We start from the raw sequence: 72089 nt of genomic DNA, 5'->3' as shown, positions 1-72089 counted from the left end.
GAGGAATTCAGTTTAAATACATATGCATATATATTTAATCAAATGATATGCATTATTATATAATAAGTAAATAAATAATGTTGGCTCAAGTATTGAGGAACTTTCCTATATCTACCATTGGTTAGGCTAAATATTCAGATGTTTGAAAACAAGTTTCAACGTTTATCTGCATAGTTACCATCCCTTTAGGTCTCTGAAAACGGTCAAATCAACTCTGAGTATTGTGAGTGCAATATCATAGAACCATTACATAGAATAGCTAAAAATAGCCCACACCAGGGAAATTATCTCATGATTTGAGTAAAGTAATAGTGTCTCTTTTGTGGAATATGAGACTGGATATTTAATGATATCTATAATGTGATAAATTCAGGAAGCAAACTTACTTTATAGAATAGTCATTAACATATAGGTGATAAGGTTCAGACTTCGTGGGTTAAAATCCATATTCTGCCACTTATTAGCCATGTAACCTTGGTCAAGTTTCTTTTTCTGTCTTAATTTTACTCTTTGTCTCAATTTTTGCATTTGTTAAATGAACATAATAATAGTATCTCTACGGTTGTTAGGATTAAGAGAGCAAATATTCATAAACACTTATAACAGTGTCTACCACAAAGTAAATCATATAAGTGATTGTTAAATAAAAATACTATGCTTATCTTACCTTTGCTAAATTTAGCCTTGAAAGTGTACTGATATACCCAAAGATGTGATCAGGCTAATTAATCATAAAATTCTTATTGCTCTCATATTATTATTTTTAAAATAATTGTATTAGATAATAATATAATAGAATGAATTCAGTTGACTTCCATTCATATTTTATCATGAATAAAATATAATATTTTCATTTGAAAGATAGAATACCTATTATTTTCTTACTGACTATTACTTTTTGGAAGTGATTCAAAGAAGACTTATGCCAATTAATATCATAAATAACTGTGCTTATTAGTCAATTTACCAAAAATTCTTCTTTAAAGATTCAGAAAATCTTATATTGCATGTGAATTTTTTTAATTGAACAAGAGACCATAACTAAAACCCTGAAGGTATAGATCAGATAATTAATTAGTCACAGTGTGTTCTTTGATGATCCCAGTAGAAATTAGCTAAACCAGTGATGATGGACAGTGTAACATGAGAGAACATGAATGGCCTTATTACTCTCTGTTTGCTGATATTTTCCTTTTTAAAACATGGTTTACCCTCACACACACACACACACACACACACACACACACACACCTCCTCTATCTTGGTCTGAATAGCTTTAATTTTAGGATATAAGATTTTATCACATAGCTGTAATTATCAGTAAAATAGTAATGCAACATGGACAAAAAATTGCTTAACTCTCTTTTGTCTCTTTTGTTTTTGATATAAGTTCTAAAATATAAGGCAAACAATGGAGGAAACTAACTGTTGTTTCCTGTTTTAAAAATATCTATACCACTACTATTCCTTAATATTCAAATAATCTAAGACTTTTAAAATAGAAAATAACACTCCAGTCAATCAATGTTGCATCTGAATACTTCATAATAAATATAACAAACCACAAATAAAAAACTATAGTTGTGGTCCAAATCTGGATGTTTTGTTATATCGTATCTGGCATTTTGTACCTAATCTAGTAATTGGCTCTTATGGCTGGCATTAAATACCTACAGTAAGACCTCAGTAAATGTCTCAGAAAGTAGGAGATTTGGGCAAATTACACTTGTCAATAATTTATTAAGAATAGATTCTTTATCAGGTAGCTTTTGCTATGTTACAAAGCAACTCAAAATTGAGCGGCTAAAAATAACCATTAATCATTGTAAATGGGTCTATAAGGAGGCTGGGTGGTTCTGCTGAACTGGATCAGACCTGGCTGAGCTTAGCTGGGTTCATATGTGTAGCTGCTGTCATCTGGTGGGATGGCTGGGGACTGGCCCCTTGGATTAGCCTAGCACTCACTCTGGAGGCTCATCACCTGGCATCTGGGGACAACAAGAATAACTGGACCATTCTTTCATCATGCAGCAATTCAGCCTAGGCTTGTTCACACTTCAGTCAAGAGCGAAAAAGCAAAGAAACACACAGGCCTCTTGATGCTTGGGCTGAGAACCAATACTTCACTTCTGTTCAATGCTATTAGCCAAAGCAAGTTACCAGGCCAGCCCAGACTCAAAGAATGGAAGAATGGACTCCATTCTTGAAGGGAGTAACAGAGAAGAATTATGATGGTCATTCCTGCAATGTACCGCAGCCACCCTAGGTAATTTAAGAATAAGTCATACTTTTTTTAACTGAGCCGAGACATGAGCCCCATAATTGACAAACTGATGTTTTTTTTTCTTTTTTTGTTTTTTTTTTTTTGCCACTGAGACCTTCTTTCCATAATATTAACAAGGAAAGGAAAACATGAAAAAAAGTAGCCAGTCCATTTGACTTCAGAAATCCCAGAAATATTTTAGTCATGGTTCAGCTAAACTATTTGATTATTGATTTACAAGAAAAGATTTCCAAGCTAAAGCCTCTTGATTCCAAGTCAGCACGTGAAATCCCCACCCTTTCTGTACTTTAAGTTAGCTGAATGAGAGTAGCCATTGAAGTGGTGAACAAAGTTTTATTCATTTAAAAATACTTGCTCTCTGGAACCTCAGTTGAATTGCCCTCCCAAGCTTCAGCATAATTAGGCAGTGTAATAATAGCATAATGGTAGTGTAAAGTTAGTATTCCAGCTACATACCTGTGATCGCTAGCTGAAAGGGCATATGTGACACTCTAGTCACTTCTGTGTAAATGTACAAGCAATGCTTCTATTTTGTTTTTCTGTTCCAAGCACCAAAATTTTGCATGCAGTTTTCAACGGAGGACAGTCCTTCTTTGTAAAGAAGTCTTCCAACTTGGATCGTTGTAAAGGCAGCAGAAAGGATTAGGTGAGAAGAACGAACATGACAGACATTAATGTTAGCATAGATTGCATGTCTATACGTGTATAAAGCCATATTTTTCTTTGCTACATAACTAACAGACCCTTTGACCACCACCTTTCACCCAAGCCCGTTCCGTCTCCTGTCCTCTCCATCCCAGTGAATCGCACAGCTCTCTGTTTCGTTCCTTAAGCCAGAAACCCAGAAATTTTCCTTGATGTCTCCTCTCAATTATTCCCTATCTCTAATGAATAACCAAGTCATACAGATTCTAATTCCCGTATATCTCTGCTATCTGACTCCACAGTTACTGCCCCACTTCAAGCTCGATTAAGTCATATTTAGGTTACTTGCAATCAGTCTCATTTCCTTCCATCCATTGCCTAAGCTGCTGCTGGAATGAATTTCCTAAAACACCATTCTATTTATTTCATTCACCTACTTAAAATTATACAGGGACTCTCCAGTCAGGACACAGTGAATCCAAATGCACATCTACATTAAAAAGGATGTTAAAGCACAACTCCTTCTGTATTTAATTAAGGTCTAAAACAAAACAATAGATGCTATCTATGCTGCCACATTCCACAAATGAGGTGGTGCACTTTCCATGGAGCTAGACTACAAAGGTGGCAAAACCTGTTTTGTAACCCTCAACCTATCACCTACTTCCAGCCTGAGGTTGAAGAGATTGCGGAGTGCTTCAGCACCACCAGCCTCCGTCTACACCCAGGCACACACAGGAGCATGAATTCACATTCACACAAGCTCCCAAGCACCAGGTAGGGAACAGGTGGTTCTTCCCTCTAGTAGGGTCTTTAAATAGATACTTGACCCTTGACATTTGTTAGGTACAGAAACTGGTACTAGAACTATATCTTAACCCACAGAGGACAGACTGGATGGCAGAGTAAAGAGGCTACAAAGGGAACACATTTCACCAAAGGAAGAAGAAAAGTGTGTGGGCAAGATGTACGTCGTGTGCAGAATGAAGCCCTTTTCAATGTCACTTAGATGACTGCCTGGTACACTGATATGACCCCAACCAAGGAATGGGCCTCAGAATACCCAGGGACCTGAAAGACGGATCATAAATAGAATGGACTGTTTGAGACCTGTATTGCCTACCCCAAAGGCACGGCAATCGGAAGCCCCCAGCAAGGCATGCACCTGAGGAAGCCAGGAAGGCACCCACCAGGAATAGCGGTGTTAGCAAAGGACCACGTTCACAGTGCCCTGTCACTAGGTTACCCTGTGCAGAGCAGTAAGCGTTTTTCTATTTCTCTCATCTTCCCAGTTCTAGCCATTAACCCTGCAGAGGGCCAGAGCAGCCCAGAGATGAATTGGGGGTTAGAACAGTAAGATGACCGTTGTCCTGGGTAAACTTTCCTTACCCTTGGCAAGTAACTTGAATAAGTACTGTGAGAAGTGAGAATGGGCAGTAAAGGCAGATTTGGGGATCAGAAAAAAACAACAAAACAACTTTTTTATGCCAACATTTTTTTCTCCAGACACTGACTAGAAAATTTTCTAGAGGATGTATTTATATACATTATTCAAAGATATATAAAAATATAATGATACACCTTGGCAGTATTTCGTTCTTTCTTTTGGCAACTTAAGAAACGTCCAAACCTGTAGAGAATTTTTATGAGTTTATTTGAGCCAAACTGACAGCATATGCCAGGAAGCAAAATCTCAACAGATTGAGATAATGCTCCCGAGAATGGCAGTTTTGCAGCTTATTTTCCACGCTAGAATAAAAGGAGATGTAAAGAAGGTTACATGAAACCCGTTGGTAGAAGATTAAGGAGGCAGGAGAAAGCATGGGGTGGGGAAATCTCTAGGATTGGATAAAAGGCAAAATAGAGAAACACACACTTGTTTTACATTGGTGAGTACAGGATTGTTAATAATTAACATTTACAGCACCTAGAGATGGTATGCGAAGAACAAAACAACAATGAAGGGCTCTGTGGTCTTGTGTTCAGGTGCTTGTGGTTGTGCCCTCTAGGGGTAGGAAAAGAAAATTACTCTGACATTTCAAAGGTGTGTGATCCTAGATGCATCGGAACAATGGACAAAGCTCACTTAAGATAAAGACTGACCTTTGCTAAGGAAGCTACAGGCCTAAGACACGACTACTTGCTATGACCTGCCCAGTTAGGAATCTGTGATCAGACCATTATCCTGTGTAGTTACCTTCCATCTAAGAGCCTGTGAGGCCTGCCGTGTGGCGCCCCCTCAGCTTGTCAGCTTTATTGCATAGCCTCCTTTCTGTTCACACTTTATAGAACAAACTTCCTCTTAGCCATGGAGACACTATATATTCAAACAGATAATATAAAATGCCTTGGTGCTTATCTCAGAAAGGAAAATAAAACATCAAAACCTTGGGAGTTTCTTTGATGGTAGCAAATAAGTGTCTATAAAGGGAATGTTCTGAACGGTTAAGGGATTTAAGAACTGGAGGAGATAGTCTCTGGTAACCCCTCTGGCAACATTTTAATTATAATGCAGTCCCTCTACCCAGGCAATGAGTCCAATCTATTGTAATATGAGCAACAATCTATTTACTACAACACATTAAGAAATCTAAATATCTGGAACAGGTCATATCTCATTTGCTATTGCTGATTAAACAAATAATGGAGTAAGATGGCTTTTTGTCTATCTCTCTCTTTTTTTAATCACCACTGCACTTGTGTCCAAGATTGTTTTGCAAATAAAGCTAATACTTTAATTCTTAGATAGCTATAATTTTCTAAATTATATTAATTATATGAAACTTAATTTGAGAACTATTTGAATATTTTATGGGTTTTAGTGGTAATTTAGAAACTCTCATTCATCACTACTTTATGTATTTTGTCGAGTATTTCAAAGAGGTTATTTCAACATAGGTCACGACACTGTTCCAAAATATGACTTCCTGAGTTATAGAAAAATGAAATCCTCTCTATTCACCATCCAGATAATGTTGTAATCATTTGCATGAATTACCTCTAGTTCCTATTCTTTCTCTGTGAATTACAAAATGGCATTTAAAAGATGACCCAGCGCATGGCACTGGATGCTCAGCTAAGTGATAAACAATGGGAGTAGCTGAGCCCATCCTAGATGTGTCACTCCATGCCCAGCGTTAGAGGACAGGCCGCCTTTCCTCCACTCGCACTCACATCTCAGTTATCAGTTCTTTTCTGTGTTAAAGAAGAGTTCTCAGATTCCTATGGGTATGTCATTAGTTCTACTTTTCATACAAAACAAAATATTGAAAAGACAGATTACCGATGCATATAGGAAAAGATTTTTCCCTGAAGGGCATTTTCTTTTTCTTTAAACAGCATATTTTTAAATGTCTCAGGTGATGAGGCTGGCTGTTCAACCAAGTTCAAAAATATACTTTTTTTCAGCCCATTATCTATCATTGTGAATTCAAACCTGCTGTTGCTCTCTGCTGATAATCTATCATCTAACGAGAGCAGGGATGACTTTAAACCACAGGAGCAAAGAACAGCCATGGACTCGGCTTACAAAGAGATTTATACATTGAACTCCACACACTAAAATATATTCAATTCATTATTTCCTTGCTCAAGTTATATGCATGGTCACCCTCCTACCCTTTCTGGAAATTTAGATAACCACTATAGAGAATTAACCAAATAATAAAAAGGAGGAGAAAATGAATGGATTAATCTAAAATGTAGTCCCTCACAGTTAATTTCCAGAATATTATTTTCAATGGAATATAAGTCATTATTTTAGCACACAAATAGAAACCAGAGACATGTCCTACTGAAGGACTACCTCTCCTAAATGTCCTTATTCTTCCTTCATTATGCTATCTATGTTCCCAGGATAGCAACATTAATTTGACATGGCTGAATTATGCTACCTACTGTTTTCCTGTATAACACTTTCAGTGCCTGAGGCTGGGTTTCCCGCTTTGGGGATAAGGGGCAGAAAGATATTTCTAACTCTACTCTTGTATGAGAAGCAATTAGGCTACAAGTTGTTTAGCTGTAAGCAGTTAACCTCACAAACCTAATAAATTATTTGATTATATGGAATGCTTAGAACTTTGACCCCTTTTGGTAAATATGCATGAAATTGCAAGACTTGTGTTATTTTCTTTGTTTTTGTTACTTATTTTAGTATTGCCCCTCTTATTCCATGCTTTGGGATAACAAATAACATAGATGCATATTTTCTCTCAGTGAGAAATCGTTTGATTATACTGTCTTTGCCACTACTGTTATCAGCGTTTCAGTTGCAGATAGCAAGCACCACTTGATTTCTGCATATGAGAGAAAGCAGCTTTGTTGTTTCCATCCCCTCCACTCAATTAAAAACAAACAAGCAACCATAAAACTTTCATGGGCACTAATGAACCCAAAATAGTCTGTAATTAATTTCAAATTCACTACCAGTTTAAAAAATTAGCTAACATTGCAAATTGTACTGACCATTATCAGGCCCTAATAACAAGGCCTATTGTGTGAAATGTTCGAGTCAGCAGAAACACAAATGAAGACCTTTCAGCTTCAAACACTTCTGCTAGCATGAAAAACATACACAGCAAGAAGAAATCTAAATTAAAAAAAAAAAAGCTTTAAGCAACTATGTCTCATACCAGATCAATTAATAAATCACTTTCTTTCTTATACACTCATTTTTGTGAGGTAAACTCATAAGAAGTATTAGAGCAAATTTCCACCTTTACTTTCTATAACCTCAATAATAATATACCAGGAAGTCTTAGGAGGTCATCCAAAGTGCTCCTGAGAGATAAGTATATAAATGACCTTTATCTTTATTATGAAAATTAATTTGAAAATATGTGAATGTAAAGAAGTTGGTACAATTATTTAACCTAACACAAAGAAAGGTGGAATGTTGGATTATTACTTTACATATGAACAATTTTCTAATCCTGTTTATCTCTAATTTTCCTGAGATTTCTTTGCTTTTAAAGTCCTCTGACAACTAAATCATACATTTATATTTACTCTCATTTTCTTTATATATTTATTCACTAGTTACACATTTAAGGTAATATGCTTGTAGTAACAATTTCATTTTATTTGTATTTGTTGTTATTATTTGGTTGCTTTTAAAGCAATACAACTTTGAGCTATGGTGTTTGAAAGATTGGGTTATCGGAAAAGTCATGACGTATTTTGTCTATGTTTTTCAAAGGTCATTTATTTATATAAAGAACAAAGATCAATCAATGATATATTGCCCATTTTGTTCAATAACCTTTTGCCATCTTTCAATGAGCTTCATAATTCCTCGTTCATAGAAGGACCTGTCTTTATTTGTGAAAAACTGAACAAGGTGTTAATATACAGCCTCATTTGAATTGAACATTATACCATGCAAGAAGTTTTGAAGAGAGCGAAACAAGTGGAAGTCTGACAGTGCAAGGTCAGGTGAGTAGGGTGGGTGTGGCAACACATCCCATCCAAGCTCCAATAATTTTTGACGGGCGATCAAAATTGTGTGTGATCTCATGTTGTCACGATGGAACACAACTCCTTTACAATTAACAAGCTCTGGACGTTTCTGGATGATGGAATTGTTCAAACTGTCCAATTGCCAACAGTACAGATTCGGATTGCTTGGTTCCTTGGTAGGAGCTCAAAAAACACGACACCTTTAAAATCCCACCACACTGAGAGCATAACCTTCCTCTGATGAATGTCTGCTTTCGATGTCATTTGAGGCAAATCATCACATTGGGACCAAGACTGTTTGCACACCACATTGTTGTAAACAGTCCACTTCTCATCACCAGTTATCAGTGGCTTCAAAAAAGAATGTTTATACACTTCATCTAATGAACATTTTTGAGTTGATGTGGAACCCAAATATCAAGCTTGCTTACATATCTCAGCTTCTTCATGTGGTCATGAATGCTTGAATGATGGATGTTCAATGTTTCTGCAATCTTTCATGTCATGTAACGTGGGTTTGACTTGATCAATGCCCTTATTTTGTTGTCATCAACCTTGGTGGGCCTCCCTGACCAAGGAGAGTCGTTGAGATCAAAATCACCAGCATGGAATTTCATGAACCATCATTAGCACTGACATTCTTGTAGAGCATTGTCACTGTAAACTTTATGCAACTTTTTACAAGCTTGACACGCATTCTTACCTTTATGGAAGTAAAACAGTAAAATATGGCAAAAATGTACAGTTTGGTCTTCCATCTTCAATTTGTTGTAAAATCTCCAAAACTCAACCAAATCACTCAATTTTGTTTTAGAATGAAGCTAGAACTGTCAGCTGTCAAATGACATAGCAATAACATAGATACAAATGATTCTAGTACTTCCAAAAATGAACTAGTGCCACCTGTCACAAACATGCATCATGACTTTTCCGACAACCCAATAGTCCAAATGATCCAAAGAGCATGTTGAATCACAGTGCCTCCTCAAGCATCATGCTTTCTCAGTTTAAATTCCAGACTGATCATTTGTCAACTTGGGGAAATTGCTAGATCTATTTAATACTTGGACTTGATAGTCATATAATAGAAATGACTATCTATTTCATAGGGACAAAATTTGCAAGAACGATATAGAGGATTGACTCAAAGAATACGCAAAAGATTTTTTCTTCTCCCTTAATTGTTCTGTTGATGACCAATTTCCACCAAATTCATATCCTACCCTCTCTAGGAATCCTAGGCAGCTCTGTAACTCATGTCCAATTTTTTTGTTCATCAGTTCTCATCATTTGCTGCTCCCAGACCTTTCACTCATGAGAGTGTAACTTTCCCTCATTCAAACTCTTTTTCTTGAATATCTTTTCAATGAAAAATTAATGCACCACCTCCTCCTATCCTTTGAAAAATCTTATTTCAAATTCTTAATGACTTTCCCAACAAAAGAAAGCAGATGGCCCTCCCCAAACTCCAGATGCTGTGCAGCGTCTGATACCACACATAGCTAATCTTATATAAACTAAAGTTTCAGTGTTTTCTCTCCTTTAATTTTTTTTCTAGAGCACATTGTTCTGCTTATGAATGTTATACATACAGTCAATTATCCACACTAATGGAGGCGAGCTGTGGGAGAGATAATTAAGAACAGTAGATAATCTACCCTGCTATTAGTGCAGGTGTCAGCAAGGAGTCTGGTCGGAGACATCATTGTAGGGGATGTGTGATGGGGTTAAGGGAGGCTTGTCGTCCCAAGATAGTTATAGAGTGGCAGGAGAAAGACACTAAGGAGGGTGAAGGGACCAAGCCTGGTGAGGGAGAAACGTTAAGACAGATGATCACTCATTAATATAAATGTTGTAGATTATTCAGAATTTACTGTTATGTTTAAATGCCTGCTCAGAATATGATACTAATTATTCTAAAGTCACATGTTTGGTTTATACCAGGAGCAATTAGTTTTCCTACCCTGGTGATTATATGTTAAGGTGACAGATCCTGCCATCAGCCCCAGAAGTCGATATCACAAATACTCCCTTGTGATCAGTAAAGGAACTGGCATAACCCAATACCAGCCCTGGGAAGTAATTTACATATTCTGTTTGATTACGGGTCAGTCATCACCATTAATTTTGAACATATAAGTCAGAAAGTGCACCCTAAAATTATGACCAATGGGTTTTTAATCTATGTTTTTTGGCATTGTTTCAATCAAGTGGTCTTTTAAATGTTCAATATTATGTGAGTGTCTCTTTGCTAATACTTTACTAGTAAAGAACATCTCTTTCCTAATACTAGATAAAGGCCTATTATATGGTTTCCTGACCTCATTAAGCTTATGTAATGTTGAGATTGTGTATATTTAAGAAGGCAATGGGCTCTTTCCATGTTGTAAAGATATAGTAAGCATTTCAATGCTCCACATATAGAATAGAATCAAAATCATCAACCAAGGAAAACTAAACAAATATCACAATCTACATGGGAAAGTAACAAAAGTAGTCCAGGAGTGTTTCATTTAGTGGATTAAAAAAACTAATAACAGATATTCCTTGGCTATCTAAGAGATTCTGACATGTTTAGCATCAAGTTTCAAAGGAAGAAAAGAGTAGCAGATGCGGACCTTTCGATTTATAACCATTTTCCCCCAAAGCTTTATGCTGTGGGGTCCTTTGGGCAGAAACACTCCAGGGTCTCAACTAGTGTGTTTTTCAGTTACTGATATTATCCAGCCCTGATAGATAGGAAGTGATAAAACAACAAGGTAAGAAATCATTTTTCATAATTCTTCAGAGTCCAATCTAGCCTCAGACCCACTTCCCCTGCTGTCCTTCAGGCTGTGGAAGCTGAGTTTTAGTGGGTTCTGCAGCCTCAGAGTGGAATCACTTCACATATTTTTTAATAGATTAGCCTCTGGAGTATTTCTTTCTTACTCTCAAAGTCTAGTAAAACAGAGCATAGTCTATAAGCATTCCCACCAAGGAGACATAAATATCAAACAAAATATTAAAACAACCTTGCTTTCCAATATTTCAAACAATGTATTTTCTTTTAATAAATATCCCAATTTTTCCCCAACTCATTGAAGAAATCTAGAATAATTAAATGAGGCATTCAGTACATAAATTCCTCATTGATTTATGTACCAGAAATTGTGAAAATTATGAAGTTGCTTTGCGTAAAAGAGAGTTGAATATCCAAGAAAATTAAACTGCAACTTGTCATAAAATAATTTCCAGTTTCAAAGAGGATCGATAGTATATCGAATTATTAAAAATTAATATAAAGAGTAAATTTTAATTGGCTTCGCTTTTGAGGTTAATAGGTATTAACTTTCATTTTTATAAAATATTTCCACGTTAATGACTCCAAGATCTATTGTGTCAAGGATTTTCCCGAGGCACAGGAAGGTAAGGCTGAAAGCAGTGAAGGGTGCTTGAATTCCTCTACAAGCCTATTATAAGCCAATATTCAATCAAAATGATTATTGCTAGCCATATCAAGGGTAATAACTCTTGCATGTTATTACTGAGAATTCTGCAAAGCAAAAGGCTTTTGTGTTGCTGTTTGCAAAGACTGCTTAATTTATTTGATGTCCTTGGGAAAAAAAAAAAAAACTGCTGTTCAACCAGAAGGAAAAAAAAAAAAAAAGAGTAGCTTTGTCCCCATTATCTCTGAACAAGAAGTGTCAGGAAGCTTCAGGCTAGAATTAACAGGAGATAGGCTATTATAGTTGTAAGAGCATTTAGCACCCTTCCCTACTGACTTCAGGGTGATAATATATACAGCCCCGTGTAATCTGTCTCTTTTGCTGCTCTTTCTTTGCCTCTCTCCTCCTCTCCTTCTTTACTAATATACCTGCCTTATTGTGAAGTATGATAAGAAGCAACGCAGCATTTTTCTACTAAAGTGACACCATTAGTTGCAGTGTTACCCTTGGCAAAGTCGTATAAAAAAATCACTGCTTTGCTTATAGGTCACCATTTTTTTAAAAGCCACACTCAATATTCAAGTAAGTATATAGGACTATTCCATGACCTATGCTCGTAAAAGTAAGCTATATCTGGTATTCTTTCCACCGGAAAAGTTGTTTTCACATATTGTTAATTTGCACAGAGGATGCAAATATACTCAAATGGAGGTTTAAGGGAAAAAAATGTCAATAACATGGTATCATACTTCATGAAATAAAATGCAGCAGTGTTAATAAGAGATGAATAATGTATCTTAAAGGCTCACACTGTCCATATTATTGTTGTAAAATAATAATATCTACCTGGAACTGAGTGTAGTCCAAAGCACATTTAAACCAAGGCAGCCCCTTCCTTGAAACTTACGACAGAAGATACCAAAAGTGATGTTTGAGCATTTTTAATTACTGAATTTCTCTAGGTATTCTTAGTTTAATTTCCCTTAAATTGATATGAATTTTCTTGAAATTAAAAATGCAAAGCAAAACAAAAATGACACAAATGTATCATTCAACATGTTAAAGCTTAGGCATCACAAAATCTAACAAACTGGATATAACAAAGTAACATAATTTCAAATTTATTTTTCTACCGAAATTCTTTTTAAAGCAGGTATTTCCAACCTTGGCACTATTGACATTTAGAGCAGCACGGCTCTTTGTTGTGGGAGACTGTTCCTTGTATTGCGAGATGTTTAGCAGCATCCCTGGCTTCTACCCCTGAGATTTCATTAGCACTGTCCACCCCATTCCACCCATACACTATGAGTTGTGACAACCAAAATTATCTCCTTGGGGAGGGGGAGTGGCAAAATCACCTTCATTGAGAATAATTGCTCTAAGTGGAAGACCTAATCTAAATATGACAGTGTTTGGTTGTATCGGTAACATAGGGAAAAGGAACTATCACCAAACTCACAGTTGCATAATTCAATTTAAGGAAATAATACACAGACTATCTGTGGCAAGACAGAACTGGGCTTCTCGTTTCCTGTACACCTTCTGGGAAATTGAAATATTATTGCAAATATACAAGAAGCTTAAAGTCCAAATCCCACAAAAATTTCTAAATACCACTGTCTTACTCTGTCTGGGCTGCCATCACAAAATACCCTAGACTGGGTTGTTTGCACAGCAGACGCTTATTTCTCCTAGTTCTGGAAGCTGGGATTTTGAGAGCAGGATGTCAGCATGATCAGATCTGCTGAAAGATCTTTTCCTGGTTTGTGGATGGCTGCCTTCTTGCCATGTGACTCATGTGACCTCTTTGTGTGTGTAAGGTGAGAGCGGAAGGGAGAGGGAAAGGGAGAGCAAGAGGGCGAGGGAGAGGGAGGGAGGGAGAGAGGGAGGAGAGTGCTCAAGTGTCTCTTCTGATAAGGGCACTAACCCCATCACAAGGACCTATCCCCCTGACAGCATCTAAACCTAATTACCTCACAGAGGCCCCATGTCCTTATACCATCGCACTGGGGGCTTTAACATATGAATTTGGGGGGAACAGAAACATTCAGTTCATTACAGTCATTCATTTTTTGGCTTAGAAATTGTGTTTTGGTTGAGATAAAATGTAAAAAGTATCTTTCTCTTTTCCTGAATGATAAATGATTGTCAGGAACTTTTGAGCACGAGTGTGTTCAAATTAGATAAACATTATCAACACTACTTGACACTTTTATTGGCATAGTTTAATTTGAATTATTCCAAGTCTTGCACTTGTCATCAGTTTGTGTTTTATTCACATATACATAAAATAAAGAGGAGAAATAAAGAAGGTACAAATTCATTTATCCAAAAATTACATAGGATCACAAAAACTATGTAAAATAGTTTCATACTATTTACTACAAAACTGATCTATAATGTTCAAGTCTGTATGTGGTTACTTTTGGAAAAGGGGAAGGGACAGTGACTCTGATGTGTGATGAGCATGGGTCTGAGGGGTCTCTCTGAGTGACAGGTAACTGAGAATGATTCTCAGGGGGTCATTTCATGACCAAAACTGGGTACACTTTATGATTCATCAAGTTGTGCATTTAGGGTTTGTTCAATCTGTATATAGTTTATAGTATAACAAAAATGGTTAAAAACTTGTTTTGAATTCCATAGAATATGAGTCATGTATTTATTGTGTTTGTAGATTCAAAGATAAATAAGATCCCTCAATCGTCAAATGGGCCCAAGTCTAAAGAGTCAGACCTGTATACAAATTGCACAGCACAATAATTGATAAGTGCCATAAATTAGCAGAGTTGTTTGAGAACACAGATAAGGAAGTAATTAACTGTGCCTGGGGGAATTATGAAAGATTTTGTAGTAAGTAGTATTTGAATAAGGTCAGGAAGCATGGTAGGAGCGCATGTTGCTACATATTAATCATCATAAACGAAGCTAGCTTTGAAGAAAATGTGTAAATACAGGCTAGTTGATTGTATAGAGATTTGAGTTTTCAGGTAGTTTCCATATTCTTGATTGAAACAAAAATATGTGAACGAGGTTCAAATCAGAAAGAAACCTCTTGCCTTAACACTATCTAAATAGTAAAATAGTACAATAGAAGGCATGGGTATTTGTTTATACTGTTTTAGGGTGACTTTGTCATTGGAATAAACTTTATTTTTAACCACGTAACAATTAGAGGCAAAGGGTAGAGAAGATAACAGAAGAGATGAAATAATAAAATGTCACATACATGCTGATGGAGTACATTATGCAAATTTATACTATGCAAATACTTAAGCATGGTCTTAGTAATAAAGAGATATGAAAACATGAACAAATTTCCTCAAAAACAATTGCCAATCATCAGTGACTGATCATGAATACAAAAACGAACCTTTGAGGAAGAGTAATGATTCTATTTTTATAGATCCAAGCTTTGACCTTGAGGGAAACAAAGGCCACATTAGCCAGGTCTTGGGGTCAAAGAAGAGCTGCCTTTAGTCCTATATTCTAGTAGGTCTGTTTCAGAATGGTGAGCAAAATTATTAATAAGATTTTCATGAAATCCTATTTAAGCCTAGGAATTTCTGTGGCTTTGTTGAAATTGTGTGTTTGAGAGCCACTATTGAATGATATTGCTGGAAGAATTATTCAACCAGGGGTAAAATTCAAATTATTTAAAACCCCCATTTTCTTTCCTAGACATGATTTTAATTTGGGGATTTCTCATTTCTCCTTCTTTAGCAAAATTATTTCAAGATTATTGGAACACTGGAACTAGTCAACTCTCAGTAGTGTTCCTGAAAGCTTAAATTCTGAATTTCTGATAGTCTTCATACAACAATGTAATAGTTCATATTTCTCAGTCTCTATCTCTGCACTACATTTCTGGTTTGATCCCAAATAGAAGTTCTCTCATTAACCCCACCCTGCTTAGCAGCTCTGTACTCACTCCACCATAACAGCATTTTCACCACTTTTCTGAATTCTCTCCCTTTCTCATCTTTCTATTACACCCTCAGAACCAATTGCTGTTCACAGAGTAATACAAGCACCATTTTAAATTATCAATGCCTCACAAACTGGTAAAGATGAATCACAAAACAAAGTTTGTTACCTTTTGCACAAAGTTACGGTTTCTAATTTAAACTGTACCATTAAGGTGTTCACTATTAAAATTCTCGACTTTGGGCCGGCCAAGTGGCTCAGTTGGTTAAGAGTTAGCTTAAGAGCACAAGCTCTGAGCAACAGGGTCGCCAGTTCAATTCCAAAATGGGCCAGTGACACTGCACCCAAGCTGAGCTGCAGCTGAGCTGCCAACAGGTGGCAGAATGGCTCAGCTAATGAGAGCACATGCTCCTAACAACAAGACTGCCTGTTCAATGGTGGGCTATGCCCGCTGGCAACCAAAAGACTGAACTCGGCACCTTGAGCTGAGCTGCCATCCGGATGGCTCAGTGGATAGAGCATGTGCTCTTAACAAGGCTGCCTGTTCGACTCTGGAATGAGATGGTGGCTACTCCCACCCACAACTAAGATTGTAACACAGCACCTTGAGCTTAGAGGCCATGAGCTGCTGACGGGCAGCCAGATGGCAACTCGCACCCTCCACAACTAAGATTGGAGAGCAACAACTTGTCTGGTCCCCTTCCCCAATTTCCCAACACTGTTCCCCTCCCTCAATTCACCAATTAAAAAAAAATCAACTTTTCCAATTCATTGAGACAAATGTTGTAGATATTTATTATGCCATTTAAATCCCCAACAATACTCTACACTGTCAAAAACTTCATAAATTCCCTACCATACTCAGTTATCAATATACCTATAATGCCACACATTCTTTTCTTTTGTCCCTGAGATTAGATGTCTCCTATTCTCAGAGAGTAAACCTTTGACCCATGAACTAGAAATTTTATTCTCTTTCCTTCTCTGGGCTCTCATTCCACCAATTATCCTCTTTGTCCTTTATATTATTGAAATTGTGTTTCACTTACCTAATTAAAGTAGTCTAAGTCTTCTTCAATCTAAAAATAAATCCATCTCCCACACCGCCTCCCCCCCAAAAAAAAAACCACTTCAATATTACCCCCTCCTTCAGTTACCAGCTTATCTCTTTTCCTCCATTGTGATCAAATTTCTTGAAAGAATACTTTATATTTATTTTTATAAACATCCTAAGTTTCCATTTACTTCTCATCAATGGTATAATGAGCAGTGTAAACCTGGCTTTAGCACTTATAGAAGGCTATAGAAAGCTATATGAGGTAAGACAATTAAGTTCGCGAACTCATCCTAGAAAAAAGTACTACATATCACTACGGTCACCTTTAAAGTACTCCCCTTGGGAAGCTGTGCACCAACGCCAGCACCTAGTTCACCGTTCAAAACAATTTTGAAACTCTTTTTCTGGAATGGCCATCAGAACTGTTATCATATTACCCTTGATGTCCTGAATGTCATCAAAATGTCTTCCTTTCAATATTTCCTTTATCTTCAGGTAAAGAAAGAAGTCATTGGGGGCAGATCAGGTGAGTAGGGAGGGTGTTCCAATACAATTATTTGTTTACTGGCTAAAAACTCCCTCACAGACAGTGCTGTGTGAGCTGGTGCATTGTCCTGATGCAAGAGCCATGAATTGTTGGTGAAAACTTCAGGTCGTCTAACTTTTTCATGGAGCCTTTTCAGCACTTCCAAATAGTAAACTTGGTTAACTGCTTGTCCAGTTGGTACAAATTCATAATGAATAATCCCTCTGATATCAAAAAGGTTAGCAACAGCATTGCAACATCTCGCGAACTTAATTATCGAAACTTCATATGTTCTTGGGCAATTATTAAATATAATTTATGTATACGTATACAAATATAAGCAAACTATATCACTTTGAGCAAGTTACATGACTTTTTAAATTCTCTATTTCAGTTGGTTATGAAATTCCTAAAATATATTCACTTTCAGAGCCCACTCTTTTGAATCTTTTTCTACTCATCAATGGCCTTATTTTCATACCCATTATCATCTTTTGTGCTAAGTATATTGTTGATGTGCAGTAATTTCTTACATCTTCACTATTTTGTTCAAGTTTTCATATGGCTCTTGACTCCCATTTGGAACCTTTTGATATTTTACACTTTATCAATCTTACTAGTAAGTGTCAATAAATAGTTTTTTTTCAACAAGGACCCATGCCCTTCTTTTAATGGTGCTTAAATGGTTAGTTAATTGAAAACCATGAGGTTGCAATTGTCCCCTTACACTGGCAGCATAAACAATTAAGTCATTATCATTTTTTTGTAAGCTTATTTTTAAACTAGTCCAGCATATGTCCACTAAATAAAATTAAGAAGTAAAATATTGACACTTGTAAAGAAAAGTTCCTAGGTGGTCTCCTTCAGAAAACATTGATCCAGTTTATCAGCTCAGCCATTCTTCAACCATCTGTGTGTGTGTGTGCGCGTGCGTGCGTGTGTGTGTGTGTGTGTGTGTGTGTACGCACATGTGCACCCATGCATGTGCATGAAAATGCAGAGTAATATTCTTTTGTTTGTTTATTTTGTTCTTTAGGTTCTACACATAAGTGAGATCATATGGTATTTTTCTTTCTTTGTCTGACTTATTTCACTCAGCATAATACCCTCCAGGTCCATCCATATTGTTGTAAATGGTACAATTTCATTATTTTATTTATTTATTATTATTATTTTTAAAGCTTTTCTCGGGGAATTGGGGGAAGGGAACAGCGTTGGGAAATTGGGGAAAGGGAACAGACAAGTTGCTGTCCTTTTGTTCTTCAGCCTAGTTGTGGAGGACATCACTTCACTGGCCCATTTTGGTGTTATAGTGCTCTTCCTGGGTGAGGCAGTCGCTCGCTGGCCATTGAACGACCACTCACTATGGCTCACTGGCAACTCACACTGGCTGCCAGCCACTCACGGTAGCATACGGCAGCCCACTACAGCAGGTGCTGCAGCCTACTCCGTCACCGGAGACTCACGGCAGCCCAGCTCCAGGTCGAGCTGTTGTTCACCATCTTAGCTGTAGAGGGCACAGCATCATTGGCCTTCATGTGGGATCTGAACCAGTGCCCTGCTGCTCAGAGCTGGTATCCCAAGCCAACTCTTAACCAATGCACCACTCGGCTGGCCCCAAAGTAACATTTTTGAGGAGATATTGTTTAGAAATATTTTGAGGTTAAAATTCAGCATAAAGGAAACATTTGACCATTGGTAGCTCTACACAGCTTCATGGTGATACATTATCTTTCTTCATCCATTCTCATGATCTTCATCTTTTTAATACTTTGGTATTGAAAGTATAATTTTGTGGCATGTCAAAGAACTCCAGGATTTATCAATTTATCCTATTTGACTAAACCTATATGTATTCAGTTTCCTTCAATCGAGTCACATGTTGCTGAAGTGAAAGTGCCACTATTCAATTATCTGAAAGTTTCTGACCAATGGATGTCAAACACTCTAAAGATAATCCTGTGCTACAATTAAATTAGTCATACCAACTTCTTACTGATTTGAAAGTTCATTTATCTACTCTGAGGTATACGGGATTTTTTTCTTTCCTTCAGTTGCATTTCTTGGTGTGTGATAGCCAATCTTTCTACAAACATCTCAGTAATAAATATATGTATATCTTACATTCTTGGATCTCACTAAAGCTTTTGGTTGTCCTTTGCGAGAAATTATAGAATTATTTTCATTCTCCCTTTGATGAATATTTGCTCCTTAACATCAAATTCATGCCCCTCTGCTCTATTTTCATGCCTTTCTGAGTACAAAATAACTTATTATTTTAATGCTGAATCACAGAGAAATATTTCTGATGACATTTTCAACAGTGCACATAACTGAATTTAAGTGACAAGGTGAATAGTCATGATCAAGTTCCCATATGTGCTGGAAATAGGAGTTACACCACACCTGAGCCAGCAATGATCTTAAGTTGCCCTTAGCGTTTCCGGTGTTAGAGGGGGGAAAATAGTGCCTTGTAAACAACAAAACATTGTTGATTCCTAGGGAATTCAGCACAGTGACCCTTCCAAAGTGTCTGTATTTTTTCTCCTCTCACAATTCTACCCATTTACTTCTTTCTCAATAGATGACTTCACTCCCTACCTTACACAGAGAACTGAGGTGTTATAAATAAACTATTCATGTGCTCACTTGTCCACTTTTCCATAAAGCTCATACAGCCCCCTTTTCCTTTGCCTAAATCTCAGAGGCAAAGATATCCCTTTTCCTTTCCAAAAATAAACTCTCTTTTGCTCTTTGCCTGACAAATCTGTGACATAGATAAGCACTCCAGGCGATTGTAATGTAGGTAGTCTTCAAATCAGTTTGATAAATAATGGTGCAACCATCTTTCATCTCTACATCTCCAATAGGAGCTCTTATGTTGTTATAAACATGCTCAGGGAGGAATGTAAGTTCCCTGTTCCTTTGGTACACTTCTTTCCTTTAAGGTAGTCAATATTAATGGATAAATGTTTGCTTTTTAGATGTGACATTCAAAAGAATCCAGATGCTCTAAACTATTCTAAACTGAAGTCCCAAAACAATGGTATGAGTTGCTTTGACTGCAAGGTATGCTATTGATCTTGGTCCTTTGAGGGTGAAGAGAATGAAGATAAAAAAAAAAAAGAAAAGTGATAAATGATCAAGAAAGTAAAGGTAGTTGTGGGCACCCTTCAAGGCTGATAGGGCACAAACTACAAGGGGCCCTGTACAAAACATAAAGACTTTTCTCGCATTTTTTTATGAGCAGGTTTGGATTCACTAATTAAAAGTGTTCATGGACCTACACAAAGACCACCAGATGATGTGAGGTTACATTTCAAGTATACTGAAAACAATCTACTTCCTTTTATTTAACTCAAAATTTTGACATGTATTCTATAACTGCTGACTCCACTTCCTTTCTCACCATCGCTTGCTCTTTACCTCAAAGTATTTTGACCTGCTCCCACACTAATGAAACTGCACTTCTGAAAGTTACCAATGACAATAGCAAAATAGCCTTTTTCTGCTCTATGATTTTCATCCACTGTGCGTGATTTTAACAATTTTGACTATCCATCCTTGAAATTCTCTTTCCTTCTGACTTCCCTTACACTGAACCAAGGTTCTTAACTTATATATTTGTGTTGTTTATTCCCCTTTTTTTTGTAAGAAGTTCAAATTTCACAAAAGGAAGAAGCCAAGAGAGCTTAGTAAAAGAAATCAGTATGTTGAGAGCACAATCCTTCCAGAAAGTCACATAAAGAAAGGAATGTGAAGACACATAACTTCTAACTCTGCATTTTCAAACTCTGATTTTTTTTTGTTTCCAAGACAAAAAGGTGTTTATAAGGCAATAGTTGGTGGGAAATATTCTCTCAAGCATGAAGGGAAGAAAGTTCGAGTGCCCTCTTTCTCCCATATATCAAAGGATGACTAACATTTAGTAGCATGCTTTTAGAAGTCAACACCTGGGGTGATTTCTGGGTTCACACAATTTTGATTTTTCTTATATTAGGGAATAATCTATTATTAAGCAAAAGTGGGAACTTAGTCACCACGTATGCACTCTGACATTTCTATTTTGAATGTACTTGAATATTCAGGGGTAGACATCTGACCGAATTGAGCATATAAATTTGGTATCCTTGCAATTCAGAATTTAGAACAGGGAGACACAAAGGTTTGTTGGACATTTTTCCTGTGACATGTTAATAAATGTAAATATCAGGAGCAAAAAGGCATTCCTTCAAGTCCTAACAGTTGCCTAGTACTTGCTTTTCAGCTAAAGTATACTGTTCAATCCTTCAATTAAAGGTGTAATTTAATATTAAATTCTCCATAGACTTACAGTAAGAAGCTGATCCCTCAGGTAAGAGATACAAAAACACTGTAGGGTGAAGATGTGTTTTCTCTTTTGTTGTCCCTCATAGACTTTGGAATAAAATTCTGAAGTCCAAATTATGCACATTTTGTGGATAAAATTAAGTCAAATGAAAATTTTGGTATGTAACCATTGTTAGAAAACGTTTTTTGGTTTTTTTTTAAAATCAGGTTAAATGTGATTCTCAGAGTTTTTTAGAAAGTTCAACTCATTTGCTTTGTACCATTTAACCATTTGTTTTCCTTGTAGTCAGCTCTGAGAAAGGTTGTACGTTCAGTTACTTTCTTTGTTTTATCTTTACAACACACCTGTGAGTTGGTGAGATATGATTATTCTTACTGTACAGATGGTGGGGCTAAGGTATAATGCCATCTAAAACCTGAATAGCTGAGTTGGAACCAGAATTTATGATTCCCCAAACCTCAGGTAGAGCAGTATTTCCTGTCCTCAGATGTCCCTGCCCTCTCTTTAATGTTCTGAACAAAAGGCTGCATATAATTGCAGTTTCTAATCAAAATGCCAACCACTTTTTCAGAATGTGTTTGGTTCTTTCACTTTAATGCAAATATATAATGTATTAAAATAGAGATAATGGTTATTAATAGTACTCAGAGAGCTTATCTGATATAGATATTTTGGTTTTCCAAGTTTGTTCAACAAACATAATGTCAATTCATTTTTATATCATCTTGGGTTTTTTCTTTTTATTTATTTGTTATTTGCCTTCTCTAAAGAATGTGTCAGAAACGTAATTTTTAGCTGATTTTGGAAAACATTATCTTCTGTGTTACACATAACTTTAATTCCTTCCTTGTTTGGTTTCTTGTTTAGGGCATGTTTATTAAAACAAGCAGTGATCTCTGGTAGGAAAAAATGTGTTGTTGAAAATAGCATGAAGCTAAGCATTTAACCTTATTTGCCAGGTTTGGAAACCTGCCAGCTTAGTCACCCAGGGACAATGACATCTATGCCAAGAAATAGAAAAAGTCAGTTTAAACGTATTTTACTACTGGTAAAAAAGGAAGGATAGCAATAAAAATAATTTGGACTGATACACATTTGTCCTTATTTATAAAGCTGCTACACATCAATATTAATAAAAAGGTTTTTTTCCCCTCTAAATATTAAGTAAGGAAGAAAAGATAGCAATCTAACCTTTACTTCTGGGGCTAATTTCAGAGTAACTAGATTCATTGAACACATGGGATAACATCACAATTAAGTTTCCATAATGCAGAAATCAAAATAAATCTTTGCTATATTTATCATCTATGTAATATCCAAGTTAAAATTTCTGAGGGGTTTTCAAAGTTTAGTTTACCATCCATATCATTCAGACATTTTTTTCTGTCAGTTAATGAAGCGCAAGGGCTAACCTAATTCATATGATTCCCATCTGTCATCACTGCAGCAGTGATGAAGCCAAAAATGAAATTCCATTCTTCATTTAATTCTTGTAGCTTGATATTAGCCAGGTAATCAAGCACAACTCCTGGGGTCTTGTGTTTTCAGATGAGGAAACTAAGGTCAAGTGACTTGCCCTGGGTCACACAGCAAGACACCATGATAACAGAGAAAAGATGCAGTGGCCTTGGACTTTCTCAGACGTTCCCAAGACCATTGAACCATACTACCTTCTCAGGTAATTGCTTTCTCTGATATCAAGTGGGTCATATTTTATTATCTCTCTTTTCTTCTTTTTAAACAGAATCATGGTTTTTTTCCCTCTTCTTTTTCTTCTTTTAAACAGGCATTTAGAACTGCTGTTCTCCACATAGTGTTGCTGGTAATTATCTTCAAGGAAACCAGAATACAAATTTAAAGCACTCATTAACATGTTGATTAGAAATTTCTCTCAAAGACTCAAAAGGCTGGAAGAGACCCCCAGAGATCATCTGATCCAGCCCCTGACTTCAGGCATGTTTCACCTAAACAGTTTCCAGCAGATGGAAAACTATATTTATGACCCCAAAGGAGAGAGTCCCCAGCTCCCTTGGTGGCACATCCCTGTGCTTAGATCTGCTTTTCTGTGTAAAAGGTTAGGGGCAAAATGTAGAGAAAGAAACTGCCCTCCCCTGTAATGTCAGATATTACTAAAATAACTAAAATTAACCATAATTTACATTTGTATTCATATAATTTATCTGACCAACATTTGTAATTCTATTTTGGAAGGCTTCCTTGTCATTAGGCATTCTCTTGACATAAGACCTGTTGTTATTTATTTTTCAATTTGAAAACATACCCAACAAGATACGGAATCTTTGTCATTTTAATTGTGTTAAAATGTTTGCCCTGTTTATTTTTATGCTTATTGCTTCTTCAATGCAGTAGGTGTCCCACAGAAATACCAGTATTTTCTCTCAATCCTTACCCCACCACTCCAAAACAGTCTAACTTTAGTCTGGATTAGAGGGAACTATGAGAATTAATAACTGTTTCTGATGGCTTAGAAATTGAATAATGATCTCGATACTTGTGTACATCCTGACGTGCTCATGGGGGCTGCCTTCATCACTTCCTGTTTTTTTTAGCCGATTGTGGGTAGGGCTTTAAAAAACCCCATCTCCATAATCCCAATGCCGTTTCTGCATCATTCTTTTCAGGGACTGATCTCATCTCTGCCCTTTTAAGCTTCTAACATAAAATCATTTCTTTGTCTTCATTAAAATTAGAATATCTTTATAAAAATATAAGTGAATACTCTACTGAATCTCTGTACTGAATGGCAGAATCACTTGCTGGAAAAAAAAAACAAAAAACAATTCCCAGCTCAAATTTACCAAAGAGAATGAGAAGTTTACCCAAATGGCTGTCCTCTCATGTTTACACAACCAGCTTCAATGAACTACACGAATTACATCATGGGCACTGAAAGTGGTGGGGACATCTTGTCATTTCTTCATAAGCCAAAATGTTTAAATGTATTAACACTGCCTGAAGATTTCTCAGAGACTGCTTTTCAGATCTATTCTCTCCCTTATTCTCTGCTTCTTTATTAAAACAGATCTATAGGGCAGGTCAAGCATTGACTTGACAGTTGGGTCATCTAGGTTCCTAGTTACAGACCTTTTACTGACCAACAGTGAGGCTCAACAATACTTTCTTATGGGTCTTGATAGATCTATTTGTAAAATGAAGAGCTTGTAGTAGATGACCTATAAGATCTCTGTCATCTCTAAAATGTCAAGATAAGTGAATCAACAAATGAAGAAATGAATGACTAAATAAAATCAATGAGCAGTTTGGTCTAGTTCTAACTAGTTTGTCCTTCTTACAATAAAATTGAGTGATATTATTCAAATATGCTTTTTTGAAATGTATTTAAATTATAAGCTAAATGTTGATTGCATATTGTTGATTTAATATTTAACAAATATTTATTGGGCCCCTCTGTGCCAGATATATGTGGGAGATAAAAGAAAAGGCATTCAGTTATTTAAACATTTAGATCTGTTGATGGTCAAGTCTAAGAATGCAGCTTGAGTTTGAAATTAAATATCAATTGAATAAATTTTTTATTTAATAGTAATGCACTCTATCCATAGGGCAGAACTTGAAACAAAGTATTAAACCAAGTCTGTTTTAATGAAAATTTCCATGTCAGGATTTGTCCAAATATCTTCTACTCTCTTTCCTAGAAATCTGTTAGGGCTGAGTGAGAAAGCATCAGGAATGCTCTGGCCAAATGAAGACTAGCTACGTTAACATTTTGAACACATCTAACCACAATGCACCACAGTATAAAAGAATAGCAGTAGTCACCATCTGTCAGCAAGGTCAACAGTGTTGTTTATAACCATATGGAAGGTATTAGGTACCACTGAAAAAACAATCTACTACTAGAATAGGCCAAAGATTTTATACGGAGCCAATGATTCATACTTTAATTAAAAAGTTAGCCTCATCTGAGGTAGGCAGAATGTTATCCCTCAAAAATGGCCACATTCTAATGCCTGGAAGCTGTGAATATGTTACGTGACATGGAAAAGGGGAATTAAGGTTGCAGATGAAATTAAGGCTGTTAGTCTGCTGACTTTAAAATAAGGAGATAATCTTGGAATATCTGGGTGAGCCCAATGTCGTCACAACTGACTTTAAACATGGAAAAAAAGCATAAGGGTGAGAATCTGACACAGATTTGAAGATGCTATAATGTTAACTTTGAAGCTGGAGGAAGGGGCAAAGAATCAGAGAATTTAGACAGCCTATAAAAATTGGAAAGTCAGGAAGCAGATTGACCCTTGTAGCTTCCAGAAGGAACTTGGTCCTGATGAAACCTAGAATTTAGTACAGTGAGACCCATTTCAGACTTCTGGACTCCATACTTATAAAATAACACATCTGAGTTGTTTTAAGTTGCCAAGTTTGTGATTATTTGTTATGGCAGCAATAGGAAACTCATACAGCATCTTTCTGGTAGTAAAAACAAGGGTGGACATCCAGGAGAGAGGTCAGGAGAAAACAACTGAACAGGATCCCTTACAAATCAATAGCCCATGCCAGCTAATCTCAAAATTGTACTTGAGGCTCTCCACATCTCCAAAGGCAACAGCTATTGTCATAAAAACTGTTTTAACCTGTAAAGTCTGTTCTGACATGACAAAACAAGTTGTTATTCTGAATGGCAAATTTAACCCTCTAAATACAAGTTATTTTGCTTGTGGGGTTAAAATGGATGGTACTTAATTAAGCAGAAACCTTATCTTAACACATCTTTATATCTCTTTATTCCATATACAAAATAAGCCATCACTAAATATGATTATTGATGGTGTTATCATAAGAACGTTGTAAAAGGTAAATAGTGATCCCCAAACTGGGTATAAATACACATCAACAACAAGATTCCAACAAACTGATGCCCAGATCTTTGTTTATGAATGGTCATCTTACAATTTTATAAAACTAATACTAAAATTTTAATTTTTATTTTATGTTTTGAAATGGTAGTTTGTAGCATGAATTATAATTCTCACACATAAAGTAGAAATAGAGAGATGGAAGATAAGCAACACTCATATTAAACTGTGAAAATATGATACAGTATTTTCTGAGAGTCTAAAAATTATATACGTTCAGATATTACTTATTATTATTATGTCTATCAGTAAGTTCAGGCTTATCTACTTTAGACATTCTTATATTTTTACATAAAAAATATCTAAAATTATTTTTTAAATTGTTTTAAATTTTCATATGTTCTTAGGCATCTTTGAGCTTCTGAATCACTCACATCCTTGCATGTAAGAGAAACAAATTTAAGAGGAGAGAATTTTTAAATGCAGATATATTTCTAGATATAATATATTAATTATAGTGTAACTATCTAAAATATTTCCAAACATCAAATTTATGGTTATAAAGTCAATTAATTATGTAATTTGTTTAGTGGTCTCAAGTTTTCCAACCATATAGTGTGCCTTATTATTTAAGTCTCGATGTACCTCTAATACTTTTGCTGGACTTTTAACTTCGTTAAAACAAAATTCATGTCTAGTTTATTTTAATCCCACAAAATTACTAACTAACATCACATATTTCATATAGTAGGTGCTCTATAAGTATTCATTATATGACTTAAAGCAATGAAGAGAAGCCCACTTAAATGTAGCTTGAAATGGGTATCATTATAAAAAGACCACCTTATTTGTATAGAAAATACAATGCCATTGTTTTAATAAATTATTCATGCTTACAATTTACCAAAATCTAGCAGCCAGAGCCTATCTTGATTTCTATTCATTTGAAATAGAGAGTAAGATAAGTATTAAGTTTTATTTTATTGAAGAACCAAATCCATTACCCCTATATTGAGGTTCATTTTTATTTTGTATGGTAGTAGTTCTACACTCTAGAGCCCTTATCGGATTGAAAAGCAAATATATACATATGTTCTGTTGTGCTAGAGGGCACAAATTCTGTCTTGATTTACTCATGTGCAACTACTATTAACACTATGAGGAATTCAGGGCAAAGTTTAGTTTATTTTTCAAGAAGGATCATGTTGTTATATATTCCAAATAACACATGAACTCTTTTAGACTATAAAACCAATGATGTGTAGCCACACACATTTAGGATACTCATTTAGCGTTTTCATTGACGAAATGTCTGACTAGTCTGACTCATTCCTTATGGCATATATTTTTACAAGCAAAATTTGACAAAGAGAGAAACGAGATGAATTTCTGAAACTATCAAAGCATGGGTGCACAAATTATAGAAAAAATTCTAAATTTTAACAGTAAAATATGGTGAATATGCTGAAACAGAGGAAAACATTACATACATGATTAGGCTGGAAATGTACAAAAATTATCCATGTGTTTGAGATCATTTCATTTGAGTGTTGTCCTTTAGTCAGACAGAATAAGTGCTGCCTATCTGCTCTGAATTTGGTGAAATTGAGAGCATGATATCAAAGAGTAGATGTAGAACACTGATAATTGGGATCCAGGAAGAAAAAGTACAACAGTCGATCCTTCTCTAGCTTACCATTCCCTGAAGTTAAACCTTGTGTTCCTTTGTGAGTGAATGCTGAAAGTAGCAACCTTACAGAGTCCACGCTCTTCACTGTCCTCAATGATTTAGTATGAATGGATTCATAGATAACTCTAATGCCTCAAAAGTGCTTGTAAGTTAATGCAAAAATGAATAAATGTCTCTAGTAATGCAAAAAAACTTCTGTATTGGGGTTAAATTATCTATTAATCAAGTACAAGATGGGGGAGACTGAATAGAAATTTAAAATTTTAAAAATGTGCTAAAAGTTTTACTTGACTAAAGCTTTGATGCGATTCAAAGAATATGATAGTCAAAATGCTAATGCAATCAAATAGAATGCTATCAGAAATACAGTGGGAGGATTTAAAATAGATGGCATAATTCTATGATGTAATCCAAACAATTATGTTCCACCTGAGTGACACATAATGAAGGGAAATAATTAGGAGGGCAACCTGGATGGTAAAAATTTGGACATTTAATGGATGAACAACAGGAGTTTAATTTATGGAACAGATGTGTGTGTGAGTGTGTGCACGCGTGTGTGTGGTCCAGACATAAATATTGACAATATGTTGATCTCTTTTTGAGAAACAGGGTAGCATGATCTGATTGACATTTAACAGGATCACTCTTCATTAGAGTTGATTGAGGTAGGATGGAAACAAGGAAATAAGATAGGTGGTAATGATCCAGATAAGAGATGAAGGTACCTAAATCCGGATGATTCAAAATAGTAAGATGAAATTCATAGGCATACAATTTCATACAAAATCACTAATCTCTTTGTATAGAAGTATGTACTGGGTTGTCAGAAAAGTCATGACACATTTTTGCAACGAAAAACAGAAAAAATACGTCATGACTTTTCCGACAACCCAATAGAAATAGATGAAGAAATAAGTAGCATATAATTTAATATTCAACATCCAGGAGGCATTCTAAAAGCAGGCCATCAAAACACAAGGCAATATATCTTGGGTGGCAGAAATGCTATATCTTTCTGACTTCATCATATTGTACCTTTAAAGGTGATGCCAGCAAGATTTGGTAGTATTATCTGTATGATATAAAACACCATACACCAAGGCATTTGGCCTGAGTTATATATTATTCATAATAAAATTCCAGATTTTAAAGGAACCTTAGGGATCTTCTAGTCAAGCTGTTGACTCTTTAAAGGAACCTTTCTATAACAAATTGCTTCTGCTGAATTCTTCTTGACCAGGGGCTCATTATCTCACATATCATCCCATGTTAGAATAGCTCTGGTTTTAAGAGCTCTCTTTCTTTTTCTTTGTTTTTAATACTATTATTATATTATTATATTATTACCTTTTAATTGACATACAATATTAGTTTCAAGTGTACAATAAAATGATTCAACATTTATATTAATTGCAAAATGTCACTATGATAAGTCTAGTTACCATCTTCACCATACGGAGTTAATACAATATTATTATTATTATTATTATTATTTTAACTGGGAAACAGCCATGGTCATTGGTTACACATTGCTTTCATGCTACAATGGCATAGTTGACTCTTTTTTTTAAGGAGGGCGTAGCTTGGGAGGGCACAGCTTGCAGTGGCCCATGTGGGGATCGAACAAGCAACCTTGGTGTTATCAGCAAGACGCTCTAACCAACTGAGCTAACCGGTCACCCCCAATACAATATTACTGACTATAGTCCTCATGCTGTATATTACATCTGTATGACTTATTTATTTTATAACTAAAGGTCGTTTTCTTATAGTGTGCCAAAACCTGTTGTGTTGTGATGGACAAGTGTAATATTGTGATTTGGAATAAGAAATATACATTTGGTCTTTGTCTCCATTTCTGGAAGAGCTCCTAAAACCCTAGGAATTCTTTAAGCGATGAAAGCTATAAAGGTGCCTTGATATTCATAACAAACCCCTTTCAATCACACCTGTGTTTGTTAATGAAGTGACTTTTGGAAAACACCTAAGGATGGGGGCTGGTCACCAGAGGAACCAACCAGGTGATTAGAGGGATGGAGCTTTCAGTCCCATTTGGGGAAGGGAGAGGGTCTGGAGTTAAGTTTTGTCACCACTGGTTAATGATTCAATCAATTATGCCAATGTAGTGAAGCCTACATGAAAACCCAAAAGGAGTGTTTGGGGAGCTTCCAGGCTGGTGAACCAGAACACATCCAGGAGCTGCAAATTCCAAGGGGAACAGAAGCTCCTGCATTCGGGGCTTTAGCCTGTGTATCTCTTTTGCTGGTTTTTTAAATTCTTATCCTTTAAGACCTTTTGTAATAAACCAGTAATCTAGTGAGTAAACAGGGTTCCTGAATTCTGTGAGCTTATTTAACAAATTAATAGAAGTAAGGAAGGTGTCATGGGAATGTCTGATTATAGCTGGTTGGTCATAAGCACAGGTAACCAACCACCTGGACTTGCCACTGGCATCTGAAGTGGGGGCATTGTTTGGGGACTAATCTTTAACCTGTGGAGTCTGATGCTACCTCCAGGTAGATAGTGTCAGAATTAAGTTGTATTATAGAGAACCCTACTAGTGTCTGAGAATTGCTTGATGAGGGGAAGAAAACACATACCTTGGGATTGGTGTCAGAATTGTAAGAAGTGAATAAGAAACAATGAAAAACCTGGTAGGAAGGTGGGTAAGAGGAAAGGGGAGGAAGGAACTGTATTTGTTTCTTCACTGGTATGTCCCCAGCACATAGCGTGGTATGTGTCATTCGGTGTGCAATAAGTATTTATCGCTGTCTAAGCAATTTGGAAGAAGAGTATTGGGTCATGATCATGTGACTATAGGATAGTAGTTATTTCTTTCTTTCTTTTTTTTTTTTTAAGAGAAGCAGAACAGACAAGTTGCTGTCTTTTTGTTCCTCAGTCAAGCTGTGGAGGACGTTGCTTCACTGGCCCATGTTAGTATCATCATTGTGCTCTTCCTTGGTGAGGCAGATCAGTTGCCAACCTCCGGACAGCTGTTCACGGTGGCTCTTGGCAGCTCACACCAGCTGCCGGCTGCTCACGCTGGCTGCCGACCACACACGGTAGCTCACTGCAGCCCACTGCAGCAGGGGCTGCAGCCTACACCATCGCTGGCGACTCAAAGCAGCCCAGTTCCAGGTCAAGCTGTTGTTCACCATCTTAGCTGTAGAGGGCGCAGCACCACTGGCCCTCATGTGGGATCCAAACTGGGGCCCTGCTGCTCAGAGCTGGTGTCCCAAACCAGCTCTTAACCAACGCGCCACTCGGCCGGCCCGGATACTAGTTATTTCTTAATGAGAGTTAAAAAGAGTAAAATTAAAGTGTTTTTTGTATCCACTATTCTTATATATGTATCTTGTAGATCAGTTGAATTCAGTATGCTATGATGGTGGCTTTAAACAAATGAAACATACCATTGCATTTGTAGCTTATATCTTATGGTGTCCTAAATCTCAGCAATATTTACATGTACATGCCCTTCAAATACAGTGATATACATAAAAAATATGTACCAGCACATTTTGGCTACCAATGAATCACAATGGATTCCAGCCAGTCTGGTACACATCAGATGAATGTCAGCCTGTTTCAAACTATGGGAGAATCAAGCTACAATATTAGAGTGTTGAGTTAAATACTACATATTTCTATTTTGTCTTGATTTTAACAAACAAGCCCTGTCTTTAGCTCCTGCTGTGCACTTTTGGAGGGTCTTCCATATGGTTGCTGCTAAGTATTTTGGCATTTTCCCAACTGTTACAATTGGGTCAGTGGGGGGGATAGTGTGGGAGTAATAAAACAAGGGTGACTGCAGCAGGGAGGAGTATGATTACTACACATAACAGCTTATTGCCTCTCATGCATTCAAGCACAGCTCAATGCCATTCATTACAACAGGCAGCTAGGGCAAACTGCCTTTTTGACACAGAGTTCACTCCAGGAAAGACCAGGCCTTGGGAGCAGCGAGTGTCTTCTCACTTACAGTTTTTCCTATTTCCTTACTTCTTCACCTTCCCATACTATCTAGAATAACTTGAGGAGAAACGCAGTTTTACCTTGCATATTAGTATGTCATTCTGAGGAAGTTTTCATGAGCAAACTCTTAGCTCAATTTTAGCAGGAATAGCATGATTGTCAGTGGCCCTGAGGGCTTTCATAGCTTATGGGGGGTGGAGGTGGGGAAGGGAAGTCTGAATACCAGAAATACTTAAAAATCCTTGCAATATGATTCATAAAGCCAGAGGTGACTGACAATATTGGCACTATTATTGGAATATCTTCCCTACCAGACAGCACATCAGTGAAAAGAAAAAAAAAAAAAGCCTATTATCTTTATCCTGTGGAAGGCAGTGTTGTTTAAAGCACTAAAAAATTAGGAAGAAAAAGTTCAAAGCAAAATTAAGATTTTAAATAGTGAAATAATATATTAAACTGATTTATGTGTACGTACACACACACACACACACACACACACACACACACACACACACACTGAAGTAACAATGAACTTAAAATCTTGATCCAAAGATTGTATTTTGTATATTTATGTAATACACACAGGATTCTTTATTCATTATGCTTTTCCTTCAACATGCTATCATGGTGTTTTTTTCATAGTAAACACCAATATACAATTATATAGCATTCTAATAGGTTCACAGTACAGCTATGAATTTTTCTTCAGCGATTACAAGTGATTGAGATTTTAAAGAAAGAGTTGGAGACATTTTAACCTGTATACAATTTTTTTTTCATGTTTCATGTTTCCAGCCAAGAACATTAAATAAAGTGTGGCGATACAAAAGTTGCTCCTCATTTCCTTCCTGACCAGGCCTAGAAACCCGACCTCCAGAGACCGACACCGCGTGTTTGGAGCCCCCCGCCCAGGGGGGCAGGTTAAGGCTCCGGTCCCCCAAGGGGCTGGCTGCGCGGCGGGGTGCCGGGGAGACAGCTGAGCGCGTCAGGGCTGAAAAAGAACGTAAACTCCGGTGACGAACGCCACGGGCACACGGACCTCAGCATGACAAGCAACCCCTGCACTTATAAAAGTAATGATACTGACAGCACCGAGATGATCGTAAATCAACTGGTTCCGGGACCACTCACACTTGTCCTCGGACTGTGGGGACCCCTACTTCCAGCTTCCCTTGGGGCAAAGAGGAAAGAGCTAATCAAAGCTCATCTGTCAGCACTCAGTACGGCACCCGCACAGAAGCCCCCCGACACCGCCCGCAGCCTCCCACGATCGGCTACGACTTCAAGCCCCCGCCGGATCGCCGCGCTTGACCCCAAAAGCCGGAGGGCCCCGCAGCCGCTGAGGTGAGGGCACAGGCGGCGGCTTCAGGCGCCGCAGTGCGCAGGCGCGTGCTCACAGCGCGCAGGCGCCGCCCAGAAGTGACTTCTCCAAAAAGTGTCTGAGTTCACAGTCACCTGAGCTCCGGGCGAGTCGGCTGCGGTGGGCTTTGCGGATACCGCCCTCTGCGGCCCTGCCTGGAGACCCCGCCCTCCTCTCCTGTCCGTCGGCCTCGCCACTGCGACCCCTTCCAAGAGCCTGTCCTTTCCCTCCTGTCCTTTCCCAGTCGCGGGCCGGACCGGGCCGAGCCGGGCCACCCGGGCGCGGCCCCTGACCATGGCGTCCCTCTTCAAGAAGAAAACCGTGGACGGTAAGTTCCAGGCCGGCCGGGCCGAAGGGGCCCAGTTCTGTGTTTCCCTGGCGTGTTTTGGGAGCTTCTGCCGCGATTCTTGATGCTGTCCCTGGGGGCGGGGCTGGATCAAGTAGCCCCACAGGTGACCGCCCTCTGCGTCACTTCTCTGCTTCCCCGTCTCTTCTGACTGCCCCACCTCAGCCTCACCTGGGCAGTCTGGTCTCCACCCTCTAGTAACACAACCCCCCGCCCCCGCCCCGTTTTTTTTCTTTAGCGAGATCCTGAGTATATTTCGAGGAGGCAGGATGCTGATGGCCCTAGAGTGTCATTAGCCTTGGTGATTTAATGAATTTCTTGTTAGTTTCGTCTGCTCGGTTTGTTGCTCCTTCAGTTTGGATCTGAGCTACTTCCAGGCATGCAAACCGGAAACCTGTGCCTGCGGAGTGGGGGTGGGGAGCCACAGGCTCCAGGTATCTGTATGAACTTGGGTCTGGGTCGGTCTTGTCCTAAGGTCACTGTCAGTAGAGATGTGAAAATTCTTCTTGACTGACTCCAGTAGAAAAATAAAAGAAACCCAACAGAAGTGCCTGGATTTAGTTTCATAATGGATTTTTCTCTTATGATTTATCTTTTACTATCTAAAGTAAGAGAAGTTTACATTTTAAAATACTTGTATTGTTTCAGACAGCTCAATGTCATCTGAGGAGGAAAAAAAGTGAATGTACACAAATTGGTGTTTATAAGCTTTGCCTGTAATGTATGTTTCTATGACACTGATTAGTCTTGGTAGTATTGATATTTTCATTGACTGCTACCAGGAATCAAATTCATTCAAGTGATTTAAAAATCGTGTTCCCCATTACATGTTGAGTTTAGGTTGCTGATGGTTCGAAGAATCACTTCTTTGTAGGGATCCAATTCTGCCACAAAAGGAGCAGTGGTAGCTAGACAGTGATTGGTACAAACAGGGTGCTCAGTCTAGACCTGGGCTAACTCCTTCATTCCTTTGTATTGACTACTTCCAATGCCAGTAAAATTATTTTGGCAAGGATAACAAAGACATTATTTTTATTCTGCCACTCTACCCTTCACTTCAAAACATAATGTCATTTTACCCCAATAATGTATTTTTGCTTACCCCGAGTGAGTGAAAATATATTTTTAAATTTATTCACTTTTTATTGAGACTTTTTATTAACCATTTACAGTACCAGGATGACCACCAAGTTGTTATAGGATGTAATACAATTATGTGAAATAGGTTTTATGTGTGTTATTCCTGAGAATGCTGTTTAATCTTTAACATGGCACTTTTTTTTTTTTTTTTAGTGTTCCAGTACCAGTATTGTTATTTTCAGTTATTGTAGAGTACTACAGGGGGAAAACAGGTTTCATTTCTTTGTTTCAGTTCTATGTAGTGAGAATTTACTAAAGAGAGGAAAAGGGTTGCGTTTTTCTTACTGTGATGTTAAAATTAAATTTAAATTTTTTAACATTAAAAGCCAGACATCCTAGCTATAATTGCTTAATATCTGTCAAATATTTTTAAAGACGCAAATATCAGCTCTGTATTCTCATTGCTGTGCTTTCTGATACTTTTGGCAATCTAGTGACTATTGTGCTAGAAGTATAGAGATGAATAAAAAAAGACAGGATGTGCAATGAGAGTATTTAACTGTATACTCATTTGCAGTTAGGTTAATTCATCCAAGAAATATTTTTGCTAAATAGACTTATTTTTGAAAAACAAGTCTTAAAGACTTTTGCTAGGAACTATGCTACTGATTTAAAGATCTGTATGTGAAATATCTGAATGTAAATTTGGCCACCATGTGCATTTACTATAACTATCATACTGTATACTTGATGTTTTCTTAAATTATTATGTCAATTCAAATCAGTTGATGACATCTTAATTCTAGAACTGTAATTTTATTATTTTGATATAGAGCTTTACTGATGTTTTTATTCCTGTTTTATTAAAAAGAAGTTTTGGTTGTTTAAAGGTGACAGCGTTCTTCCTAGCAATAATGAGGCTATATATTATGAAATTTAATGTACTTTCATGCATTTCTCCTAGGTCTTTGGACTCGGTGATTATTGATCATAAGATCTTTTACTGTATGCTATCTTTTTATCTTTCAGCTGTAATGAAATTCTGATATATAAGGGAAATACGTAACTGTTTATAGATCTGGAGAATAATTGAATCTTTTTGTTTCTTTGGATTGGCTGGAAGAGTTGCATACTATATCATTAAAGACTAGTGCACATGCAAATTAAAAAAGGGAGACAACATTACAGCACTTATTACTATTCAGAGTTATGTTTAATTCATTTTTGACACAGAGATGAACAAGTCTCTGCAGTGTATACTTTGTTACAGAAATTAATGAGAATTGTACCTCAATGCCATAGAAGAGGAAGATTGTTTTGAATTTGAAATTACAATCGAGTCCTTGGTTTTCCATCTACTGATTTATAACATATATACATATATATATTAGGGTAAAGTATTTACAGTTTTTTTTTCCCCTAAGTAGATGAATGGTGACCTATTTATTGGAGCTAATTAGAAACCTGTAAATCAGGATGCCATGAGGACTTGTCATAAATGCACAACTAATTATGCCTCTTAAAAAGTGAAGTTCTTTATGCACTATATATAATTTTTGTCTGTTACCCTAAGAAAAGAAACATTTGAGGTCCTACTCTAAGCCAGCACCAAGTTAGCATTTTTGTATGCAGTATCTCATTATAATTCTTACAAAACCTGTAAGATAATACTGTTATTATCCCCACTTTATAGATGAGGTAATTGAGAGGCCAAGGACTAAGTATCTTGCCCAAGATCACACAGCTACTAAGTGGCAGAACCAGGGCCTCATCCCTTTTGAGTATAATCATTGTTATTTATTCTTACTAGATATCCAATGGCTCAGTTTAATTTTGCTATTTTTTCTAAGTACTTGGAATTCTCAACTTTCGGTAGGTACCATGTACTGTGACCTTTTGTCTGTGAACCAGACCCTTTTCTCTCAGAATTGGTGGTAGAACTTTACTATCTAATGGTGGTAAAACTGGAAATAACCCTCCTTTTCCTGACTCTTTCTTGACCGATTGTGTCTTAGGAAGTGTTGTTCAGTCTCTTTTTGCTCTTCATCTAAACCTCATGTAGGAGTAGTGGAATCCCCTATCCCCTATCTTTATTTCTCAGATGCCTCCATTCTGCACCAGTTTGCTTTACAGCTCATGTAATGAGAGTTTGCTAAGATCATCAGTGACTTCTGGATCACCAAATCCAGTGGCCATTTTGAGTTGATCATCTCCTTGGCGTATGTTTTGCATTTGATCCTGATAATTTCTTCCTTGAAATTCTCTTGGCTTCCATGACATAATGCTCTCTTAATTTTCCTCATATTCCTCTGACCACTCTTTTTTCTTTCTCCTTTCAGGTTTTTCTTTTCTTCTTTCCTTCCTCCCTTCCTTCCTTCCTTCCTTTCATTTTTGACCTGCTTTTTAAATGTTAGTGTTCTTCTTGGTTCCATCTTGGGCTACCGTTATGCTAACCAAACATTGTCTAACTTGAGCATAATCTTATCTAAACTCCTATTATTCTAATTATAACCTAAATGTTGATGGATTCCAAACTTGGTTCTCTAAACATATTTTCCCAAGTTTCAGATCAATACATCCAATAATTTGCTGAATGTCTCCATCTACATGTCCTAAGACATGTGAAATTAAAGAGATCACAAACAGAACTCATCACCACCTCCTTTCGGTTGGTTCTTTTCCTGGATTCTCCTCCTCCACCATTTGGGAGTTATTGAGACTTAGTTTTTTATTAATTACCAAGTCCTGCTCTTTTTGTTTCTTAAATATTTGACACATATGATTTTCCTCTGTGTGCCTTCAAATCCTTGCTCTAATTCAGATCCCACTTATCTTGCACTTTACTGGATCACCTTTCTGCTTTTCTTTGCTATAGCTTCGTCGACTTTAAATCATTCATCTACAAAGTTTCTTGTGTGATTGGTATACCTGAAACCCAAATCTTCCTATGCTACTCCTCAGTATAATCCCTTTTATTGAATCGCTGGTACCAACAGGATGAAGTGGGCACGTTTTAGTAAAGCATATATGGGACTCCTTGGTTCTTGCCCTTGTCTTTCTTTCCGGCCATGTGTGGACATTTCACTGTCCTCATATTTATCTGTATGTATACCATGCTTTTTCTCTGACATATTTTTGCTTATGACGCCCTTAAGCAAAAAATTATCTTTTTGTCTTCCTCTAGCTAACCTGAACTATCTCAGGTTTTTTCTTTCTCTAGGAATTCTTCTCTGATGCCACCTCAAATTATGTTAAATCCCTCACTCCTCCTGTGTTATGTGTGTGTGTGTGTGTGTGTGTGTGTGTGTATGTGTGTGTGTATTTTAAAGCATCCTCTTCCTGACTTGCATTCAGCGGAATTGAAGTAGACCCTGTATTCTTCCAAAGTTGGATTATGCTTATTCTAAGTTTTTCCTACATTCCATATTTGCTAGGTTGCAGAGAGTTTTCAGCATAAATGAAAATATCGCTGCAGCAGTTTATTATTTAGAAACTAAATTCCAAAAAAATAGAATTTACTAACCCAAAGTAGTGTTTCCAGTAGCCAAAGCTTGCCATAGCCTATATCCATATTATCGCCAGCTACCTTGAACTTGAGTGCAAGTTTAGAGATAATTTGAGGCACGCTACTAACAAACAGGAGCAGAGCTTTTTGTTTTTTGCCTCATTAGTGTGGTATGCATATATGCTACTTGTCCAGAGCTTTGACTAAATTGGAATAAATCCCCCATTAAGAGGTCGGTTGTGATGCTACATTTCCAACAGCTCCAGAAGGAATAAAATCTACCATGTATATAAACTGAATTCCCTCCAGAAATATTTCTGCTTCCATATAAAATACAACATTTTTATGGTGCTACCTACAGGACGCAGACCTTTTCTAGGATGCTGTGTGCTCTCTTAGAGCTTATTATTCTGACTATTTAAAAACTCAAATTTACTTTTCTTTTTTTTTTTTAAAGATTTTATTGGGGAATGGGAGGAAGGGGAACAGACAAGTTACTGTTGTTTTGTTCTTCAGTCTAGTTGTGGAGGACGTTGCTTCACTGGCCCAAGTTGGCACCATCATTGCACTCTTCCCGGGCGAGGCAGATCAGTCGCCGGCTTCTGGATGGCCGCTCACTGGAGCTGCTGGCCACTCACGCTGGCTGCTGGCTACACACGGTAGCCCATGGCAACCCACTGCCACAGGGGCTGAAGCCTACGCCGTAGCCGGTGACTCAACAGCAGCCCAACTCCAGGTTGAGCTGTTGTTCAGCATCTTAGCTGTAGAGGGCAGTGTCACTGGCCCGCATATGTGGTATCCGAACTGGGGCTCTCTGGCGTCCCAAGCCAGCTCTTAACCATCGTGCCACTCGGCCGGCCCTCAAATTTACTTTTAATTTGGCCTCTGCATTCTTAGCATGCCAAAATAATAATAATAATAACAACAACAACAACATGTGGGATTCAGGCACATAGTACTCTCCTTATAGCGTTGTTATGAGCAGAGTTCTCCATACTTTAGGAAGAGATATTTCTGTAGGAAAATGTCTCCCCTCTGATTTCTCCATCCCTACCATGATACCAAAGACTGGTATTTCTTTTCATGCCACCATTGCCTATCTTCAAGTCCAGATGTCTGGGAGACTTTTTTCAGAGGCACTTTCCCTCTTATTCCCTTGTTTATTTAAGCTGAAAAATGCCATCTGACAATTTTTTTAATTGAAGCTATTATTGATGATAGTGCCAAAGCCAGTGTCTTTGAGAACCAAACGTAATCCAAAGATCTGATGACAGGTGGCCCATCTCAATACCGTCCTTCAGCTCTTGAAAAAAAACAACAATATTTGAACAATAATAAATTCATTTTAATGACTTCCTCAGGGCTGGAGTGAATCTTGAGACTTTACTGTGTGTGTGTGTGGGGGGGGGAGAGGGCGGTGAGGAGGGGAAGAGGTGATTCTTTTTTACTTCCTTTTATTCTACCGTAAGGCTAGACTCTCCTGTTTTCTCTTTAATATTTTGCCACTTCCTTCCAAGCAAGTCATGCTGAGTTTTTCAACTTCATCCTAGTTCTTAAGTGGATCTTTGGATCCTTGGCTCTGTGGGCCATATGTAGAGTAATGCCATTGGCGTGATACTCGCTGTTCTTTCCGTTTCCCATAGTTGTTTTTTGTTTGTTTTTGTTTTTATATTTTTTCTTTACCATGTGTCAGAACTGGTTAATTAAGCTGATGCTATTCCTCCCTGATTTCTGATACACCATTTTCAAAGCTTGAGAAACACATTTGCTTTGCACATCAAATTCTGATTTCTCCCTACCCACCCTCTCTTTGTCATTTTCCTTCTGCCTTTGAGTAAACTTGGTTTCTAGAGCCAGCGTTTTCCAGGAACTGACCTTTAATGTTTCTTACTTACTCCTCAATCTTTGAGCTCATAGCATCTTTGCACAGTTTTTTTCTCCTCATCAATCCAAGAAGATGGCACATCTCCACGTAGCAGGGCCCCCTCCCACTTTATTGTCCATTGCTGAGCTCCTCCGTGCCCACCTGAGCAGAACTCACATTCCTGGCTCTTGTTTTTATCATCATGATCAGGGCCTGTCTAATACCCATTGTCCCACCATCCCAGTGCCACAATACCCACAATTACCAGCGATGCCAGCTGATGCAGAGCTTACAGATGCAATCTAAAGTGGGAGCTCCCTCATCTCGGGATCTTGATCCCCTAGAAACAGTTAATGGAGCTGGTAAAGCAGGATGTGGGGCCATTTTGTGCTCCTGTCTCAATTCATGTGATGGTTAGATTCAAGATAATTGATAGGCAATAAAGTTACATAAATCAAAATGATTTTTGCCCTAAAGAAATACATTTAAAAGCAGAAAATATGGTATAGTAGATTAAAAAGTCCATCGTGACCTTACAATAAAGCACAAAACCCAGTATATGGTGTACGATGCTGTCTGGTAGACCAGCTAGAACCCCGCTCGCTGAGTGCGTCCATCTAGGAGCTGTGTGTGCCCCAGCGCTCTGGGGCCAGCGATCCTGCACTGTCCTGCAGACCTGAGACAGACCCCCTCCCTTCTCTCAAAAGAGGCACTTAAAACAGTATTCCTCGTAGATTAATGAATGCCCAGATTTACAGTTGATAATTACTTTTTGCTTTGATCCTCAAATGTGTAAATTGTATGTAAATGAGCAGGGTCTGGAAGGACAGCCATAATTCAAGTTGGGGCTTGGCCTCAAACCCCAAACCTCAAACCTCAAACCGCCCCATTCGAGAATTTTCGTGAGGTAGGCTGGATCACATGGGAGGCTCTTTCAGATGTGTTATTTATTTATGTATTTATTTACTTGCTTATTTTCTGTAAGCAGAGAGACCTTATTGACTTAGAGCAACCAAAGAAGGCAAAACAGCCTTTCCTGTCTATATCTTCTTAAGTCCAAAACTTAAACCTGTGATCTTTTCACTCTAATGCACTCAGTGTGTTACCTTGTTCAGCACTAATAGTCTGAAAGGCTCGAGACAGGCTTTCAGTGCCACCAGTGGAGCTAGCCTGGGCGCGTTGCTCTTAAGTGTGCTGGGGATGAGCCGGAAGAGGGGCGTGGGGGGTGGGGGCAGCCCCCAGCACTGTTTACCTCACCAAATGTGACAGAGAGAGAGCATGCCTAGGTACATACATCCATGTACTTATGCCATTTTCACAGTTTGAAAATTTTCTGTTGCCACCTATTGTGGAGTGCTTCCCAGCAACCCCACAGGGCAGAGGAAGTGCTGGAGTATAGCATTCAGGGCATGCTTTTTTGCCTGGAGAATGAAGCAGAGGACGGACAGGGAAGCCCAGGATGGACAGAAGCCAAGTACTCCACCTCTCCTAGATGTCAGCGATACCCTGTCCGTGTTTCTGTCATTGCCTGGACTCAATGAAAAGAGGGCAAAGCAGAAAGTTATAGGGGAATTATCTGATGATTTCAGTGCTCCATTTATCCGTTGTAGAAATATCTATCATAGTCCAGGTTTTACTATTGTTAAATTCTTGATAACCAATGGGTTTTATTATATGTTTTAAAGGAATATGTTTAATATGCCTATAAGGCAAATTCTTTTAGATGTCAGTATACATGTTTATACTGCCTTAGATCACTGTTAACTAATATGTTAGGATAGTAGTTGGCATAAAGGTGGAGATAGAAATAGATAAATAAATAAAATCTATGCATTCCTTACTGTTAAAAGAGCATGTAATTTGGGGAAAGTTCAGACCTACTAAGGAATAAATATAATGGACAATAAACTTGGCCTTCAAAAACATTAAAAGTGTCTGAGACCCTTTCTCATGTTACTCCTTCTGAATTATCTAGAAGACTAAATTATTAAATGTGGGTTTAGTTAGGGATTGTTTAAAAAAAATAAAGAGTAATTTGTTCGTTTTATGGGATATACCTCTCATATGAAAAAGTATTTTACTATCTTTTCCTACTTACCATAACATGTTTTAAAGTGTTATGGCTGTGTTGTAGTCTATAACATTAAATGCTCTCAGTTTATAGCTTAGAACTGTTTAAATATTAATACGTCTATTAACAATAGGCTGTGGAATTTGTAGTAGTTAATTTTCTTTATCTTTCCTTCTGTAATATACAGTGACAATTATGGTACACAGTTACATAAAATCAAGAAAAGCAAAATCAAACTATTTGATTAAATTCTGCTTTGTTAAAATTTCATATCATAATACTTGTTTTCAATAAAAAATGGCTATAACTATTCTTTATCCTCTGATCAACACTAACTGGGTATCTCCAACAATTCAGTTAAATCCTAACACTACGTGGAGTTAGCACAGACCCCACAGGTTAAGGGCTCAGTCCCACAAGACTGTCCTCACTTCAGATGCCAGTCACAAGTCCCAGGTCAGCTATAAATTCAGGTGTCACCACAACTCCCTCCTCAGATTTGATAATTCTCTAGAACAACTTTCAGAACTCAGGAAAGTGCTTTACTTACTATTACTGGTTTATTATAAGGACAAAACTCAGGAACAGCCAAATGGAAGCAAGGTATTTGTGGAGTGGGGGGGAATAGTGGAGTGGAGCGTGCATGCCCTCTCTAGGCATACTGTCTTCCCACCATGTCAGTGTGTTCACCAACCTAGAAGCCCTGCCAATCTCTTTGTTCAAGAGTTTTTATTTTGTTTTTGTTTTTTTTAAAGATTTTATTGGGAAATTGGGGAAGGGCAACAGCCAAGTTGTTGTCCTCCAATCTTAGTTGTGGAGGGCACAGCTAGCTCAGCTCCAAATCCAGTCGCCACCCGGTTGCCTGTCAGCAACTCGCAGCCGCTCAGCTCAACGGGCCGTGTTCAGTCTTAGTTGCGAGTGGGCATAACCAGCCATTCCATGCAGGAGTCGAACCAGAAAGCTCATTTTCTAAGTGCGCACACTAAGCACTGAGCCATCCGCCCCCCCTCCTCCCCCCCCCCAACCCCCACCCCCCGTCAGCAGCTCAGGGCAGCTCAGCTCAAGATGCCGTGTTCAATCTTAGTTGCGGATAGGTGTAGCCACCATCCCATACAGAAGTTGAACCGTTAACCTTGTTGTTAGGAGCACATGCTCTCACCAACTGAGCCATCCTGCCACCTGTTGGCAGCTCAGCGGCAGCTCAGCTCAGTGGCAGCTCAGCTCAGGCGCAGCTCACTGGCCCATGTGGGATTTGGACCAGCAACCCTGTTGCTCAGAGCTCAAGCTCTTAACCAACTGAGCCACTTGGCCAGCCCAGTTCAAGAGTTTTTATAATTCAGTCTCTAGCCCACTCCCCTCTGAGAAATGAGGCTGAAAGTTCCCACTCTCTAAGAATCAAATATTTGGTTTTCTGGTAACCAGCCCCATTCTGAAGTTATATAAGGGTCCCGCTTCCTGAGTCAAAAGACATTAGTGTTACTCAGGAAATTCCAAGGGTTTTAGGAGCTCTGTGCCAAGAACTCAGGACCCTAGTTCTGTAATGAAAAAGTTTATATTGATAGAATTCTAGATCTCAGCGATCAAGGCTTTCAGCAGTTGCTTTGCAACTGTGTCACCTATCTAGCCACAGTTTAACTTATTAACATGGTGGCTCCTTTTTCAGTTTAGTATTCTTGCAACTTAGAAGGCCATCATTACTATCTCAATATTTCATCTTATACTAGTTGAGTTTAGGGAGTTTTTAGTACATAAAGTGGTTATATACAAAACTTCATTTGCAATTTCAGTGTTTCTATATTTTCTGTAGAAACAGTAGAGTAAGTGGTGAATGTTTTCATACCCCACTCCATTGGCTTTGGCAAGATACATAACTGAGAGCAAAAGAAGAAAGTTGGGAGTGTTTGAGTACTGAGGATGAAAAAGCTTTTGATTTCTTTGAAAGATAGGGAAATGAGAGCTCTCTTTGCTGTTTTGTTTAGTGTCAGTCTACAGATGTCAGAGGAAAGATATTGTGTGTTGGGAACTAAATTGTACTCCCCGACCACCACCACCAAATTCATATGTTGAAGCCTTAACTCCTTTGTGACTATATTTGGCTATAAGGTCTTTAAAGAAGTAATTGAGGTTAAATGAGGTCATAAGGGTGGAGCTCTAATCCAATAGGACCAGCGTCCTTATAAGAAGTGGAAGAGACTCCAGGGATGGGCACACACACAGAAAAGGCTATGCGAGGACACAGTAAGAAGGCGGCCATCTCCAAGTCAAAGAGAGAGGCCAACGCCTTAATCTTGCTTGGCCTATCAGCCTCCAGAACTGTGAGAAAATAAATTTATGTTGTTTAAGCCATCTAGTCTGTGGTGTTTGTAATGGCAGCACTAGCAAACCAATAAATCGTGTTATTTTACAATAGGATTTCAACTAGTGCCCTATGGAACATTAGTGTGTAGGACATGTTAATAGAGATTTCTTAAAAAGGGATCTTTGGCTTAATAAATTTGGGAAATAATCTATAATGTATTTCCCCCCTAAGGATTGACCATACATATTCATATGTTAAACATCCCTAGAAGCCTTGAAACAAAGAAATTTAATTTTTTTTCAACTTCAACATTTCCCAAATATATTTGTCTACAGAACATGTCCTTCTTTTTTAAATGATTTGTGGGTTTCCCATCCAGGAGAAAGTAGGTTGGAGGAGAGTCATATGTATCTTCTTTTCCCCTAAAACCATGGTATGGTTTCATGTTTCTACATATAAGGAACATATAGTATGTGTTCCTAGTAAATCCTGAGCATGAGATGTTCACCAATATAACTTAGTTGAAAACCCCAGTAAGTGAAGAAGGGGAAATGGATGTCTTATATGTAGAATATAGAAGCTCTGGCATCTTATTTTAACTTTTATTCAGAAAGTCATTTTAGTTGATTAGCTATATTTTATATATTAACTTGATATGTTTTTCGTTCAGTTTGAAATACTGTATGTTTTTATTGATATGAATCTATATAAGGAGTAAGTCTCTGGTAACTTTCTTTTTTAACATTTTTTAAAATGTACTGCTTTTATTTTGTTATTTTGGGGCAGGTAAGTTTTTTTGTAACTATTTTTTTCAATTACAGTTGACAGTCAATATCATTTTATATTACTTTCAGGTGTATAGCATAAATAGACATTTATATAATTTATACAATGATCCCCTTGATTAGTCTAGTACCCACCTGGCACTATACGTAGTTATTACAATATTACTGACTGTATTTCCTGTGCTGTACTTTACAGTTGTAAAATGACTATTTTATAACTACCAATTTGTACTTCTTAATCCCTTTACCTTTTTCACCCAGCTCCCCAACCCCCTTTCTGATAATTTTATTTCTTCTTTGCCTGAAAAGCTTCACAACATAATATAGTAGTTAAAGTCAGAGCCCTAGGAATCAGACCACCTGTATATGAATTCTAGCACTTTTTCTCCCTTGGGCAGGTTACTTCACCAAATATCAATTCCCTCCTCTTAAATAAATGATGTAATAGTACCTACGTTTGGGGGTTGTTGTGAAGCACTTATTATAGTGCCTATTACTCAGTATAATTAGTTATTTTTATTCTGAAAAAAGTTATGCTATACACAGAAAGGTGTAGAACATAAGTTGTGATTCTCCATCACTAAAAAGGATAATGGTTGCTGGCTTTGCTGTTATTTTAATTGAGGTGAAATTCACATAACATTAACTATTTTAAAGTGAACAGGTCAGTGGCATTTCACAGTAATTTATAACCTCCACCTCTAGTTCCAAAGCATTTTCATCACCTCAGAATAAAACTGTACCCATGAAACAGTGACTCACATTCACCCTTCTCCCCAACCCTGGCATCTAGCAGTCTATTTTCTGTCTTTGTGGATTAACGTATTCTGGATATTTATATGGGTGTAATCATAAAGTGTAGCCATTTGTACCTGACTTCTTTCATTCAGCATAGTATGTTTGAGGTTTATCCATGTTGTAGTAGTGTCAGTGCTTCATTTCTTTTTGTAACTGAATAATATTCCATTCCATGTACATACCACAATGTTTATTCATTTGTCTGACAGTTGGGTTATTTCCACCTTTTGGCGATTGTGAACAGCTCTGCTATGAACATCTGTGTACAAGTATTTATTTAAGTGCCTGTTTCAGTTCTTTGGGGTAAATACCTAGGAGTGAAATTGTTGGGTCACATGATAATTTTATGTTTAACTTTTTGAGGAGCCACCAAACTGTTACCCAGAGGACTTGGAAAATTTACATTCTTGCCTAGAGCATGCAGGGATAGCAATCTCCACAGGCTCATCAACACTTGCGTTTTCACTTTTTTGTTTTTGATTATAGTCATTTTGGTGGCTGTGAGGTGGTATCTAATTTCCCTAATGATTGATGATATTGAGCATTTTTCTCATGTGTTTATTGGCTATTTGTATACCTTCTTTGGAGAGATGTCTGTGTAAATCCTTCACCATTTTTAATGGGGTTGTTTGTCTTTTGTTTTTGAGTTGTAAGAGTTCTTTATATATTCTGGGTAATAGACTCTTGCTGGATACAAAGGGTGCCAAAAAAATGTATACACATTTTAAGAAAGGAAAAAAGCTATTAAAATTGTAATAATATATACCAATAATAAAAGATGAATACAAGTCACGTTTGACTTCTGCAGTTACAAGAAGTGCTTAAAGTGGTTACCATCAGCGTCCAGACACTTCTGATTACGATGAACTGCTGCTTGAGCAACATTGACCAAAGTATCCACTTGTATATGTTTTTGTGGCACCTCCGGTATATAATATACATATATTTCTCCCGTTCTGTAGGTTGTCTTTTCACTTGATAATGCCCTTTGATGCACAGTTTTTTTATTTCCATAGTCTAATTTATATTTTTTTCTTTTGTTGCATGTGCTTTCAGCACAACAAAATAATCCATTGCCAAATCCCAGCTCATGCGTATTTACTCCTGTGTATTTTTTTAGGTTTTATGATTTTAGCTCTTATATTTGGGCCATTAATTTTTTGAGTTAATTTTTATATATGGTGTGCGGCAGCACTCCAGTTTCATTCTTTTTCATGAGGATATCCAGTTGCCCCAGCACCATTTGATAATGAGACTCTTCTTTCTGTTGCTTTTTAAAATTTTTCTCTTTATTAAAAACGGTACTCTGTGAAAGTAATTAAGATCACTGATTCAGGAGACAGAACACTTGGATCCAAATCTGGCCTTACTGCTTACCACCTTGTGACCCTGGGCAAGTTCTTTAAATTTCTTAACACTCAATTTTCTTATATATATAATAGAATAATAGAAAAGTCAACTCCATGGCATTATTGTGAACATCATGTTATATAATATATGTAAAGCACTTAAAAGATTCCTGACAATGAGAGACCAGTTTTGGTAAGAATTACCATCTATATTGTGATCCTTTGAAGAAATCACTATTTAGTAACAACTAATCCAAATTATAGTCCGTCAGGCCTAGACTAAAACTTTAATTCTTCCAAAGGTAAGACTGATGGATCCAGATGCATTGAGATGAATTAGAAAGACATTGAGTGGACACTGGCAGTATTCCAGGTCATTATGGTATTATTTACTCGAGTAACCTAACAGCAATCCCTATTTTATAAGAAACCCGAGGTTTAGAGTGTTAACTAACTTTTCCAAAATATCATTATATAATGATCAAGTGGCAGAGGTGGGACTCATTGAAAGGTCTGTTGCTTCACTCTGTTATAACTTAGTGTAGAAAAAAAGATTTCATAGTCACATAGCCTATCTGTCTAGAATTTCATATAATACTGGAGTAAGGAAAAGTGAAAAGGGTATGTGTGGGTGACATATATATGTGCCATATAAAACATATTATACTAATCAATTCTCTAAGGAAATATTTTATTGTGATTTATGTGTACATTTAGCTAAACCTTAGATTATAGTATACTTGCACTCACTTTGTAATTCTTTATATAATTAATATTTAAAATTCAAGTTTGAATATTTGACTAATTTTTTAGTACATTAGATTGAAAGAAAAAGATTTAACACCTAGTAAATCAAGGTTTATATTTTACTGAGGTAAGTCTAATATTTAAATGGTATTGAATAAAATTTTACAACCCATACATTTAGGTTTCTTTTGTGCTTCTCTCAGATGTAATAAAGGAACAGAATCGAGAGTTACGAGGTACACAGAGGGCTATAAGCAGAGATCGAGCAGCATTAGAGAAACAAGAAAAACAGCTGGTAAGTAGAACATTAAATTTCAGTTTAACTTTTCAAACAAATTTGGAAATCAGTGTTGGCATAATCAGCTAACTAGGAAAAAGACACATGGCAGGTGGCAGTGATTTGCTTTACAAAAGAAATGGAATTTTATGCCTTTCTGCAATTCCTGCTTACCTTTGTTTTTTGTGTCATTCTGCTGGCTTTTATCAGGATCCTGTGTATTCTGCTGATTATAAAATCCAGTTATTCTGCATTTGTAAAAGTCATGAATGACTAGGAAGTAATATTGCTCAAAACAGAGCCAACTTCTCAGTTTATAACAAAGATAAAATAGTCCTGAAAAATAAGAGAGGGTTACAAGAAAATAATTATGTTAACTTGTATTTTAATTTACTTGATATTTTAACTATCATTGTGTCTGTGGTAATGAATGTAGTTTTAAAAATAGATAGGCTATTTTTAAATATCATATGTTATAATGTTTTTAAATGTATGTTGCTTAAAATACTTTTTAAAACATGATTGAGGTATAATTGACATGGTATAGACTGTACTTATTTAAAGCATACATACAATTTGATATATTTTGACAAATGTATTAACTGTTTAAATCATTTCTGCAGTCAAGGTAATACAAATATTACCAGAAGTTTCCTTATTCCTTTTGTTATCCCACCTACCCATCCCTCCCTGTCTTCCTCCTCCCAAATTACGCAAACACTGATCTGTCATTGTAGATTAGTTTATATTTTCTAGAAATTTATATAAATGGAATTATATAATATGAACTGTTTTTTTCATATCGCTTCTTTCAGTCATAACTATTTTGAGATTAATCAGTGTTCTTACATGTATCAGTATTAATTATTTTTTATTGATGGATGTTATGCTATTATGTGGATATTTCACGAATTGTTTATCCATTCACTAGGCCAAAAGACCTTTGGGTTTTTTTTCCAGATTTGACTATTTTGAATAAAGTTGCTATAAACATTCAATTGAAGTCTTTGTGTGAGCATGTTTTCATTTCTCTTGGGTAGATTCCTAGGAGTAGGTTTGCTGGGTCATAGGTTAAATGTATCTTTAACTGTATAAGAATTCTAAACAATTTTGAAAAGTGGCTGTTTTCCGTTCCCACCAGATATATGAGTATGTGCGAGTAAAGCTGTTCCAAATCCTGGCCAAGAGGTGGAGTTGACTGTGTTTTTAAGTTAGCCATTCCAGTGGTGTGTAGCAGATTGTTATTTTAAATTGCATATTCCTCATCGCTAAAGATGTTTAGCATCTCTCCAGGTTTTGCCATTTACCTATCTTCTTTGCCAAAGGGCCTGTTGAAATATTTTACCCACTTTTTTTCATTAAGTTGTTTTATAATTATTTAGTTGTAATGGTTCTCTATATATTCTGGCTATAAGTACTTTATTAAATATATGTTTTGCAAATAATCTCCCCAGTTCTTGACCTTGTCTTTTATTTTCCTAATCATATCTTTTGAGGAACAGATTTTTATTTTGATCAAGTGCAATTTATTATTCTTTTCTTCTGTGATTAGTACTTGTAGTATCCTATGTAAAAAATCTTTGCCTAACCCAAAGTCACTAATAGTTTCAATCATGTTTTCTTCAGGAAGTATTATAGTTTTAGTTCTTACATTTAGAACTGTGAACTGTTATATATTGAATTAAATTTTGCTATGTTGTCACATGAGGTTAGAGGTTCACTTTTTACATATGGAAATTCAGTTGTTTCAACATCATTTGTTGCTGACAGCTTTCCTGTTCAAACATCTTGTCAATTTTTTGGTAAATCAGTTATCCAGCTACATGCTATCAGCCTCATTCTGGGCTCTGTGCTATTCCCTTGATCTGTGTAACTATTCATAAGCAAATACCACACTTTTTATTAATATAGCTTTATAGGAAATCTTAAAGTTATGCAGTGTTAACCCTACCACTCTGTACTTTTTTCAAAATTGTTTTGGCTGTTTTAGTTGCTACATTTCTATATGAACTTTAGAATAAACTTGTCGGTTTCTACAAAACAGATTTTGATTGGGATTACATTGCACATGTAAATTAATTTGGGAAGAATTGACATCTTAACCGTATTGAGCCTTACAATCCATGAACATGCTGTGTCTCTTCCTTTATTTAAATCTTTAATAATTTCTTGGCGGTTTGTAATTGTTATTAAACACATCCTGTACTTCTTTTGTCAAATTTATTCCTAACTATTTTAAATATTTGATGCTAGGTGATATTTTGAAAACAAATTCAATTTCTGATTTTTTATTGCTGGAATATAGAAATAAATTAATATTTTGTACATTAATCTGGAATCCTATAACCTTCCTAAATTCACTTACTTTGTAGCCTTTTGTAGATTTTCTTAGATTTCTACATAGACAATCATGTCATCTGTGAATAAATTAAACTTTTCATCATCCTTTCCAATCTTGATGCTTTTTTTTCATACCTTATTACACAGGCTAGAACTGCAATAGAAATGCTGATAGCAGACATCCTCATATTTTTATTGCTCTTAAGGGGAAACATTCAGTCTTTCACCATTAAGTATGATATTAACTAGGATTTTTGTAGATGCCCTTTCTCAGGCTGAGGAAGTTCCTCCTTATCTAGTTTGCTGAGACTTTTTATTGGGAATAAATTTTGTCATATGCTTGTTTTTTTAATTTTTTGCATCTTTTAAGGTTTTATCATGTCACTGTACTACAGTGTAATGTAGTGACTTACATTGATTGATGTTCCAAAGTTGAATAGGTAATGATGTATTTTTTTAAATATTATTTCAATTTTGCTGAAAATTTAAGAATACTGCATCTGTGTTCATGAAAGGTGTTGATTTATAGTTGTCTTTTTGTGTAATGTCTTTTATTTGGTTTTGACATCAGAGTAATGCCGATCTTAAAGCATGAGTTAGAAAGTATCACTTTCTCTTTTCTTTACTGGAAAGGTTTGTGTATTTCTTCTTTAAATGTGTGATAGGATTCATCAGAAAAGCTATTGGGAGTGAAGTTTTCTTAGTGGATAGGTTTTTTTAATTACGTGTTCATTTTTTTAAAAAACAAATACAGAAAAGATGAGGTTATCTGTCTTTTTGACTGAACTTTGGTAGTTTCCATCTGTCAAGTAATTTGTCCATTTCTACTAAATTTTAAAATGTAATGACATATTGTTGTTCATTGTATTTTCTTATTACCCTTTATAGTCTTTAGCATGTGTAGTGATATCCCCCTTTACAATCCTAATATTTGTAACTTGTGTGTTCTCTCTGTTTGTCTCAGTTTTTTTCCCTCATTTGTCTGGTTAATTAATGGTTTATCACTATGGTCAATCGCTTGTAAAAAAAAAAAGTTTTGATTTCATTAATTTTTCTGTACTTTTTTTTCTTTTCTAGTTTATAGATTCTTTTTCTTGTTTATACTGTTTCTTTTGTTTACTTTGTGGGGGTTTTTTTGTTGTACTTTTTTCTACTTTCCTATTTTGAAGTTTTTGAGATTTTTTTTTCAAATATAAGTTTTCATGTGATAAATTTCCCTCTAAGAAGTGTTTTAACTATAGCCCACACATTTAGAAATGAGGCATTTTTTTTCCTTTAACCTATGACTTATTTAGATTCATGTTTAATTTCTGCTCATTTGTGATTTTCCTTCTATATTCTCTTTACTGATTTCTTATTTAATTTCATTGTGATTAAAGAACATACTTTGTATCATTTCAGCCCTCTTAAATTTATTGAGCCTTGTTTTCTGATGCAGAATATGGTATATTTTGGTAATTTTTTTTTGTTTTTTGGTTTTTTTAGTGTACACTTGTAAAAAATGAGTATTTCTGCTGTTGTTGATGGAGTTCTTTATAAATGTTGGTTAGGTCAACTTGGTAATAGTATTTTTTTGTAAATCTTCTGTGTTACAGATATTCTGTCCACTTGTTCTGACAGTTACAGCAATACACATAAGAGAGGAGTTGTTGATATCCCGCATGCCAATTGTGTATTTACCTCTTTCTCCTTTCAATTCTATAAGCTATGCTTCCTGTATTTTGAAGCACTATTATTAGGTGCATACACATTTAGGGTTGTTTTTACATCTTTAGGTATTAATTCCTTTATCATTATGAAATGCCCCTTTTTATTTTGGGTAATATTTCTTGTTCTCAAGGTTTTTTTGTTTTGTTTTGCCTTTTGATTGTTTGTTTTTTTGTTTTGTTTTTTTAATCTGTTGTTAATGTAGCCACTCTTAATGTCCAGATTTTAATAAGTTTTTATATAGAATATATTTTCTATTCTTTTCGTTTTTTTCTTTTTCTTTTTTTTAAATTAGTTGGTTTCTTGAGATAGCATATATTTGGGTTCTTATCTAATCTGACAGCATTCCTTTTATTGAGATATTAAATGGACCTTTTCACTTAATATGTCTATGTTATTAGTTTTAAATCTACCACTGTGTTCTTTTTTTTTGCTATGCCTCACCAGCTCTTCATTTGTTTTGTTTTGTTTTATTGTTTCCTACCTATTTTTCGGTTGAGTTTTCTTTTTTTTAATTTTATTCTGGGCTCTATGTGAGTACTATTTTGTAGACCAGCTTTGTATTTGTGGATGAAGGAAGCAGTTCCCTCTTTCCCATGTAAACATGTGGAATAAATTTGCTCTCTCACATCGTTCTTTTCTCTCTATGACTTTACGACAGCCTCTGCCTCACTTCATGATCAGGGGAAAAGGGTATATTGTGTATATTTGATCAATTCTTATGAAATAAAGCATTGAGGCCTACCCCTCAATGATTTTTTTCCCTTCTTTTTATTTCCTCTCTTAGGAATTAGAAATTAAGAAAATGGCCAAAATTGGTAATAAAGAAGCTTGCAGAGTTTTAGCCAAACAACTTGTACATCTGCGGAAACAGAAAACAAGAACTTTTGCTGTAAGTTCAAAAGTCACTTCTATGTCCACACAAACAAAAGTGATGAATTCCCAGATGAAGATGGCTGGAGCAATGTCTACTACAGCAAAAGTAAGTGAGATATCCATAGATTTAGAGTTTAATCTAAGATATTTAAATGTTAATATTCAAATCAGATTTAAAAGCACCTCCTGATGTGTATGTAATACAGAATCTGTGTAATTTTTGGCAACATGAGTTATAACAGTAGATAATTCATATAACTTCTTCTAGAGGCTTAAATTCTAGATTTTTAAATTGACTAAAAAAGTATTTGCTTGTTTTCTCTTAAATTGTCAGAGATTTGGGGGCTTATTTGATTCAGCTATTAGTATAAATTTTGATTATTTTAGAGTTGTAATTTCCTCTTGTTTCATTTTCATGTATGTGTCAGAAGGATTTATCAGCTAATTTTAATTGGAACTTATGTTTAACGTATAGTTTTTATATAAAAATATTTGTACTATAGAAGTTAAAGGACTCGGAGCCTTTTGATTTTTTTAATAAATAGTGAGCACTTTGCTGTATATGAAGTACTGTGAGGAATCAGAAGTTTAAGACAAAGACTGTTCTCACAGATCTTATAGTTCTAGTGTTGGGGGGTCGGTTAAGACATGTCTGAAAAGGCAGCTGCCCAGTGTACATCAGTCTGTGCTAAACTTCATTGAACTGCACAGGTCTTTAAACAGAATGATCTGAAAGACTTTGCAAAAGACCTAGGTCTGAAAACCATCACTAGGTGTTAAGTACATGGAAGGAGGAGCATGAATATGACGAGCAAAAGGAGGAAAAGCCACCGAGGAGATCAAGTGTGAGGTTCACATTCGGAAAGTGGTGTCTGCAGCTGATGCTCATTACTTGCAATAGTTAATGTTTCATAAAGTCAGGAACACGGAATTAGTGAATGTGGAACCATTGCTCTGAGGAGAAATACAGGGTTAGGTTCCTGTGAGCCTTCAGTTACATTTGGTCAACCAGTCTGTACCTAAATTTATTTTATGTGTGTTTCTGTTGAAAGACACCATAGTTAATATATACAGAGGGTGCCAAAAAAATGTGTACACATTTTAAGAAAAGAAAAAACTGTATTAAAGTTGTAATACTCAATATACACCAATAACAAAAGACGAATACAAGTCACTTTTGACTTCCGCAATTACAAGAGGTGTTCAAAGTGGTTACCATCAGCGTCCAGATACTTCTGATTACAGCAAACATTGTTTGGTAGAATTCTGTGGCGAGCGTGCAGACTATTCCAGCACCACAGCAGAAGAAGCAGGACTTGTTGCTGTGCGAGGCCTCCCAGATCTTCCCTTGTGCACATCACACACAGCACCATGCATCTAAGACTTATCATGAATGCGTGCAGTTGTTAGGCGTGTTGGAGGTTCTGTTGCATACTCACGCCTCCATTGTCGTTGTACTTCCACAACGTTCTTGAATTTCAAATACTACTTCAAAAAGGTCTTGTGCTCCTCGAATGACCATTGTGCTTCCGCCATTTTCTTTGTCCTGCCGCCATTTTCTTTGTCCTGCCTGTCGCAGGGTGACACTAGCATTCATTTATTCATTTGATTAATGCCATCTTTTTAGCAACGTCTTACTACACATTGCTACCGTAATTCAATTCAACTTCGAAAAGTAATACATAGATAACATCTCTTAAAATGTGTATACATTTTTGGTGTCTTGGTATTGTTGATTTATTATTGTTGACTCATGGTTAATTGTGCTATAACTCATGCCTGAACAAAGCTTACCTCTAACAAAGTATATTTTCTTCATAAGCACATCACAACCTCCTTGCACTTAGGAACAGTAAATGTCATCTTAGTACTATGCTTGGGGACCATTTCAAACAGCAAAATCACAAACAAAAGGCACAAGAATGTGGCAATAAATAAACGGCGAAAGGGACACTTGTGTACAGTGTGAGAGCTGAAACAAGAAGGCAGAGTGTCTCCTTGTTTGACCTCAGCTGAAAATGTGTACGTTGGGCGACTCAAAATTTGGCTGATCTGCGCATGTCCACAAATGAGCACAAAAGCACTGCGAATTTGATTGCAGGTTAGAAATAAATGTTAGTGAGTAGGCAAATATGGAATCCAAAAATAATGAGGATCAACTGTAATTGTTTTGCAATTTTCTGCAAGAGGCTGAAAAAAGATACCTTAAGTGAAGTGGCCCTGCCATAGACAGATGTCTGAATTGGAATTTTCACTTGTATGTCTTAGAAATGTGCTAATTCAGCAAATGTTTGTTTAGAACCTAAATGTAGGAACTATAACAAGTGATAGGGATAAAGTGGAAAGCAAAACCAGTCAAGGGCTTAACCTATAATAGATTCCAGTTTACTTAAAAAACTGCCCACTGAGATGTAGTTTTAGTGTAGTGATTAGGGACATAAGCTCTGGAGCCAGATTACTTGGGTTCAAGTCTCACCTCCACTTAGCAGCTGTGTGACCAGCTCAAGTTATTTCTCCTTCTGTGCCTTCATTCTCCATTTGTAATACAGGGAAAATGGTAGTACCTAGCACATAAAGATTTATCAGGTTTAAATGTCATTTAACTTTAAATATTATTATATATAAAGTGTTTAGAATAGGTTCTGATACACAGTCATATAGGCATTCACTGCTCTATTATAATTATTATATTTTACAATAATTTATAATAAATGATTGTGTTATTTATAATAATGTAAGTTGCAAGTAAAGTTTTATAATTTACACTGATAAATATAAAATTTCACCTATTGTGAGTAAGATTTAACAGGGATACATATTCCAATCTGGGGTATCAGGAACTACTTCCCTAAGAAAGTGGTATATAAACTGAAATCTGAAGTGTTGATACTAAAAGCAGATAGAGAAGAGTATTCCAGGTGAGGGACAGCATATGCAAAGGTCCTGTGGCAGGAGAGAGCATGGTACATATAATGAAATGAAAAATCAGTGTGATTAGAGGGCAGTGGTGCAACAAAAGACTGGCTTATTATGTAGAGTTCAACTGCTATTTGGTCTCACAGGCTAGTTATGAAATTTGATTTTTAATACTAAAATCAATGGAAAGCCGCAGGGGAGTTAGGTATGTGTGGGCTGGCAGAGGTTGGGGGACACGTAGTGTCATATTTATTTAGACATTACTTTGGCTGCTGCATTGCATACAGATTGTCTGAGAAAAGACTTTGCTTCATGTCTTTGAAACTGATATGTTTTATATTGTATAGTGTCTTTTAATTCTGAGCTAACGCTATATAACACACATACTATCTATACCTAAATTTATTTTATGTGTATATATGTTATATATACATTTTATATGTATATAATATATTTTGCCTATACTAAATGGCATTCATCTCTTAATAAAATAACTTGTGAATATAAAACATAAGAATTCTTTTCACATATTTTTGCAAAACTCAATGTTTTGTTCATTTTTTTAAACCATGGTTTAAAATACATTAATGGATTAAGTATATATGCTAGTGTATCCTTTGTAATTTAGACACTAAATTAATGAAAATTTTTGTAAAAATTAAATTAAAATTCTATTTAATTTAGACATTAGCTGCTTACCACATAATAAGTAAATGTTGCTTTCCCATTTGAATAGCAATGGATTTTATGTTGACAGTGTTTTTTATTACATAATTGTTTGCTTATTGTTCAAATGAGGCTTTTTCCACATTGGTCTTTATTATATAGATGTTGAGCAGATGGTTGCTAAACAAGTATTTTATTTTTCCTGGAATCCATAACATTCTCACGAGTATGTTAAGTTGTGTGTATATCGTCTCAAAGCCTGTCTCTATTTGATATGTTCCCTTTGGACTTATCCATAGTAAAATTTTCATAATTATGTAGTTAACATGAATCTTTTCATATTTTAAAGACAATGCAGGCAGTTAACAAGAAGATGGACCCACAAAAAACATTACAAACAATGCAGAATTTCCAGAAGGAAAATATGAAAATGGAAATGACTGAAGAAATGAGTAAGTTTAATAACTTGTAATGAAATGTACTGTTTTCTCATCTTTGAATTAGCCAAGTTTATTTACTAGCAGTGTCATAGTCTCATCCATGAAAGCACAGATACTGAAAAAAAATGATACAGTACCCTTCTAGATAGATGTCTATATTGTAACAGCAATGTATTTTTAAATTGGCAAAGTATAAGGCTCAAAATTTTATTAATGTTTAACTGAAAGAAGAATATAAAATATGTCATTCCATATTTCTATGCCATTTGGGCCCCAGCAGTTTTATTTTATTGATTAATGGACCAAAACCAACTCGTGAATAAAATAATTCTTCCTGTAAATTGGATAGTTTCAGAGTTGTGTTGATTCTTTCATACTATAGATATTCCTTCATTCTTTTTTTTTCCCTCCCAAAGTTATTTAAAGTTTAGTTTTCTTTTTTTTTAATATAAACTAATTACATGTTGCACTAAAAATATGGAGAACAAAGGAAAAGGCATATTGTAAAAGCATCTATCATCACACTACTCAGATATAGTTACTGTTAATATTATATGTTTCTTACCTATATTTTCCCATATCCTATAATATAGTAAGATCATATTACATGTAAAATTTGGAACCTCATCCTGCTTTTAAAAAACAATAGTATAACATAAGCACATACTCACAACCTTAAATCTTTTCTGGTCTTTTTTTAAAAATGGTTTAATATTGCATAACATCAATATTAAATAAAATCAATTCTTAATTTATTGAAACAGTTTTACATTAGTCAATAAGATTGTTTTAAACTTTCATTGTATTTGATAATCCTTTGGTAAATGTTTCTATATTATCTTTGTCTAAATTTATTAAATCCCCTTAGAGTAAGAGCTTTTATAATGCTTTTGTTTCATACTACCAAATTTGTCTCAGAAAGACTATACCATAACAGTCTTTATTTCACCAATAATGAATGAGTGATCCTTTACAGCATCCTGGTCAACATTGAATTATCACTTACATGTAATGTTAAAACTGACATCATATTTTGCAAACATGTTTTCTTTTTAATTTTTCAATTAAAGTTGACATACAATATTATATTAGTTTCAGGTGTACAACCTAGTGATTAGACATTTATATAACTTACAAAGTGATCACCTTGATAAGTCTAGTACCCACCCGACACCATACATAGTTATTGTAATAATATTAATTATATTCCCTATGCCATTCAATATTAATAAATACTGAACCTTAGACTTTGTTAGAATATTCTACCTACATCTTTTTTTGCTTGTTTGTTTGTTTTTCTTTTCGTTTTTTGTTTTTAAAGATTTTTATTGGGGAATTGGGGGAAGGGGAACAGACAAGTTGCTGTCCTTTTGTTCTTCAGTCTAGTTGTGGAGGACGTTGCTTCACTGGCCCAAGTTGGCACCATCATTGCGCTCTTCCCGGGCGAGGCAGATCAGTCGCTGGCTTCTGGACGGCCGCTCACTGCGGCTGCTGGCTGCTCACGCTGGCTGCTGGCTACACAGGGTAGCCCATGGCAACCCACTGCCACAGGGGCTGCAGCCTATGCCTTCGCCACGACTCACGGCAGCCCAGCTCCAGGTTGAGCTGTTGTTCAGCATCTTAGCTGTAGAGGGCAGTGTCACTGGCCCTCATGTGGGATCCGAACTGGGGCCCTCTGGCGTCGCAAGCCAGTTCTTAACCATTACGCCACTCGGCCGGCCCCTACCTACATCTTGAATGTAAATTTAAGAAAGCTGGAAGTATAATTATAGGTATAAAAAGAGTAAATCATCTCCCAAACATTTACAGGATATTTGGTTCTTTCATGGCTAGGTTTAACAGCTACAAGCTCAATGGATTCAATTTGTGGAATCATATTTAAAAACTTTAAATCTGTAGCTATGGATATCATATAGTTGTTATTTATTAAAGATTTTTAAATATTTTTTTAAATCCAAGTACACTTTTTTATTATAGGATAATTTGTGTTGCAATGAATGTTATTCCAGATTTAATGCCTCAAAAAATGTATCTTTCAGTGAACTTCATTAACGTTTGAAAGTGACTTTTTTAATTTGTTGGTTCACCTAAGTTTGCCCTTCTGTAATATACAAAATATATACACATAGTTGGGCTGCCTTCTAAAAATGTAAATCTAACCTGAAATCTGTTTGAAAGTAACTGCTTTGTTTTCCCCACCCCAAGTCAATGACACACTTGATGACATCTTTGATGGCTCTGATGATGAAGAAGAAAGCCAAGATATTGTGAACCAAGTCCTTGATGAGATTGGAATTGAAATCTCTGGAAAGGTATAGTCGTCTTCTTTTCTCAATTGGAAATAATTTCCACCATTTTTATCCCTTAATTGTTTCAAGTAGCCCCTTACAAATGCATGTTTTTGTATTTGTTTGAAAAGTAAACTAAACCTGTTTGTAGCACATCTTTTATATGCAGGCCCCAATGTTTGATAATGCACATTTTTTTCTCTTTTCCTCTCTTTAATATAGATGGCCAAAGCTCCGTCAGCAGCCCGAAGCTTACCATCTGCCTCTACTTCAAAGGCTACAATCTCTGATGAAGAGATTGAACGACAACTCAAAGCTTTAGGAGTAGATTAGTCAAAAAAGCCATAATATTTTGCTTATATTTAGTGTAAACCAGGCACATTGCAGGTTCCTTTTACAAAATGCATTTATTTTGCAAAAAAAAAATAAAGACCATGAGTGAACAGTTGTCCTAACCCATGGCTATTTTGAATCTTTTGCCAAAGAATGACAACGATGCAAAATGGGAACAGGTTGGATTTTAAATAGAACGATTTAGCAGTGATGATATGTAAAAAGTTGACTTTTCTGCATGGCATCGAGAAATTATATTCATTACTTAGTGTAGTTTATGTTCTAAATCTTTTTACACTGAATACAAAAATCTTGTTAACTGCCACTAAGCACCAACTTCAAGAGTCTTGTAAAAATGCTAAAAGTATATCATTAATTCTGTATCTGTTGCTTGTCTTTTGTAAGTGATATGTGTTATGACCATAGGCAATCCAGCTGCCAAATTATTTTTAAATGATCTAAAAGAGGAGTAATATTTAAACATCTGTCTTAAACAAAAACTGTCATGAGCTTTTTTTTTTTCTTTTTCCTTGGGGAGGACATTCTAGTTGCTAAGTTTATTACCTTTCAAAATGTGCTTGGCACCTGCCTTAAACAGTACAAACATTGTGCACATATTTAAATTATTTAACTGAGAGAAAAGAATTATGTTTTAAACTAAAACTGAAGCCTCTTACAAAAATTATCCAGGCTGTCCTTTGTAAAGTTTATGAAAGTGAATTGAATATATTAGCAAAAACAGACACTGAATTAATAACATTTTATAGTAATAAAACAATATATTTTGGTCTTCCAAGAACTGAGGAGATTTCTCCATATGTTTAATTTTGAACTGTATTAATATGTGTATGGAACCCTCTCAATTGAAGCCATCATTCTCTCAATTATGTAACATTACTATGAAAATACTTGACCTAAATTTTAAAATAAAAATTGGCACTTTTTTTCTTGGTAAGTAAACTACAATTTTGTCAGAAGTTACTGTCTAAATGTGTATTAATGTTTTAGCAGTATTTTTTAAGGTAAAGTTGCTTTGGTATTTAATGTATGTATAAAAAGTGAGGAGAAATGAGGAGCTGGCAGATTAATTAGAGATAGAATTTAGAATTAGGTTAGTTTTGAAAAATGATGTTGTACTATATGGGTTCTAGCACATTCCACCATAAAAACCCTGGAGGAGACCAGATAGGTGTAACCTGGTTAATTTGGATGGACATTTTGGACTAATATTGAAAATATAAACACATTTTAGAACTATTATATATGTGGCATATGGATTGGTGGGAAGAATGAAAAGCTAAATGATATAGTTTATAATCTATAAACCATTTTATAAAGTTCAAAGATAAGGTTGCATTATTGGTAGTATTAAATATCGTTACCCTAAACATTGATGGATCAAAAGATTCTATTAGATTATAGAATGTTAAACTAGAACTTGTTTTGATTCTTGGATGTACATAATAATGCCAACTAACTTTATTTACTTTCTTGTTTACATGTGGGGCTTTTGTTTTTGAAAAATATTTTGTTAAAAAAATCCCAATAAAGATTTATTGCTGTTAATGCTTTTTTAAAAATCTCTTTTACTCATTTTTGGCTTCTGCTAAAGTTAAAAATTTTATGCATATCTGGTAATTTTTCAAAAGCATGATTTTTATTTTCCTGGAAAGAACGTTATACAACTCTGCTACTTACATTTTAACAAAAATTGTCTTCTTAAGAATTAACAGTTGGTATGGGACCAATGTTTGTGAATGGAGTAAGCCTAATAATTAGGTGGTTTCACATGAAATTGATCTGACAATTCCTTTCCTAGAACTTCCAGAGGATAAACACTTAAAAGAAAAAATTTTTTAACAGGTGAGTCTCAGTTCTTTCATTTCAGTTAAGTGTGGATGCCACAGGAGGTTTTGGGACTCAAAGGAGAGAATGATTTGGCTACATTTATAAAATGCTCTGGTGGCAGTTGTCCCAAACACTATAAATTTATATAGTGTTATGCTATTCTTTGCTAAAAAGAAAACTCCCTTTTGGTCCCTTAAGATTCAGAAACAAGGATTCTTATCCATTGAGATTAATGGAAATATTGACCTTTTTTTTAAACGTGCTTTTCCTGACTTCCTATGTTTGGCAAAAGGATTTCTTTAACAACTGTGTTCAAAGAAGAGGTTGCCAATAGAAAAAGCAGAAGAGGATAGCAGTTTCTGTGTTACCAAAGAGGATGCAGCCCAGCGTCACACCCTGTTACTGGATGTAAAAGTCATGGATAGAGGGATTTCAGAGTATCAGAGAAGTAGCATGTGGTACAAGAATGTCAATGCTGATAATAGCACCTAGTCTTAGAAAACATAAAATTACCACCTGTCCGATACTTGTGTTGCTCAGATCCTGTCCCCTGGGGGGAGTACCTGGTTATGCAGGGCCTGGTGGAAAGGGGCTCAAAATGGTGACCCTATAAATTAGAGGGGGGAACTTTATACTATTTCATGTTGCACAGTGACATGTATTTTGTTATTTGCATTTGAACGCCTTTAAAGGAAGCCTGTACCGCCACTTGGCCACATGGACACTCCTTACTAGCCCAGTAGCTATACTTTTATTTAGTCTGATCCCTGTGGGCCTAACTTGAACATGTGCTCCTATTTCAGTGTACTCATACACTAAAATGGGTGTGTCCGGGTATGGAAAGAGACCTATGATGACTATCTCCTTTGATGCTATTACTCTGGTAGGTTTTTGCCGCTATAGAAAAACAGATCAGCTTTCCAGTTTCCTCTCTATGGAAGCTGAGTCCCATAAAGGACTGTAAGACCACTCTTCTAACCTTAATTCTTTCAAGAGTCAATTAATTGGACCCATTTTGCCTTAGAGGAAGTCTGGGGGTAGTGTAGTCTGATTTCAGGCCCTGCTGTTGGAACACCACACACATTAACCCCCACCCCACACCACCACCACCACCATCCTTCCAAGAAAACACACACACACACACACACACACACACCTCTTCTATCCCCAAACACTGATAATATTTCTTTAGACAAATCTTTCGACCATTAAAGATGGAAAGGTAAATTTTATGAATGAATTTGTCAACCACCTTAACCAGGTAAAATTGAATATACCAATTAGTGTAAGTGACAGACATATCTTCCATTTTAATGGACGACTCTACTGAATTTCCGAAGATTCACTACAGAAGTCACAAGAACATAAGATAGAAAGGCTGTATGGCTAAAGTCAGCTTTTGACGTTTATTCCAGAAAGAATGAACACATAGATACTACACAATAAATTACAGTTGTCATTTGTTTAATGCAATTTAGGATTCTAAATAACATTAACCATTTTCTATTTTTTAAAAAGATCAAAATCTATTAAAATATCTCAATATACTCAGAAAATATAGTCTCAAAACTCAATAGAAATAAGTTAATAGTAAATACCAGTGCATTTACAACTAACTTATGAATAGCTAAATAACATTGCTATTTCAATATTAACTATTGATTCAAAATAATTTTTTTAGAGGGAGGAATTGGTTCCCAATATTGGTTGTATCTGAACTTGAAAATAATGACATGGGTGAATGTCTGATGATAACATGGTCTAAACATACATTTGTGATGATTAAGCATATATGCGTGCCTGCTTTTGTTATATAAAGTAAGATTAAACATTCCCAGCAGATTCATATTTAAAGTGCAAAAAAGTCACTATCCTACATCTATATTGCATTAAATTTTGCTTCTATTTGCAAGTTTCAAAGACGTGCATTTATTTATTTATTTATTTATTTATTTATTTATTTATTTATTTATTTATTTATTTATTTATGAGAGTATGTATACGCCCTACCCTGTCTTTTGCAAACTAAATAATCCCTTCCCCATTAATGTGTATTTTAAGCAGGTGAATTATCCAGAGAAGGAACTTAGATATCTATATAGCTGAATAATTTGGAATTTACTCTTGAATAAGAAAAGCCTTTATAGATACACTGTATTTAGCAGCTCCGGGGAGCTACAAGTGTGCTAAGGAATGGATGAGCAGGCCCCTGAAAACTTTTGTTGTCAGTATATCAAAGTTTCTAGTCATCCAACTATGTGTGCACAAATATATGTGATCTACATAGATTATGACCTTTGGTCTTTATTAACATCAGAAAAGCAAGAAACGACGGTATAATTTATTTAGTAAGGATTCTAAACCAATAATAAAAATTGGTTTAATTGTTCCCATTTTTGTGATATAAAATAGATAAACATTGCCAGCAGATTTCATTTCAAATGCAAAAAAAATCACTATTTAATATTTGATATCACATTATAGTATCCTACTTGAAAGTTTCAAAGGGCATTCTCATAAATGAATGTCCTTTTGAGATACAATTCCCTGAATTTAAAAGCTCAATATATCAAATCATTTTTATTAATAATCATATTCTAGTCAATTAAACCAAAAGTGATAGTCCTTTTTCATAGGGCCCCAGATGGTTTTGTGGGTTGTGAGATTTCAAAAAATAAATTAGTTGCCCTTCAAGTTTGTAGCCATTGTCAACAGCATACACCTTCATTTAATTATGAACAAATCATTACTCAATTGAAGTACAGTTGCATGCTAAGAGCAATTGCTTTCCCAGGCAGTGGAGCAACAACAACAAACAAGCAGACGTCTCCCCTGCATTGTTGCAGCTTACAGAACAGTGGTTTGGAGCTCAAGAATTCATAAAGCGTATTTTCTATAACTAACCATCAAAAAGTTAATGTCTGGGAAGAATAAAAAGATCATAAATTAAGGTTTATACAAACCTCTATTGAAACACTTCTTTGGACACTGTGCCTTGAGTGTATTAGCTTCAGAGGTGTCACTTCTGATTAAGATTTATTCCTAAACATAGTAAGAAAATTCTAAGGCACCTCAGGCTCTTAAGTGCAAAAGTTTGAGTTCAAACAAACGATTAGAGTTGATGGTGAACAGGACATTGGTTAAGGAATGATCTAACTGGATCTTCTCTGGTGATATTCTTAAACTATGACATTACTGACTGAAATATTAAAAAGCTAACATACAGCCTTTGGAAAAGAGACCTTAAAACGAAAAAACCCATGTGCACACTCGTGTGTGTCTGTGTGTGTGTGTGTAGATAGATAAAAGATAGATGATATAGATAAATAGATGATTGATAGATTGATAGTAGAGAGGTGATAGATGGGTTGGAGGGTGGATGGATAGGGAGAGAGACTGAGAGAAAGAATCATTTTATTCATATTAATATCTTTGGGTTAAAATGTTAAATGTGGCTTCTGAGAATAAGTATTTTAAAGAAAATTCATCAATATAATTTAATTGTATTTTTTAGACTAGAAAAGAAAAGCTGCAAATGCTGATATAAAATGATTTTTTAAAGCAACGAAATAACTAATTTCTATTTTTGTTGGAGAAGAGAAAGAAACAAAAAATAGAAAAATTTGTAATTACACAATAGGAAATCTTATCTGCATTCAAGGTTCTCCTTGGAAATAGTAAATAAACTATGATTCAGACTTGTTTTCACCCGTTTTTCTCTCTGCCTTCGGTTGCAAAACCAAACTCTTACTACTTCTTTCTCAAGATTCAATTCTTCAGCCATCCGCATGATCTCCTGAGAAGAAGGTTTATTCTGTTCTCCAAAGTGTCTCTCCAGAGCATCTTTAGCAGCAATGCTAGGAGATGGGGTTGGGGTTGGAGGATGGAGGTGAAGAGAAAGGGTGAGATGATGTTTTTAAAAAGTGATGCTTCTGGCAGATCAAAATTAAGTTAGGTTGAATTTCCTAAATATTAACGTGAAAACAAAACTGAAACTCTTTGAAAACACTTTTAAGGCTCGTCAACAAAGATAAATGTACATTTTTTTCGAACTTTTAGATGTTTGTCCTATTCAAGATACCATTATCGGAGTCAAGGGAAGAAATAAATACAGGAACCCAGACTTTCTATGTTTATCCCGCTTCGTGCCACAAGAGGGCACTGACTTCCTGAGAAGGAAAGTAACTCTTCTAAATGTCCCCCAGCAAGGAACACATCTAAATGTCCCCCAGAAATCATTTCAATTATTTACAATAGATGAAATATTTAGTGAACAACTAACCAACCAAAACAAAACCTATATTTTAGCATTTCCTGCCTAGAGCCTCATAAGATCAAAGAACACTCTGGTTTAAATGGCAAGGAATTACTTTGGACTTACGATGCTGAAATACTGATTACTGGTTGTGTTATTTTTAATGACACAGATAACGTATTACCAGAGCAACACTAATATCTAACAGGACAGCAGAAACAGTCAGTCTTTTTAGAAGTGATAGTTGAGTTTCTGTTTTATCCAAAACTGTGGAGCAAAAGTGTCCTTGAACAGTATGTACTTTTCCATCAAATGTTTAAAATTATTAGCTCTCCACTTCTCACTATTAAGTTAATAAAATTTGTCATTTGACTCTATTCTTATATTTACATGTTATATTGTACCTTTATTACACTAAAAACTCATTACTTTTGTAAAATATATTTTTCTTCCTCTAGTAACTTTGAATATCTCAGAAGCATACCTTATAGTTGTTCTCCGTTTCCTTTTCCTTTCATTTACTCCTGCTTTTTCATTGTATAAAGCTGTAATGGAGGGAAGGGGGACACAAACAAAATAGGGTTTAAAAAAACACCCTCAGATTTGTATTTCAGGTTTTCTTTATAAAACAATGCAAAATAAAATCATACATTTTTGTTTCAATTTTTACAATCTATGTCATTTCATATTATAATCTCTATATAAAAATGTTAATACAGAAATACATATAACTTCGCAAAGACAATTGTCTATAAATCATATTTCTACCTTACTTTTGTTGGAACTTGTGCTCTAAATGCTCTCAAACTTTGTTCTTTATCCGGCCTTGACATTAGTATGAGTAGATCATTTTATCACATTAAATTGTGCACCTGAAACTAATATAATACTGAATGTCAACTGGAATTGAAAAATAAAAATAAAATTGCTCACCTAGCAATTACTAGCATTATTCCGTTGGAAGACTGATGTGTGCAAATGCTCTGGTTACACTAGTATCAGGTTATAAAGATAATTCATGTACAATCACTACAGTATAGCACAGAGGCAAAAAAAAAAATCTGGACGTGTTAAAAAAAATTCATTTCACCAGTTCACACCTACGCCACCCTGTCTACAATCTACACTTGAATTAGCCTTCTTTTCTTTTAGTGTGATGAAACAAAATACTTATTTTTCATCTCAAAGAGGAAAACAAAGCCAAACTAAACTTTGCATGAATCCTACCAGTTGTTTTTAGGTTAAAACCTCACAGAGAGTTTAGAGACATCGTTTTCGTACCTCCCACTTGCTCGGCTTCCTCCAGCCATTTGGATAATATTGCTTTCAGCTTGCATGCATTTTTAAAGCTGAGCTGCAGGTTTTCGAATCGGCAGATAGTTGTTTGACTGAACTCAGAGCCGTGCACAGCTGCCAGGGCCTCCCCAACATTTGTTTGGGTGTATCCTGTGAAAGCATGATAAAGACCATTAGCTTCGGCTTCCAGGAAGCATTCGTTTTGGTCCAATATCACGCAAATTGATATTGGACCAAAATTAATGCTTTGTGTATCTTTCTTTGTCAATTATAGGCTTTTAAGCATATATCTATTGGTAATTCAGAATTGTTTAGTAAGGTTCAGTGTAAAATTGTCCAGTACATCAAAAACATTCCTTCTATTGATTATTTTTTCTAGATGTCGAAAGAATTCAGATAGGAACATTTGTCATTTGTAACATTTAGTCAAATTGAATAGGTGTCTCATAAACACTTTGTAAAACACTTAAAAATTCTTGCACTCTTTGTTATTATCTGATGATATATACCCAAAAATCCATAGTATATTTGACATAATGCAAAAAATAATATATGGTGCTATATCATAAATATTTTTCTCAACTGTAAGAGTGAAAAAAAAACTATATTGTTAAAGGGCACCAAATACATTATGTTTACTTCCTCCAAAGACATGTTTATTATGAGGCTGATCACCCAACATTTTATATATACTTCCAAGCACATTTATCATATCATTTGATAATGCTTCTATCTCCAGACAGATCCTCATTGATTGTCCCAAACATTTTTAGTGTACAAGTTGATATAAACCATTAATATCAAATTTGAAACATTCACAGCAACGTAAATAGCAAACAGAAAATGAAGGTTACAGAATGCCTACTGCTGTGTTTCTTACATATAGTAATCATTTATTAATTCAGGGCCTACGGCTATATACCTACACGCATAAAGTGGTTACATATGATACCCATTAATAAATATTATTACAAAATTACCTGTGGTTCATTCCACAAATACAGAGGTTTGAACTATCATTTTCAATCCATTAAAAAAAATCACTACTTCATGAATTTAAATCAGGGTTACTTGTTATAGTTATTTTATGTTAAAAACACTTTCAATAGAAAGTGAGCAAAATGTATGAGCAGATAATTCACAGAAAAGGAATTACAGATAACTGTCAAACATGTGAAAGAACACTTTCAATCTTCACTCAGAAGAGAAATTTAAAAGGAAATTACCATGGGGTGCCACATCGACCTATTTGATTCGCAAAGATCCAAAAGACTAATTGCATATTTTCCTTCAACAAGTATTTATTTATTCTATGCGCCAGTCACTAACTGTTGAGGATATGCCATTAAGGAGAAAACAAAAACAAATAAACAACAAACAAACTGCCTTAATGGAGCTTATATTCTGAGGGGTGGCAAAAGATACATTCAGGATGGCAGGAAAATTTGGTAACAACTTCTATACAGACCAATTTTACATCTGTCAAAATTACAAACACATACCTTTTGAAGTTATTTTGCTTTTAACACATTTTCTACACACATATAGGTGCAATATGGCATTTATGAAGTTAGTCATTGTAGCATTGTTTTTAACAACACTAGATTGGAGAACACATAACTTTACCATCAGTGAGGGACTTGTTAAATACATTGTGAAATAGAATATGACAGATCCACTTTTAAAAAGCTCTCTAAAACCTAATGCGGAAAGTTTTCCAAAATAAATAGTTAAAAAAATTGTATGAAGAAATAAATAAATATATATATATATATATTTGATTATATATGCATAAAATATCTATGAAAGAATACACAAAAAGCTAAGAACATTGACAAACAGAAAAGACAAGCAGAAAGGATATATTTCATTTATATATTTTTGTGCCTTTGAATCATATGAATGTATTATGTATTCAAAAGTTCAATTAAAATATAGAGAAAACTAACCTTGATGCAGTTAAGTTGAACATGAGTGCCATTAATTTAAAAATCTATGTGTTTAGGTTTTTAAGAGTTTACAAAGAAATAAAGGTTTTTGTAGGATTTTTCACTATTGGACTAACTTTTGTGCAGAGTTGAAGAGACTGAACAGTAAATACAGTAAGGCTTAGCAGACCAACTTATGTGCCCCATTGCGCTACACATACCTAACTTAATTCTTCTCACTTTAAATTCATTGGCAAACTTTTCAAGTTCTCGAATTTCCGGGGAATCCATGTCTATTGGCTCTTCAACCAATTTGCTTTTCCGCCTGAGTTCCTGCTTGAAGTCAGCAGCTGTGGGGTCCTCTGCCAGGAGAGGCTGGGGCATGGGAGGAAACCCATGGCTCAAGGTGTGGTCAGGAAACTTATAAAGGCAAGGGGTGAGGCTGCCTGGGAACAAAGAAAGAAAAAAAAGGCAAGGCCATTTGTAAAAGAGACACTCATGATGGCAGGAAAATTTGGTAACAACAGACCCTCCATTTCTGAACAGACCCCCATTTCTATACCAGCAAGGGTTTTGCCTGTTAGAGCCCCTTATTCTACCACAGCCAGTCTCGATTTTGAAAGGCTCACTGACAGTCTTCTGAAGTAGAAGTCAGAGCAGCTTAGTATAGATGTGATTGTATTCCACCTTCCCCGGAGCAGCAAAAACAAAGATAATGCCAAAGGAAAGAAGCAGGGAATTGCAAATAATTAAAATAGAAATAAGCAAATTCAGACGTGTAAGTTTTCCTTTTTTTTTTTTTCTCTTAAAAGTCACCTATTCCTGGGAATCTGAGGTTCAACTCAAACCAGAATGTGTATTTTGAGCTCCATATTCTTAATTCATTAAACAAATAATCTGTGATGTTTGTTATAATCAAGGCACAGGGTTAAGTACTATGCTGGCAAGTTTTCTTAGGATCAGAAAATTGATTTTACAGTATTTAGAAGCCTGACCGTTTTATCAGTAAATGCTTAACTTCAATGGGAAAGTCTCACGGTTTTGTTTTGTTTTGTTTTTTAAGTTTAACAAAGGCAAGTAAAAAGAGAAATATGGTTAAATAGATTTGAGGAGTGAATAGATGTGAACAAAAGGTAATTTTTAAAGTTTTATAAAGAGTCAGCAACAAGATTTCTTGAAAAGTATACACTATAATGAAATGATTTTTGATTATTGTACAAGAAAAAAAATAAGTGCAATTCTAGATATGATAGGTAATCACCTATGATTTGAGTGGGTTAAATGATAAATCACAAAATACTGAAAGTATCTAAAACTTGCTAAATTGCTTCAAGATTTTATTCTTCATTAGTAGAGAAGAGTCTATCCCAGTTGGGGAGCATGGGCGAGAGGATATTATAAGCCAAATTCCCACACATTTTATTTATGTTTTCTCCATCACTATAATACGTTTTAATTGGCAGAAATTTCACTTCAGTTTATATTAAATGACACATGTATAACCAAGACATTTTAATATAAATAAAATATTCAGTAATTAATCATGTTTCTTAAGATTACAAATAAATATTTAAAAAATAAATTACAGAATATATGTAATAATTATTCTTGGAAACACTGAAAAAAATACATGAAGCATTTATGCTACCTATAATTTCTTCATAAATATATTCACAAGTCAAAGACATGAATAATAGTGTATTTTGCCAGAATATATAGATCTTACATTAATATATCAATATGTAATGAGCAAAGAATAGTGTAAGTCAGCAAATTATTGAGAATATGTAATTATGTTTATATGAGAATGTGTAATTATAAAGTGTTCCTCTATCGAATAGACTATATTGTTTTTCTGAGGCAAAATTAACATACAAGTGAGAAATTAAACAAAAAGGCATAAAATAAATTTAGCTGCTTTACAGATGTAAAACATATTTGAAAGAAACTACTCCTATCTAGAAAATGTCATCCTACTTTTACAAACCAAAATTATCCAGTTGTTGTACTTTTTAAAAAGTCAGTTAATCATCTACTTAATGCTTTTGTATTAATGGTATATTGATCATATCATATCAGATAAAATTTCAAACAGGTGTATCAATTTTTAATTTATTACATAGCTAATTATTGAAAATGTTTATTACTTTTGGGGTACATGGTTTTAGATTTCTCCTAGTTGAAGTAAAAGAAAAACTAAAAATAAATAAAAAGAAAACTCATCACATTTATTTTAGCATCTACTTAATATTTGTGTCAAGAATTTTCTTTTGCTTATGACTTACAGAGTTGGTATATATATATATATATATATATATATATATATATATATATGTAAGATCTTCACTTCTGTCATCATTCAAAAGTATAAATGTCACTTAATATACTTAGTGATGAAATACTCTAAGAAATAGTACAGAGAAAAAAATCAGGCTGCTGTTTGATTTTGCACATATACTGTATTCTAATGTACTTTAAATAACTCATTTAACCTATGTCAAATTATTTTTATTTTACATAAGTAATTTGTTGCATATCTTTTACATGAGATGCCACAA

General features: G+C 35.7%; 2 protein-coding genes across 3 annotated transcripts in view; one reads left to right on the top strand and one right to left on the bottom strand.

Annotated features, from left to right (window-relative positions):
• Positions 1-33553: 33553 nt before the first annotated feature.
• On the top strand, positions 33554-61500 carry CHMP2B (charged multivesicular body protein 2B). The gene is made up of 6 exons (XM_019629862.1): positions 33554-33845; positions 48565-48656; positions 53473-53667; positions 57493-57595; positions 59789-59895; positions 60094-61500. The coding sequence occupies exons 1-6, from the start codon at positions 33812-33814 to the stop codon at positions 60202-60204; spliced, it is 642 nt and encodes a 213-aa protein (XP_019485407.1). The 5' UTR covers positions 33554-33811; the 3' UTR covers positions 60205-61500.
• Positions 61501-63202: 1702 nt separating this feature from the next.
• The window catches only part of POU1F1 (POU class 1 homeobox 1), a 39447-nt gene continuing 30560 nt past the window's right edge, over positions 63203-72089 (bottom strand). For both annotated transcript variants that reach the window (XM_019629864.1, XM_019629863.1), the window contains 4 exons: positions 69753-69977; positions 67589-67753; positions 66792-66852; positions 63203-65909 (listed from right to left, as the gene is read on the bottom strand). In XM_019629864.1, coding sequence (XP_019485409.1) covers positions 65699-65909; positions 66792-66852; positions 67589-67753; positions 69753-69977 — 662 coding nt within the window. In that variant the 3' untranslated portion in view covers positions 63203-65698. The remainder of the gene's footprint in view (positions 65910-66791; positions 66853-67588; positions 67754-69752; positions 69978-72089) is intronic.

The sequence above is a fragment of the Hipposideros armiger genome, unplaced genomic scaffold (assembly GCF_001890085.2).
Source record: "Hipposideros armiger isolate ML-2016 unplaced genomic scaffold, ASM189008v1 scaffold_874, whole genome shotgun sequence".
Taxonomy (NCBI): Eukaryota; Metazoa; Chordata; class Mammalia; order Chiroptera; family Hipposideridae; genus Hipposideros; species Hipposideros armiger.
The sequence above is the reverse complement of the archived record's forward strand: the minus strand, read 5'-3'. Positions and strand labels throughout refer to the sequence as shown.

What these genes read in the sequence shown, in the direction of transcription:
- CHMP2B (XM_019629862.1), top strand. Translation starts at nt 33,812, where the DNA reads ATGGCGTCCCTCTTCAAGAAGAAAACCGTGGACG. An exon ending in CAAGAAGAAAACCGTGGACG is followed by an intron (nt 33,846 to 48,564) that starts GTAAGTTCCAGG and finishes TGCTTCTCTCAG; the next exon opens with ATGTAATAAAGGAACAGAAT. An exon ending in CAATGTCTACTACAGCAAAA is followed by an intron (nt 53,668 to 57,492) that starts GTAAGTGAGATA and finishes CATATTTTAAAG; the next exon opens with ACAATGCAGGCAGTTAACAA.